Source organism: Ipomoea nil, unplaced genomic scaffold (genome assembly GCF_001879475.1).
Source record: "Ipomoea nil cultivar Tokyo-kokei standard unplaced genomic scaffold, Asagao_1.1 scaffold1237, whole genome shotgun sequence".
In the NCBI taxonomy this organism is placed as follows: Eukaryota; Viridiplantae; Streptophyta; class Magnoliopsida; order Solanales; family Convolvulaceae; genus Ipomoea; species Ipomoea nil.
This window is the reverse complement of record NW_017617665.1, coordinates 1649301-1721389: the sequence shown is the minus strand read 5'-3', so window position 1 is coordinate 1721389 and position 72089 is coordinate 1649301. Positions and strand designations below refer to the sequence as shown.

Genomic DNA, 72089 nt, shown 5'->3' with positions numbered 1-72089 from the left:
ATTGTTGTGTGTTTTATTACACTATTGGTACATGTTGTCAACACTGTTGGTGTATTCTAGAACTCGACCGCTATAAATGGCCACTGTAATTACCATAACACGGGAATACACCATTGGTGTGTTTCACTGTGGTGTGTTTTATTACACTATTGGTGTATGTTGTCAACACTGTTGGTGTATTCTGGAACCTGCCCGCTATAAATGGTCACTGTAATTACCATAACACCCCCACTTACTAAAACGCGCGAAAATCCTCAGAATTACCACAGCCTTTAGATTAAACTGATTCAACGACACAGATACGACCACACGACCACACCTAATGACATGACCACATATGAGCGTTTTTCTATATATATATATATATATATATATATATAAGGACATAGGAGGCACCTAGAAGTCACACCACAATAGATATCACCACACAAGAATTCCCAAGGGACTCCCCACTACCAAGCCTAGAGAGATCAAAACGGATGGAAATCTTAGGGAAGAGCCTTAATAGCCAAGGGATGATTAATTAAGGCTAAGAGGTAACCCATGTCTCAACAAAACCTATTTTCTTCGTTATAATCTCTTTCCTTGGCCTCCCTCTATATTCTTGTGTCTTGATTGAATTCTTCTATGATAATTATATGTTCTTCATGATTGATAAGATGACTTATATGCTTTCTTGAGAATCTTGATGACCTAGATGTTAAAGAGATATTCTTGATTATGATATGATGATTCTTGACGAATCTTGATATTTTCGTGCTGTTAAGAAACAAATATGTTCTTGATGATTTGGGTGGGACTAGAGCCCTAGGATGGATTGGGAATTTGGATTGAAGATGTTCTTGATTTATATTTGGGTGGGAATTCGCATGATCGGGTATTGTTTATATTTAGAAGCTGTAATAAGATAAGTCCTACATGATTCCTACTTTTGATCCGTTAATTGCTTATGTGATGTCGTTATTTGCGTTTAAAAGTGTCCAAGCATGGTTTCGGGTTCCACGAAAGATCCCGGGACGAATTTGTGATAAATGAGTCAGTGGGGAGTAGGTGGGGGTGGGGGAACCCACCACCTACCCGCTGCCCAAAGAGGCGCTGCCCGGAACAGCGCCCACCGGCGGACAGTCGGCGGGTGACCCCCACCCACCGGCTACCCGCTGGTCCACACCCCACCCCGGGTCCCCGGCTTCCCCGTTTGATGTTCCCCGTCCCCCATGGTGTCCCAACGGACCCCGTTTGTCGTGCCTGAGTCTAGTTTGGAATTTCGGGTACCATTCGTAGGTTAAACGAATCTTAGAAATTGCATGCTAGTTGAATTGGGAACCCGTGGACCTAGGTGGAAGTTATATGAGCCCTTAGGAACTATTCTTAGTGTGTGAATGATCACAGGTAAGCTTAATTATATGTCTCCCCCTCCCCTATGTGATTTATGTGTTATTATGTGCTATTGTGTGTTACGTGATGCATGACCCCAACTTGGTTAAAACCAATTGGGCTATACGGGCAGTTGAATGGGCTGAGAACCATCCCAACTGTTAACCAGGCCGATTAAGATCGGTCAGGTATATAAAGATTATGTATAGGACTGAAGGTCCACATGGGCCTCGGTGATATGACCCACCGACCGGGATGCGCGAGGCGGTATGGGGCCAACAAGCTGAGGAAGGTTGTAGTCCACCGACCTGAGTAATCAGGCGGTGTGTAGGGCTACGACTGGCTGCGACCCATCGAGTGGTGGGACATCGGTATGCAGGACCGTAGTCTCCGAGGTTCTTTGCCCACCGACTGAGTTTAGCTCAGCGGTGTGTCGGGCTTGATCCGCTACGGCCCGCCGATTGTGCGCACCAACGGTGTGTAGGGCCGTAAGTCCCCCCTTGTAAAGGGGATCGCGGTCCACCGACTGGGCGCGTCAGCGGTGTGTCGGATCGTGGTCCGACGTTGAGTTCGTCAGCGGTTCTCAAAGGGTTGGTTGCGATCAACTCCCCTCGTACTGCGGTACTGAGGTAGGGTGCTGCGGGGCCGTGTTAATGCTATAAGCATTAACCCTCATGTTCGCGGCATGCGATTGGTCCCGTGGCGCCATCAATGATTATGTGATATGAATGATACTTGAATGATGATGTGTTTGAATTGAAAAGTAATCTGTGACCTTAGATGCGTATTCCTTATGATGTTAACTCTACTTAACTGTTTATCATTGACTAATGTGCTTGTCCCTATTTGCTGAGTCTATTCTTGGTTTTAAAGCTAGAGTCTCCTAAGTATATATCTTCCTGCTTCAAAATGATTTTTGTATATCTATATATATATATATATATATATATATATATATATATATATATATATATATATATATATATATATATATACCTATATCGTATTTCAACGCGTTGGAGTTTGTTACCAGCATCGCTCGCTGAACAGATATATTTGGCTTTCAGGCACAGACGAGTAGATCCCATAGCGCGCTAGAGATCCGAGGCGTAGAGTAGCTAGTTTCCCTTTCGGCCTGCGTGCCATGCTTATGTATTTACATTATTTAAGGATTTTAGTTAGTTAGCCTGTGCACCTGAGTTCTTTAGCTCAGGTGTGGCATAGCACCCCATACTCTTATGTTTGATTTCGAGATTTAATGAGGATTTACCTTTATTATATAAGTTTTAAAGGATTCAAAATTTCGGGGTGTTACAATGGCAATCAGGGCCGAGGAGGAGCTCAGCCAGGATGTGCAGCAGGAGCCGGATCAAGCAAGATTATGGTCATGGGGCAGACCCGGGCTGGAGGACGTGGAGTTGAGAAAGGTAATACCCTAAACTGGAAATTAAGTGCTTATGAATTTGCCTTATTTCTTGTTGTTTGTGTGCTGTTTGATGATTTAAGAAATCTAAGTGTTAAATAGTAATGCTTTTGAGAAGTTGGGCAAGAGTAAAGTGAAACTTGTAGGAACAAGTTAGTGAGGAATAATCAGCCAAATCGTTAGGGAACGAATAGAGTTTATGTTAAAAGAAGTAGTTTTGAAGGTAGCGTTTAACTCAAGTAAAGTTAGAATGGAAAGAGTCCATTTTCGTTAAGGAAGAATTAAATCAAGTTTTGTTTTGAGTTTAAGAGGGTTCAAGTAATCCTGAAAAAGAATTTGAGAATGTCAAAGGATTGACTAAGAAATTGGAATGCCTAAAATTGAAGGACTACACTCATTTTTGACCCTAATTGGATTTTGGACAAAGTCAGAAGACCAAGTGGGAATTGGGGCCGGATCGGACCCAACCACTTTACCCGACACGTAGTCGAGTCTAGACAATGGAAGGTGAAGTGGTCCGTTCCGTTGAAACGGGACGTGGTCTGAGGTCGTGTCAGGCTAGGCTGACAACGGTCCTCGAACCGGGGCCCATAGAGGGTCGTGCCCTAGCCCCGGTGAGTTATTTCTCTCCGCCCAGTTTCCCCAAATCAGTTGCAAAGCAAGTTTTCCCCATCTTCTTCTCTTGCATAGCTTCTGCCTCAACTCCAACAAAAATATATCGTCTTCAAAACACCAAATCTCTCCCAAGAAAAATTCAAGAGTTCATTCTACAAGCTTTTCCAAGCACAAGAAAAATATTAGTGGAAGGCATCTTTCCTTTTCTCAACAAGTTCAACACAAGAGGTTGGACGATAATGACCAAGGGAAAGAAGCAAGTGGAGGAGACTAGCCATGAAGGTTCCAACTATTCGTTCATTGGAGGTAAAACTTACTTCCCTGAGCACTTTTCTGAGGATTTTTATGGAATGTTAAGAAGTAGAGGGCTATTGAGGAAGTTCCTAAGGATTCAGGAGGAAATTTATCCGAATTTAGTCATTGAATTTTATGAGAACCTGTCCACCAAGCACAAGAAGGGGATCAGAAATGTTACATCTAATGTGAGAGGTATCAAGATAGAATTAACGCCACAAAAATTGGCAAATTAGTTTGATTTACCGATGGAGGGAATATATACATATGATCGGGATGATTGGATTGCCTATGATAGGGTGACCTACCTTGAATATCTGAGATATATGACAAGTAGTAGGGAAGAGTTCCCTAAGGAATATATACCTGAAAAGTCTGCCTTAAACGGCGAGAAAAAGTTGTTAGTGTTGCTGATAGAAGAATGTTTGTTCCCGTGTAGGAACAACTCTAATGAGATTGGTAGTTGGACTTGCACAATTGCCTTTCTTTTGAGGTTTGGACATAAGATAAATTTTCCAGCCCTAATACTCAAACACATGTCCTACTCCAAGTCAAGAAACAGAAAGTCTTTGCCCTATGGTATGATGTTGTGTTGGGTGTTTATTAAGATGAATCTGCCCGAGCGTGGAGAAAGAATACAAAGGACTATGAGATCGGCTTTGACAGCCACTAATCTAAGGTACTACGAATTGTACCAGATTGTGGACAATGAGCACCTTACCTTGTCTTAGATTGCAAGGAAGCCCTTGGACGAGAGAATAGCACTTGTGGTTAGCTTGAACATACCACAAAAGAGATGGGCAAGTGTAGGGATTGAGGCTAGACATATAGCTGAGGCAAGTGGGGAAGGGAATGCTGTGAGAATAGACCTGGAAATGGGAGTAGGAAATGAAGGAGAGCCAGTTGCAACACATCAAACAGAGCCGCAGGGAGAGTACGTGGGAGGACAAAGGGGACACTCGTAAGAGGACATGTACGAGCTGATCAATACCAGGTTTAACAATATGAGCACTCAAATCAATTATGGATTTGCAAATTTTGACCAAAGAGCGGCTATATCGGAAGAAAGAATGGGAATTGAGAATGTGCAGAGGCGGACGCCATATGGATGGGATCCTAGTTACATGCCACCAGGAGGTTCCTCGGGAGGCTTTGATCAAGGTAATTAGTTTAACCTTTCAAGTTCAGTTAGTAGTTAAGTTGCATAGCTAGATGAGTTTAAGTTTAGTAAAAGTATCTGGGAACTCAAAGATTCTTAAGTCTTTCAGTGTTTCACTAGAAATACTTAAACTAATTCTGATACTCTTAGTATCCTTCTAATACTTCCTTACTAAGTGAGCCTTTCGTTGTTCCAAGTTTCGGGACGAAACTTCTTTTAAGGGGGGATAGGATGTGACAACCCAAAAAAATTTTATTTTATAAATCCGGTTTTAAGAAAATCCAAAATAGTCAATTTTCACTCCATAAAATTTTTATGAAGAAAATGGTGTTGAATAAATTATTTTGAGCCCTTTTTAAATTTGATCTGACACCAAGAATAGATTTAAATTCCAATATCCTAAATTTCCGGGTGCATTGCGTGCCACGTTTTGAACTAAGAAATATATCTGAGTGAAACCGGGAGAATTCAGAGAAGCTTAAACCAAGTGTTCATCTAGAAATCATTTTGGGAAAATTCCTTTTTCAACCCCAAACTATTTAAAATATCAAATCTAGCCCTTAGTTCATGAAGCTTGGTGGACCACACCACTCCAAAGTTGTCAGATAACACCTTTCTAGCCAAAGTAATTATATTTTTGCCACCAATCAATCATATGGAATCAACCTAGGGTTTTGTGCTCCTATATATTGATCCCTTATCAGACTTAGCCTCTTGTTTCCACCCTTGAGCTCCCCTGCAAGAACACAAGCAAGAACAATAAGTATTCTTCATCTTTTCCCTCTTAATCCTAGTCTTTCATTTCATCTTTGCTTCCATCCTTCTCTGAGCTTATAAGTTAGGTTGGTTGTATGGTTTGTTTGAGATGTTTAGGGGGTGAAGGGGGTTGTAGATGTTTGAGATGGTTGTATGGAAACCAAGCTAGAAGGAGATAAAGCTACAACGGTAAAACCCATGGACTCCCAAGCTTTTTACAAGACTTTGTGAAGTCTTTGATGTGTAGAAATGCTTGATATATGTTGTATTTGAGCTATTAAATGATTTATTACTTGTCTATGATGTGTTGTTGATGTTTTGGATGAGTTAGAAATACCTGAGCTATTTTTGCAGATGAGAAGAAATCATCTGGTGCATAGACTGTGTGCACTAGTAGGTTGATCGGTCCCAGCCAACGACCCAACAAGGGGACCGTTGGCTAATGTCGTTGCCAACCGGGCCTAGGGAACGGCCCTAGGAGAGGGCCGTTGCCTAAAGCCGATGGCTAGGCGATTTGATGGGCAGGCCTAGTTGAGCCCCGCCCCAAGGTCCGTTGAGTGCCTCCAGTGCAGTGGTCGGGCCCTTGTGGCTCAGCTACGTGTCGTTTCGAATGGGGTGTCATGGGCCCTTGTGGCTCGGTACCTCGTGGCCGTCTTGACGCACATTTTGGCTTTGATTTTGTTAAGTTTGGTTAAGTTTTGAGTTATTTATGAATGTTTTTGTACAAGAAAATGTTGCAGAAGTATTTAGAATTTTTCTCTGTTTTTAAGTTTGTGAACTATCAGACTTGGATTATTTTATTCGCTGAGTATGTCATAGTATGATTGTTGAATAGAGAAGCATGAGCCTAAATGGTTGATTTTAGCTAGCAAAGCATGCCTAAAGTGGTTGTTATAAATTGCTGAAGTTTGCTGCCAAGTTTCTAAATATTGAGCATGTTGTTTTAAAAGTGTCTTTGAGTTCCAATAGCATGTCAACTACTTGCTAAGTGTTTATTGAGAAGTTTTGCTAAGTTATGAGTTACAAGCATGATTTATGAAATTTGTTGAGTTTCACAGTGAATAGAAAGTAGAAGCATATGTTACAGTAAAGTGCATTTTAGCATTTCATGTTTTAAAAGTGCATAAGTGAACAATGTAAGCCTAAGTATTATTTTCTAAAATCTCATTTCCATGTAGAAAACCTTGATCTTGTCTATTTAGAATGAGTTGAGAAGTATGTGCATTTCTTTGCATAAGATAAGTGCTTCATATTTGAGATGCATGAGTGATATATTTATATATATCTATTGTAAGGAAAAACTTGTTTTTGGAGGACCCGTTTGGACTATGTCCTTTCGGAGTAGAAAGCAACGGACATTGCGGTCCGATTTCATGTAACGCGGCGTATTTCCACGTTACAAGGTTGGAAACTGCCCATCAGGCTTGGAACCCTATTCAGGGGGTGTGCACACTGATAGTTCGATACCTGATTCCACAGAGTTTGAGTTTTTGAACCACGAGATTGGTTCTGTGGGCGGGATGAGAGATTGGCTGGCTATACGCCGTGCCTATTGGGTCCATTCACACTATGGTGAATGAGAAAGCGAGTCATTGAGACTCTAAGAAAGCGAGTCTTGGAGACTCTAAGAAAGCGAGTCTTGGAGACTCTAAGAAAGGAAAAAGCAAAGCGAGTCATTTTTGGCTCTAATAAACCTCCACAGAAAAAGTATTCTTTTTACAAAAGAGTGTATATGTATATGTACCTATACTTATATATCTTGCACGAAATTGCATGATTAGTAGCATGAGTTTGCTTATTATATACCTTGCACGAGATTGCATGATTAGTAGCATGAGTTTGCTTATTATATATCTTGCACGAGATTGCATGATTAGTAGCATAAGATTACTTATGAGTTATTTGATAGCATGAGTTGCTTATAAGTTATACGTCTTGCACTAGATTGCGTGATTAATAGTATGAGCTTGTTGTGAGTTATATGTCTTGCAAGAGAATGCATGATAAGTATATGATAGCTCATGAATGTTTATTTGAGTTATATGAGAAAGCATGAGTTTATTTGAGTAAATGAGAAACTTAGTTTGTTCATTAGATGAGAATGTGATAAGTGTTTATTGAATAAGTATGCCTACTTATTTATTACTTAGGTTGCAAGCATCTAGAAGCTAACGCCAAAGTATGATTTACGTGTTTAAGTGGTTGATTCAAGAATGTAGACTTTGTTTTCCAAAGTATATACTATATTTACTTTACAGGATTGAGTGGCGTTATACTTAGCTTCGTGCTAACGGGTTTTGCTTGCTACTTGTTGTTTGTTAACCCCTTTCAGGTGGGCCCAGCTCGTAGGTACGAGAGAGTACGAGTTAGACTAGTTAGTTAGATGACTTGTAGCCTAAACTCTGTTATTTGGTTTTTGTAGTATGTTATCTCTTTTGTTGGTGCCGGACACCGGGGTTGAATTCCCCTAGTTATTCGGATGTTAGTTTGACTTGATGTTTAGTTTTACCCTTAACCCGTGCAATCACCGTGGGAAGGTGGTTGTGGCGGTGACACTCCTATTAAGTTTGTTAATTAAGTTACTTTTCCGCTGCTTAGTTTATCTTATTTTGGTTTTAGTTTGTTAAGTAAGTTTAAGAAAAGTGGGGTGTTACAGTAAGTGTAAGTCTTTCCATGATTTCATTTGACAACCTTAGTGGTATCCATCATGAATTTCTTACCTCACAGGTTTTAAACACATCTCCCTTGACGTTACGTTCCAAAGATGACCTTTCAATTTAAACCTTTCGTAAGAGGATCTCTCATACCTCACAAACTCCATTGTGATCAATATTTGGCCATCAACTGCCATTCAGAATCATATCTGACCCTTATGTGTCTTTTCTTTCTATCATAGACACTATTCTTTGTAACGCAAACGACGGTTTGTAAATCACAATGTATAGGTAGTGAAGGTGTTGGATACCGCCACAACTGCACCTTTCTCAACATATTTATTAGCCACTCAGTTTCTTGGAATACCCCAATTATCTTTCATAAAAGGAGGTTAACCCATTTTCACTCTAGTCAGTGATTTCAGTAGGTCTACCTCAAAGTAGACCACCTCAATTGGGTAGAAATCATTAAGAGCACTTTTATACTCAAGTATTATGCGGTGAACTCATTAGGTTCGTCTCAACAGAACCACCCTTCTCATAGGGTTATGAATTCATTAAGAGCTGTAGCTCAACCTCACAAGTACATACATTATAAGAATGATCAATTAGTGTACTACTTTGTGACTCTTTCCTTGCTTCGACTCTATATTAAATCCAATCCCCTACTTTTCCAATGTTAATTCAATTCCCATATATTATTGCAATTACAGCATATATAGGAACCTTAATTTTTAATATCACAATATAGTCAGTAGGAACCTTAATTATTAATATCACAATATGGTCAGAAAGTTATCATGCTTATTCCCTTTTCCCAATCACATAAAAAGGGAGAATACCTTCTGGTAAAGCAGCTCAAGAGAATACGGAAGAATATAATAATGATTTAAAATATCAACATTAATATTTCAGCCAGCTGTACGAAGAGTGACAAACCTGGCAGTGACTAAGAAAGTCAATGGCGTCATCTTCGTCAATAGACTCGCCTAACAGAGCAATCAAATGGATCATCCAACAGCAAAGCCAAGGTCGATTGGCAGGTGATGGATTCCTCTGTAAAGATACTCAAAAGATGTATGACTGATCAAGAGTTGGAAGGAATCCCTCATGATCTCCGCGTTAGGCCAACCTTCATGATTGAGCTGTGTCATTTGGTCAATCTTATCTTTCCGCTCAATCAAGTCTCGAATCCTGGACGAGATCAGCTTCGTCAGATCCTTGTAAATTATGTAGCCCGCCCGTCGATGCTCCATAGCCGCGGGGGCGCTTGAACATAGTAGCAGTAACAGAGGCCCCAACAATGGCGACAGAGTTCTTTGAACATTCATGGATGTGATCTGATCAGAAAACTCCCGACAAGATTAACAAAGTGTTGTGCTCATTCACTATTATCATCACTAAAGAGTCTGCTTCTATATTGTTTCAGTACAAAAGATTTATGCTTTTAACTGTTCCATATTTTTTGCTGAAACAATGCCACGTGAGTCTGAACATGAAGATGGTGTACGACGAAGGAACACGAATATGAATTCGAAATAAATAGGAAACAGAATTATGTGTCGTGTTTATGAAAACACTACCTTAAAAGCATAAACTTTTCGGTGACGGTTCCGAAATACTTTCGACAGGCTATACATATTAATAATGTAGTGTTATGTTCTGGTATGGAGGAAGCTATGAACCAAGAAGGAGCTCTGCTGTGTTTTTTTTTTTTTTTATGCTTGAACTGGAAGTAGGATTTTATAGTACAAAGCTTCAACAACCTTCTCCCATCAAACCACACAAATAGTGCTATTTTAGTGGTAATGGATCCTGAATAAAAGTCACGTCTCTGACGGGTGGACAAGAGGAATTATTCAGACAGCTCCAAAAAATTAGGAGAGGAAATAAATAAGTGAAAATCCTTCTTTATTGAATGGTTTTTCCAACAGGGGTGAGATCTAAGCCGTTGATGATCTGGATCAATGGTTCAACTCAAGGAAAATTTAAAAAAAAAAAAAAAACCTTCCAGGTAATTAGATGTGAATGATCTCTTCCTACCATTGTTGAATTGATGCACCTTAAGGTTAAAACTTATGCACATTAAATTTTAAATTGACGCACCTTAATTGTCGAACTGACACACCTTAAGTATCAAATTGACGCACATTAACTATAGAACTATGCACTTTAAGTATAGAACTTACGCACATTAAGTATCAAACTGACGCACCTTAAGTGTAGAAGTAGAACTGACACATTTTAAGTGTCAAACTGGAGCACATTAATTGTCAAACTAACGCACCTTAAGCTTTAAATATACGCACCTTAAACTATAAACTTGCACACCTTAAGCTATAAACTTACACACCTTACGCTATAAACTTAGGCACCTAACGCTATAAACTTAGGCACCTTAAACTATAAACTTACACACCTTATGTTTTAAAGTTGCACCTCAATCTTTGAACTTACTTAAAATTACCATAATGCCACCACATTTTTTTAAAAAATTTGTTTTCGTTTTGAGTTGTTGATTTTGACAAGAATTAATTTCACTTTTGGTCCCATGACTTTTGAGTTCTTATCACTTTTGGTGCACAATTTTAAATTTTTTCAATTTTGGTGCCTAACTTTGTTATTTTTATCAGTTTTGGTCCTTTCAGCCAAATTGACGATAAAATATTTTTGGATTTTATATTTTAGGGGCAAAATCATCATCCCATGGAAAGATATTCAATATTTAAACAAAAGAAAAATCATATTAAGAGTAAAAGAAGAGTTTGCCAATGGTCGAAACTATAAATCCCATAGAGCTGTCTGGTTTCTGCCCGTCTTTCCCATTATTCTCATCGATCAAACACCTATAGATATGATTTTACAGTGATTTTGTTTAGATATTGAAGATGTTTCCTTGGGATGACGATTTTACCCCTAAAAATATAAAATCCAGCAACATTTCGCTGTCAGTTTGGCCGAAAGGACCAAAACTGATAAAAATAACAAAGTTAGGCACCAAAATTAAAAAATTTAAAGTTGTGCACCAAAAATGATAATATATCAAAAGTCGTGGGACCAAAAGTGAAATTAATTCATTTTGACAATATTAATGACTGAGATTTCACCTCAATTTTTACATGAGACATATAACTGCACCTAATCTCCTGCCTACTAAATATTACATTAACAAACATGTGTCTTTGAAATTAATGAGTTAGAATATGATTAATATGTGGAAAGCTAACATGGCCTTAGTGAAATGTATGATTAAAGTTGCCACAATAATGCAAAACTTATATTTATAATAGGGAAAATGGTCAAATAGACCCCTAAACTTTACACCAAAAGTCAATTAGACCCTTCAACTTTTGAAAAGTTCAATTAAACCCTCAAACATGTAATTTTTGGTCAAATAAGTCATATTTACCGGTAACCAACAGGTTACCGGTAAATTTTCACCGTTGACTATCTTTTTTGCCGTTGACATGTGAAATCTTACCGGAAAAAATAGTCATCGACCAAAAGTAGTCTCCTCCGGCGATGGCGACCAGTAAAGGTCAACTAAGTTATTTCGCGCATCGCGTCTATTATTTCCCAGCGCCTGAAACAAGTCATTAGTCGTCGTTCTCAGCTCGGCTGCTCACAGCTTCTCCTTCATAGCAATCGAAGAGCAATGGGAATAATAAGGAACAACTTCATCTTCGTATCGGAAACAGTTTGCGGAATTTATATTGCCCAGAACTATAACGTTCCCAACCTCCGAAAAACCATCGAGGCGGCTTTGTTTAAGGCTAATTAAAGACGTCGAAGTGAAGTACCGGAAGCCCACAAATTAAAACCCGGCGAATAGTTTGACGATTTTAATCTCAGGTCATTCCGCATCAATCAATATGCATAATTACATGTACTGTACTTCTTTTCCATATTCAGAATATTATATTTGAAAGTTGTAATTCATCAGATGAAGATTTTTGTGTAGGTGCTAGAAATTCATGAATAATAAACAAACTTGTTCTGTGGATCTTTGAGTTTGGGCTTGAGAATAAACAATACAGAGTTCATGTTAGTTTACCAGTTGCCTTCCGTAGCTGGTCACCGGAATTTCGCCGGAGTGGTGCATGTGATTGCACTTTTTAAAAGTTTAAGGACCTAATTGACTTTCAGTGTAAAGTTTAGGGGCTTATTTGACCCTTTTCCCTTTATAATATGATGGGAAATATGTGAATGGAATTTCAAATTATCAACTTTAGTAGTGATGTATGGGTGTAAAGACAAGTGTGAGCACTGAGCACAATAATGCAACTCAGACCTAACCCTTTTTTGAAAACTTATTTTATTACATGAGAGGTAACTACATTAAAAAAATCTTGTGCGACATGTTTGACCGAGAAGATATGGGAAAAAATTAAACTCGTAACATTCTAATATGAGACACTCATGATTCGGAAATCGGAATGAGGAAGGGGTGGTGATAGGAGCAGCCATGAAAAATATTGATGGGTTGTTCACCGTTCATGAAGCAGAAGCCATGGGTGCCCGGGCAAGGACAGATCCAAAGGGGGGGCAGCTGTCCCCCGGCCCCCCCTCACCGCACCCCCACCCCATATATAACCTTTGTATGTATATATGTATATATAGTACAAGTTATAGTATTAGTTTAAAAAACAGATGACTATTAACAAGAAGTGAGTTAGATTAGTTGGCAAAACATGTGTTTGGTTATGATAATGAAGGTTATGGGTTCAAATCTTGGCATTAATACTCTTTCACAGTTTTTTTTGGCTTCACCACAGTCACATTTTTAATAGTTTTTTTAATATTTAATACACACACACACGCATAACATTCTTTTATGTTAAGAATGAGATGTGTAATTTATAATGTGTTTTTTATTCAAATTATTTTATCAAATTAATTATGTTGAGTAAATACCAGTCAAGGTCCCTCGAGTTTGGTGGTTTCACCATCTGTAGTCCCTAACTTTGGTAATTACCATCCGTGGTCCTCCGAGTTGCAAAAGCTGACCTGCTGCCATCCTTCCGTTATATCCTTCTGTCTAAGCCGTAAAAAAAGGGGATAAATATGTCATTTACCATTATTTTCAGATGTGGCTTCAACCTTCAATTGCATCCCTGTCACAAAATATATCCTCTGTAAATACTCCTGAGCTGGAGCTGCTGCCGCTAAGTGCCGCTGATAATAGTTCTTGGTCAACCATTGGTGTTCCGAGAATACGACCACTAATTCGCCGACAAGTTCATGCTTCTGAAGCCCTGGGAGTTGCCGCTACCGCTGGAAGAGTTTCTCTCAGCCTACGCACAGACCGTCGAGGCCATGTTCTGCTCCGCCTCCAGCCTCACACACCTGCCTTCCCTCTGCTTCGTTGTCATCTCTAGCGTCGGCCTCAACCACATCGACCTCCTCGAGTGCCGCCGCTTAGGCATCGCCGTCGCCAACGCTGTCGACATTTTCTCCGCCGACGTCGCAGACCTAGCCCTCGGTTCGGACGGTTTCTTCACCAACTTATTGCCGGAATTGCTTGATTTCCTGGAGGGCAGAGACAGAAGGGGGTGGGTGGGCTTATCGTGCTGATCATCAATCTTTTATTAATCATTCTTCAATACAAGTTACATATACAGATAACTACAATACTATAAAGATGAAGATATATTATGATAGTATAATATCTATTGTAATATCTACATATATGTTTTCACAACAAATTTTTGTTTAATTTAGTCCTTATACCTTAAATAGTTAATTTAATTTAGTCTATATACTTTAAAAAGTGAAAATTAAAAACAATAGTACCACATTATCTATTAAATATGCAGATAGATGCAGCTTTCCAAATTTCTTCTCATAATTACTAATGTATATACTAAATAGAAGATATATTGCATTGTAATAAAGTCAATAGTATTCAAAAAATATATATATACTAAATAGAAATAAGGGTTAAATAGGACACTCAACTGTACACTAAACTGCCATTAGACCATCGAATTAAAATATATATATATATATATATATATATATATATATATATATATATATATATATATATATATATATATATATATATATATATATATATATATATATATATATATAATTGTGTCCCTGAACAACACAAACTCATGCAATTAGACCCAAAATGACCTGTTTACCTAAAATTATGTTGACGTGACGGTTACCAATTTTAAAAATAATTTTAAAAAACAAGGAACCTTCTTCTCCTGGCCATGAAGACGATTCGTCTCAGACAGTTCTAGTTTTTTTTTTTAAATTAATTATTTTATTTAAAATTATTTTTAGAATCAGTAACCGCCATGTCAGCATAATATCATGTAAATAGGTTTTTGTCTAAATTACATGAGCTTGTATTGTTAAGGGACCGAATTGTATTTTTTGAGTTCGATGACCTAATTGTAATTTGGTGTGCACTTGAATGGCCTATTTCACCCTTAGGGGTCGTTTGGTTCACGGAATGTGAGATTACTTTAGGGAATTATGTTAGATTGTTGGGAATGTGAATTATGTTAGATTGTTGGGAATGTTAGCTTACTGGGAATGTTAGATTCTTGTGTTTGGTTAAAATTGGGGTATGTAATATAATCATGTTTGGTTTAGGGTTATCTTATATACACACTATAATATCCTTAACATATTTTCATATATTTTAATAAATTTAAAAATTAAAATAAATAAATAAGATAACGGTATCATATATAATTACATGATTTTAAAATATTAACTAAAATCTTGAACGTGAGAAACAAAATTATTTTATATGCTAACATAACATAATAAAAATAAAAAATATATATAATTACAATATATATATATATATATATATATATATATATATATATATATATATATATATATATATATATATATATATATAATAGTAATAATAATAATAATAATAATAATAATAATAATAATAATAAACTACATAACCAATGTTATCTTACATTACCTTCAAAATCCTATGTGGAGGGAATGTGACATTCCATGGTAATGTTAGATTCCCTAAGATAATATGAACCAAACACCGGAATGTGAGTTTTGGAATGTCACATTCCCTTGGTTATGTTATATAACCTGAACCAAACGCCCCTTTATTCCTACTAAATATTACATTAACAATTCAAACATGTCTTTAATTTGAATTTAATGAGTGAAGTCGTTTGTATTAAAGTATGATAAATATAATATTAGAAAGCTAACACTACACTAGTGAATTGTATGATTAAAGTTACCACAATAATATTATATATATATATATATATATATATATATATATATATATATATATATATATAATATGATGGAATATATACGAATTGAATTTTTAAATCATTAACTTTAGTAGTGGTTTATAGGGTGTAAAGACAAGTGTGGGACAATAATGCAACTCACACCTAATTTTTTAAATAAAAGTATTCTATTAATAAATTATAAATTACTTTAATTATAACGGATCAAATAAAATACGAAAAAGGGTCAAATAGAACCTTGAACTTTACTCAAAAGTTTAATTAGACTCTTAAACTTAAAAAAAAAAAAAAAAAAAGTGCAATTAAGCACACAATATATATATATATATATATATATATATATATATATATATATATATATATATATATATAAAATTTTTAACAAATAACTAAATATCATTACCCATATTAAAAAAAAAAAGGTTAAATAAATTTTACAAAATATGCATTTCTTAAACCAAATTAAAATTTCACATGTGGATCAGATAACTCTAACCAAGTTGGTCACATTGTAGATTTATAACCACATAATTTCAAGTTCAACTCAGAGGGACTTTTATGATTTGAGCCTGTCAGCTATAAGTAACCTGCTAGACTAGTCCTCCTTGAAGTCCTTAGTCAGCTAAGATCACAAGAAGGATTTATATTGTATACATTTTTAGATTACAGTTCCGGGCTTCGGTATCCCTAAAAAAACCTACATGTGCGATTGGTTGATCATGTGATTGGTCAGTTGTTATACCATGACTAGGGTCTATCTTGCAAAGTTGATATGGGTAAAAATACACAATTTATATACGAAAGGTTCACAATTTACATATTAGATCTTCATAATTTACTTTTTACAAAATTGTAAATTAAACATTCAGTATGTAAATTGCGAACATTCAATAGATAAATTATGTATTTTGAATGCACGTCCTCGAGTCCACAGAATAATTTGGTGTGGTTGGTGTTCACATTCAATTCCTGGCAGCCAGCCGGTTTTGTTGAATGCCTTTTTCTTTCAGTCTTTTGCTATTATCACAATCCATCTTCAAACTGCTTCTCATCAGTTGTCATAACTCAGTTTTGTACCTACCTAGCTCAAACTTGCAATTGCATTTTCACATTGAAGAAATCACAGAAAAATTAGTGAGATCGAGATGGCTTATGTTGCTTTAACTTCTCTAATGACAACAATTGAGCTTCAGTTTCGGCAACAAATCCCAAGAGTTTCTCTTCATCTTCATGATGATCAAGCACCCATCAAATCTTTCTATGAAAACCTTTCTTCTTTGCAGGCCTTTCTGGAAAAGAAATCCAGTGCCGGTGATGCTGCAATCAAATATTTTGGAACCCTAATAAGAGACTTTGCACTCAAAGTTGAAGATGACATCGAAATACAGCTAAGCAACTTTGTTGTGGCCAAAGCCAAAGACGACGCAGGGCATCAAGAAGCAGCTTCCCAGCAACTCTGTCAAATCTTGCAACAAGCACAACAAAAGATTGCTGATGTTGTGGAGATTATCAACAGCACAAAAGAGTATATACTGAATGATGATTTAACTTATCTCAACACAATAATAGATCATCATATCAAGTCTATACAATCCAACGCAATGAGAGTGGTTTATGATCGAATTCAAACCCTATTCAAATCTCTTATTGAAAGTCTTTCTACTTCACGAGGATTTCTTTATACATCCAAAGATTTGGAAACCAAAATAAGATATTTAGCTGTAGATGGCATCAAGATACAACTCAGCAGTTTTCTTCTGGTCAAAGACACAGTACATGAAGAAGAAGCTTTCCAGGAACTGTGTCAAACCTTGCAACAAGCAGAAGAAAATAGGGTAGAGCTGGTGGAGATCATCAACAAAGAAAAGGAGAGACAGGAGACTTGTGAATGTTGTGATGATTTAGCTAATCTCTTGAGAAGATTAATGGATGATGATTATCTTAGGTCGTCATCTTTGACCACACCCAACTCATGGGTGCCTGACAACGACGTTCAAACACCACCACTAGAATCTCTCCATAAAAATCTCTTCGCTTTGCAAGGAATTGTACTGAAATCCAAGTTTGGTGGATCCGGAGCTGAAATCCAAATCAGACACTTTGTACTCAAAGCTAAAGAAGACATCGGAAAACAATTTAGAAAGTTTTGTGTGGCCAAAGAAGGGCAAAGCTTTCCAAAAGAAGCTTTAGAACAACTCTTTCAAACCTTGCATCAAGTAACAGAAAATGCAGCACAACTGTTGAGCACTATCCACAACACAAGTAGCAATGAAGCTGATGATGATGATGAGGCCAATGATACTCAGTCTGTGTGCTATCCAAAGCTTGAGGAGGGCAGAATAATGGTGGGTCATCAAAATGACGTTAGTATCATAAAGAGTCGACTCTTCAGTAGCTTTAAAGGTGTAAAAGTAATCCCAATTACTGGGATGCCAGGCATAGGGAAGACTACTTTAGCAAGAAAAATCTTGGAAGATCAATCAGTTGCATTCAATTTCCAGGTACGAGGATGGGTTACAGTGACTCAAAATTACAATCACACCAAAGTGCTACGCGACCTTCTCCAGTCAATTTCACCAAGTCATGAAATTATAAAGGAAGCCCCTCTTTGGGAGCAGGTTCGTGAATGCTTGGAGGAAAAGCGGTATCTAATTGTCTTGGATGACATATGGAGCACTGGGGATTGGAATTCATTAGAAGCATTATTACCCAATTGTGAGAACGGAAGTTGCATATTGCTGACCACAAGATTCTATGGAGTGGCTGACTATGCTTGCACAATCAAAGGTACATATCATGTTATGAGTTTACTAGATCCAAATGAAAGTTGGGATCTATTCTGTACTATCTTTCCTCTTCAAAGATATAGGGCACCAAGTTTTGGAAAATTCAGGAGTCACTTGTTCCATGTTGTGGAAATATGTGAAGGACTGCCACTGTCGATTGTTGTAGTTGCCAAGCGCTTATCTGAATGCAAAGACAACATACAACATGAATTGAAAAAGATTGAAAAGGAAATAGAATTGTTGGGAATTCTAGATTATAGTGCACTCATTCTCATGTACAATCAGTTGCCAGAATATTTGAAAGGTTGTTTTCTATATCTTGGAGTCTTTCCAAAGCGTAGCGAGATCCAAGTTAAAATACTTCTTAGGTTATGGATTGCTGAAGGATTTGTGAAGCCATCGAAGAATAAGGAGTTAGAAAGGATTGCTTATTGTTACTTAAAGGACCTCATTGATAGAAGTCTTGTGTTAATAAACAAACAGACTTTTGATGGCAAAATTAAGACTTGTAGGGTGCACAGTGTCATGCATAACATCTGTTTCAGAGAGGCTCAAAAGGAGGGAATTTTATGTGCAGTAAATACTCAGCAACTCCCAATGTGGTCATTAAATGCATTTGCAAATTCATGCCGTTGGTTAAGTTTATGCAAACATAGGTTTGACTATTATGTGTTGTTTAGTTCAAACAACCCTCGCTCCATTTTCTTCTTTCAAGAAAACACTGAAATTTTTGTATCCTTGAAGCTGTTAAGAGTTTTGGCATTTGTTCAATCTTCATTCCTCCAAAGACTGCTAATGCAATTAGGGGATTTGATATTTTTAAGATATTTATCGGTAACACAATGGTTTGAGGGTCTGAGTGATGTTGTGTCAAGTAATGTGAATTTGCAGACACTTATTGTTTCTTGTAATGACAGTGAATCACAAGTTGGAGCACCAATTCTCCATTTGCCATCAACAATTTGGGAGTCACCACAGTTAAGGCATCTTGAACTTGGCACTTGCTATGTTGTCAATCCTCCAAGCATGGTAAAAGAGAATTTGCAAACATTATCTTGGGTGGATCCAACTCATTGCAGAAGCAGAGTGTATTCCAATTTTCCAAATATAAAAATACTGAAAGTTGTCTATAAAGTAGACTTAGAGGCCAGCCAGATTAGTGGATGTTCTAGCAATTGCTTCATTTTGGATAAGTTGGGCTATTTAGAACAGCTTAAGAGTCTAACAGTTTCAGTTTCGGTTGGGTGCATTTTAACCTTTCCTGAAAGGTTTATTTTTCCTTCACAACTGAAGAAGTTGAAGTTAAGTGGTACTAATCTTTCTGGGTGGGATTTAACAGTAATTGGGAGGTTGCAATGGCTTGAGGTACTAAAGCTGGAAAATGCGTTCCATAAAGAAGTATGGGAAGTAGCTGAAGGAGGATTCTATAGATTAAGATTGTTGGTCCTCAAAGATAAAAAGCTCAAAAGGTTGGAGGCTTACACTGATTCTTTCCCATGTCTTGAGCATCTAGTCCTAAGATGTTGTGAGTGTTTGGAAGAGATCCCTAGCAGTTTTGGAGAAATTTTCTGCTTCAAGTCAATTGAAATGGATAGGTTTAGCCACCGCCCTTCCATTGTTGCGTCTGCTAGGATTATTCAAGAGAAGCTAAAGAAGAATTTTGGAAAAGAAAATTTTGAGGTTAGAAGGAAGCTCTGCCTTACTCATTCTTTTTTATTAGATTCTGAAGGAACTTCTTTGCAAAATGTGTTACTATTTAATAATTTATTGTTTTGTGTATTTTGCATTACTTGATGATGCATAGATTAAAATCCAAGGGCAGGGGCAGGTGCCTGAATATATAGAAGAGTGTGTAGAAGATGTTGAAAAGGAAAATTGTGAGGTTAGAATCTATGGCTCATTCTTAATTTTCTTTTTCCTTGTTTCTTATATGCATTGAACTTGTGTGCAAAATCTGTTATTATTTTAACCTCATTTGTTTTGATAGATAAAAATGGAGGAGGAGGGTGAATCATTAGCAGGGGCAGGGGCAGGGGGGCAGATGGTAGAGGAAGAAATTGGAGTTGGGAAATTGAAGTCTTATATCCACAAATTAAAGAAAACGAGATTCAGAAATCTGTTAAAGAGGCGCAACCCCAAAACTGGCTCTTCCAACCAGATTCAGATTTGAGAAGAGCAACATGAGATAAGGCTAGAAGCTACAGCCTGATCTCATTCATTCTTCAATTTTAATTTATTTTCTATTCGATACCAACTTCTTTCCAAAATCTGTTACTAATAATTTTCCAATCTCATTTCATTTTGTCGATTTTTTCATAGGAAGAGTCTGTAAAAGACAACTTAGTGGGTGGAGCAATTAGAAAACTGGTATCTACATATTTATATCTGCTAATAATATAATTGGATTTAGCCCCTTTACATGTTAGTGAAGGATCATGCACTGGTATCCTTGTACAACTAGTGTCATAATAATGTTGGGAAAACGTCATTTTTGTTTGACCAATTGCACCTCCAATTTGGGTCAAGATGCTTAATTACAAGGCATATATGTTGCTTCTCACTTCATTAACTCATCTGATCTCCAGGCCAGTTCAAAAATTAGATTTCTTGTTTTATGTTTTTTCTTGAATTCAGTTACAAGTTGTATTGTTAATCTTACTTGCCTTTTCCAATCTGTTGAGCAGGGCAACATTAAGTTGAGCATATCTGGTATCAGCATCATACCATTCTGGTGTTTCAGTCCAGTTGGTGAGTTCACGAAATTATATAATTTTCCCTACATTCACAACATGCTAAATTGCTAGTTGTATACCTTTCCAAAAAAAAATTAAAAAAATAAAAAAAAAATTCAAACTTGGAAGCTGCTATTGCTCAAAGTATTGGAGATGTGGAGGTAAAGGGAACATATATATCGTTGGCCAAACTACACGAATTGAAGTTCATCAGATTAATTCCATATATATAATATGCATGCATGCATGGAGTCAATTACATATATATTCAATTTTGATGATGATGATGAGATGCTTAAATATAATGGCAAGATAACAGATATTTCTTCTTGTTTGACAGCCAAATGGTTTCTCATTTTCAGGAGCCCATTATCTGTTCTGTTGTTGGACATAATACAAAGATGCAGCAATCAACGTATATATATGGCTTTGTGAAGAGATCTGCTGCTTGATCTTATGACTTTCAGTGGACTAATGTAAGTTCACCATCTTCCACTAGCTCTCCCAAGAATGTGTTTGGGTGTCAAAGGATATCTCTGAAACAAGTAAGGCTGGCAATTATGTTCAGTGATAGTATATTGGAATTGAATAAGGAATTGAAAGAACAGCACCAAACAACATGAAATCTATGTTTGGGTTGAAGATTAGTTAATGAAGTCGCGAGAAACCAATTCTTGCCATTTAGCATCTGTAATTGACGACTCCACATTATATGGATTTAATCTGATCAAATTCGTCTACTTTAGTCAACTATATTGATTCCATTTCTCCACCCTATTCCTCTTACCTCCAGATCTCCAATACTTTGAGCAATAGCAGCTTCCCAGTCTGGAATTTTTATTTTATTTTTTTTTAAAGGTATACAATTAGCATACCAATCTCAGCATATCTGTTTCAAATCAAACAAAAAAAGAGATTTCATACCACAATGTTAGTGAATCATGTATGTCAAACAAGTTATTCCAACATTATAATTTAATTTGGTTGTACGTTATCATACCATCGTACAGGGAAAACAGTGCAGGATCCTTCAGTAGTAACATTTAAAGTGTAGAGCCAATTGACTTTGCAGATATGTATCTGTGTACATACCATTTTTGTAATTGCAGTTAACTCACTATGATTCCTGCCAAGTCATCTTCTATATCAGTATACTGTATGTGATTCATCATCAGATTTTGATTTATGATAAATCATGCAAATTCCAGAGAAGGTTACACATCTGAAAAGTTGTAAAAACAATCAGTCCAGTCCTGGTGTAAAAACATGAACGAAGGAAAACAACAACCAATAATCAACAGGGAATTGAAGTATAATATTTAAAATTAGTAAACCAATAAAGGGCTGGGCTGTATTTTCTATAAAAAAAAAAAAAAACAAAAAAAAAAAAAAAAACAAAAAAAAGGGCTGGGCTGACTTGACATTTTCTTCTTCTACTTTCATATACTTGTCTGAAAAGAGATTGCATACTTGAAAGTGGACATCTGGAAGAATGTTGTGAATGTAGTTGGGAAAATTTTAACTTCCTGAATTCACCAAAAGTACTGAAGGTGCAATTGTGATAACCAACATGTACGACTTCAATTTGCCAACACCATTATATTCAGGCTCCTAGGTTTTGATCTATAAAAACAAATGAGGTTACAAAAACAAATTAAATAGTAACAGCTTTTGCAAAGAAGTTCAGCATCTAATAAAACAGGAAAAATTTAGAACAAATGATCCAAGTCACCTCAAAATTTTCTTGTTCAAATTGTCCAACCCCAACATCTTCATCACACTCTAAAATGTTCCCTGATTCATCATATTCAAGCTAGTAATCCAAAATAGAGAAAACGAATTAGATTATCAAAAAATAATTAAATAGTAACAGATTTTGCATCTAATAAAAAAAAAATGAACAAGTCAGAGCTTCTAACCTCAAATTTGCTTTTCCAAAATTTTTCTTTAGCTTCTCTTGAATATCCTTGGCAGAAGCGGAAATGGAAGGGCGGCTACACCTATCCAACTCGATTGACTTCAAGCAGAAAATTTCTCCAAAACTGCTAGGAATCTCATCCAAATAATGACAACATCTTAGAACTAGACGCTCAAGACATGGGAAGGAATCTGTATAAGCCTCCAACCTCTTGAGTTTTTTAGCTTTAAGGAGCAACAACTTTAATCCATAAAATCCTCCTTCAGCTACTCTCCATACTTCTTTATGGAAAGCATTTTCCAGCTTGAGCACCTCAAGACGTTTCAATGAGCCAATTACAGTTAAATCCCTTCCAGAAAGATTAGTCCCACTCAAACTCAATTTCTTCAGTTGTGACGGAAACATACACCGTTCAGGAAATGTTACAATGCACCCAACAGAAGAAACTGAAATCATTAGACTCTTAAGTTGCGCTAAACAGTCCAAGTTATCAAAAATGGTGTATTTGCTGGAAGATCCACCAATGTGACTGGGCTCTAAGTCTTCTTTACACAATATTTTCAGTTTTTTAATGTTTGGAAAACTGGAATACACTTCCTTTCTGCAATGAGTAGGACCTACCCAAGATAATGTTTGCAAATTCCTTTTAACCTCGCTGGGAGGATCAACCGTGTACAATGCACCAAGTTCAAGATGCTTTAATTGTGGTGCCTCCCAAATTGTAGATGGCAAATGGAGAATAGGTTGTGATTCACTGTCACTTCCAGAAACAACAAGTGTCTGCAAATTCAGATTAGTTGACACTACATCGTTGAGACCTTCAAACCATTGTGTCACAGATAAATATCTCAGAAAAACTAAATCCCCTAAATGCATTGGCACTCTTTGAAGGAATGGAGAAGGAACAAATGCCAAAACTCTTAATAGTTTGAGGGGCACAAAAATTTCAGAATTTTCTTGAAAGAAGAAAATGGAGGGAGGGTTGTTTAAACTAAACAACACATAATAGTCAAAACTATGTTTGCATAAACTAAACCAACAACAAGAATTTGCAAATGCATTTAATGACCACCTTGGAAGTTGCTGAGTATTTACTGCACATAAAATTCCCTCTTTCTGAGCCTCTCTGAAACATATGTTATGCATGACACTATGCACCCTGCAAGTCTTGATTTTGCCATCCAAAGTTCACTTGCTTATTAACACAAGGCTTCTATCAATGAGGTCCTTTAAGTAACAATAAGCAATCTTTTCTAATTCCTTACTCTTTGATGGCTTCACAAATCCTTCAGCAATCCAGAACCTAAGAAGCGTTTTAACATTTATTTCAGCACGTTCTGGAAAGATTCCACGATATAAAAAGCAAACTTCCAAATATTCTGGTAACTGATTATAAATGAGAGTGAGTGCACTATAATCTAGAATTCCCGCAGCTCTATTTCTTTTTCAATCTCTTTCAATTCATGTTGTTCTTGCATTCAGATTTATGAGGTATGAACCAAAAAAAAAAAAAAAAAAAAAAAAGAGATGAATTCCATTTCAACAAACAATTAGATAACCAATATTCTTGATCAACAAGTAATAAAATTCCTACCAAGCATAAAATAAACTTTACAACACAAAAATATTATTTATACTTCCTGTAGACATGTCTGAACATATAAATCGACAATTTACTATATAAATATCCAACAAGACGTACACCCCTACAAACATGAATCCAAGTTATTGATAATGCATTTTGTGTGCCAAGTTGACAAGAAAGATAATGTTTGAATTGAAGATTAGTTAATGAAGTCATGAGAAACCAATTCTGATCTACCAATATATATGCCTCAATTGTCATTAAGCATCTGACCAAACTTGAAGCTAAGGTGCAGTAGTTGCTCAATCTAATCTATTGATCTTCACTCACCTTATCTGTTTCAAATCAAACAAAAAGAGGTTCCATACCACATTACCACCACAAAGTAAATTAAAAGTTAGATAGTATCCATCCCATAATGTTAACGAATCACGTTATATTGAACTTATTCCAACATTATGAATTTGGTTGTACATCATCGTACATGGAAAACAGTGCAAGATCCCTATGTAACATTTAAATCCTAAAGCCAATTTGTATACATACCATTTTCCTAATTGCAGTTAACTCACTGTGATTCCGGCCAAACCATCTTCTACAGACTCTTCTATATGAACATAATGTGATCCATCAGATTCAGGCCCCTGTATTTTTATCTATGAAAAATCATGCCAAATGGAGAAAACGAATTGAGATCAGAAAGAGTTATAGTAATAGATAAGATTTTGACTTTTAGGCTGCTTTACCACCTTGTGGTCCTTTGTCGACTAGGGTCACGAAGCGAGCTTCCACGAATTGACAGTGTATAGTCCATTGCGATCATACCATCCATATCGGCTGCAAGATTTCCCAGAAATCAAAGGTAAGATTTTGACTTTGTTATAGATCATTAGACAATTTGCAATTATTGTTAGAAACTCAATACATACAATACAAACGTATAAAACACATATTCCAATGGAAAAACTCAATCCCATCATCAAAATAATGCAAATTCCAACCTGAAACTTCTGTCCCATTGCATGAATTCATTTATTAACCTGTGAAAATTTTCGTCTGAATGATGATAGTAGTCCGTAAATACAGCCCCGTCGATTATGAGCTAAGAAAGGAAAAAAGCAAAATGGAGAAAATAAACTGAGATCATATAAAGAAATTAATAGTAATAGATTTTTTAAAGAATAGAATCTAAATAATTAATTATCAAGAATGAATGGCGTTTTAGCTTCTAACCTCAACTCGACCATACAAATGTTTGATAATAATGAGCTGCTTGGCAGAAGCAACAATGGAAGGGTTACACCCATCCAGCTCAATATGCTTCAACTTGGGACCAACAAAGCTTAATGGGATTTGTTCCAAACAATAACATCTTAGGACTAGACGCTCAAGACATAATAAAGTGTATGCTTCATTACTTTGCAATTGCTTGAGTTTTTTATCCTCAATTAGCAAGAATCTTAATTTACGAAATTCTCCTTCAGCTACTTCCCACACTCTTCCCAATAAGGCATTTTCAAGCTTGAGCACCCTAAGCTCCGGCAACATTCCAATTGCCGTTAAATCTCTTTGAGAAAGTTTAGCCCCACTCAAGTTTAACTTCTTCAATTGTGAAGGAAACATACACCTTTCGGGAAGGGTTACAATGCAGCCAATCGAAATTGAAATTGTTAGCCTTTCAAGCCATTCCAAATAGTCCAAATTATACAAAGTGATGGGATTGCCAGAAGAACTGCCAATGTGACTGGGCACCAAGTCTTCTTTATAAAAAAGTTTCACTTTTCTTATGTTTGGAAAATTGAAATGCACTTCCCTTCCACACTGAGTTGGGCTCACCAAAGATAATGTTTGCAAATTTGTCATTGTAACCACGCTTGCAAGATCGTCTATTGTATACAAATCGCCAAGTTCAAGATGCTTCAAGTGTGGTAACTGCCAAATTGTGGATGGCAAATGAATTGTAGGAGCTCCAATTTGTGGTTCATCACTGGAAACAATAAGTGTGTGCAAATTCGGGTTATTTGCCACTATATTACCTAGCCCCTCAAACCTCTGACTTATAAATAAGTATCTCAAAAAAATTAAATGCCTCGAATGCATTGACACTCTTTGGAGGAATGGAGATGGAACAAAGGCCAAAACTCTTAACAGCTTGAAAGGTACAAAAGTTTTAGGATCATCATCAAAGAAAAAAATGGAGCGAGGTTTGTTTGTACTAAACAACACATAATAGTCGAAACTATGTGTGTATAAACTTAACCAACGACTTGAATTTGCAAACTCGCTTAATGGCAATGCAGTATGTTGCAGTGTATTTATTGCACAAAAAATACCTGCTTTTTGAGCTTCTCCAACACAAAAGCTATGTAAGGCACTATGCATCCTACAAGTCTTAATTTTGCCATCACGACCTTGGTTGCATATTAAGAGGAGACTTCTATCAATAAGTTCTTGTAAATACACATAACCTTGATTTTCTAACTCTTCATGCTCCAATGGCTCCAAAAATCCCTCAGCAATCCACAAACCAATAAGCTTTTTAACTTGGATTTCTTTACGTTTTGGAAAGACTCCAAAATATAAAAAGCAAACTTTCAAATGTTCCGACAATTGATTGTAATGGAAAGTGAGAGCTTTGTGATCTAGAATTCCCAGTGACTCCATTTCCTTTTTGACCTTCTCCCACTCCTTTAATATGTCATGACATTTAGCCAGACGCTCTGCAACTGCAACAATAGACCATGGTAGTCCATCACATATCTCTACAATATGACTCTTGATTTTCTCAAATTCAAGCGCCACACGGCCTTTAAGAAAAACCATATTATTGCAAAATAGATCCCAACTTTGGTTTTGATCTAACAAAGTCATGTAATGGGTATACTGATGGTGATAGAAGATAGGGTCGAATCTGAGATTGAAGTTCCCAGTGGTTAGCAGTATGGTACTCCCAGGATCACAGCAATAAACACACATTTGGATATCATGCAAAGCTCGACTGTCGTGTATGTTATCCAATACAATTAGAAACTTTTTGGCACGCAATTGTGTCCTTACCTGCTCTGCAAGTTTATCAGCTTGAATAGCACTTCCTTTTCCAAATTTGTTTTCCACTGCGGGTAAAATTGAACGAAGAAGGAGGCGTATTATTTGGGTCTTGTTGTATTCTTGAGGCATTGTAATCCACCCACGTACATCAAAATAATCTTCAACTAGTGAATCTCCATACACACTTTTAGCTAAAGTGGTCTTTCCAATGCCCATCATCCCAACAATGAAGACCAAATTTATCTTATTATTAAAAGAGGGTGAGAAGTAGCTGCTGGAGATGAAAAAATTACTAAAAGACTTTGGGATGAGATTGTTGATTATCTCTTCACGATCACGGTGACGACCCACCATTTTTCCGCCCACAAGCTCAGGAAAGCACTGTGAGGATACATCAAATTTATCATTCCCAAACTCCGAATAAGCATGCTTTAGCCAATGATGAATTGATGGTTGTTGAATTTCATTCTCCTCATCATCATCCGCTTCATTGCTTACCTTGTCGATAATACTCAACAACTCTGATGCGTTTTCTGCTGCTTCTTGCAAGGCTTGATGGAGTTGCTGGGAAGCTTTTTCCTGATCCTCTTTGTCTTTGGCCAACACAAAGTTGCGTAGTTGTATTTCGATGTTGTCTTCGGCTTTGAGTGCAAAGTCTCTGATTTCGATTTCCAAATCCTTGATTGCAGCAGCACCCCTGGATTCCTTTAGAAAGGCTTGCAAAGAAGAAATCATTCGCAAGAAAGAATGGATTATTGGTTCTTGATGATGAAGAAGAGGGACCCTTGGGAAGGGTTGTAGAAACTCAAGCTGAATTGTTGACTTGAGAGAAGATAAAGCAACACAAGCCATCTTCTCCCTCACTCAATATTTTTCTGTTCGTTTGTATGAGAAATGTGAATGATATGCTACTAGCCTAGCTAAGAGGATTGTGATATAACATTCCTTTTCCCTCAATTTTGCGGATATTAGCCTAGGGCATCTTCAATAGTCAATGGTGAAGTTTTTATTTTAATTTTTTTTAGGTCCAAACATCCACCTCTATATTCACTATCTCAATCAATTTCAAAAAAAAAAAATTCTCTCAATTAATTTTAAATTTTTTTTATGACCTCTCACCGTTTTACTTCATTATATTTTAATTATTTCTTTATTTATTATCATTATAAATAACTATAATTACAATTATTATTTTTATTATATTTAAATTTAACATATCAAAATTAAAATAAATTTATTTAATTATAAAATTCATAACAAAATTAAATTTAACAATGTTTCACCAAATTTAAAAAAAAAAAAAAAAAAAGAATTGTAACCGCCAAAATTTAACAAAATTGTTTTTTGTAAATGTTTAAAAAAAATCTGCCAAAATTTAACAATTTTTTTTAAATTGTAAAAACCATAGTATGTTACTAAATTTGGAATTATCACCAAAGACAAGGACCTCTGGTGGAATAAACCCTTTTAATAAAATTATGTCTCAACCTGTGATATCATATTCATATGATGAACCAACGATCATTAATTCATTATTACATGAATCATGGTCAACACAACTGTGTGGACCATAAATAAAATGTACATTTTTAATATGCTAAAAAGTATATTATTTTAATAGTGAAAGTACATTATTTTATATATAATATCAAATAATGTATATTTAATATACAAATAATGTACTTTTAGTATATTAAAAATGTACTTTATATTCGTGATTCACACAGCTAGTGGACCATGATCCACACAATAATTTGCCATAAACCATTGTAGTCAATACAAAAATATTAAATTTTCTATTTTCAACTAGGAAAGATGCGTTGTTGGCAAGAAGTAAGACAATCTAACAACTCTAAATTTTATTTGTTTATTCATTTAAATATTTCCATTAATATGGAGCGCAACATTAAATTATTCTCTATTCTCTCTCTCTCTTTCTATGTCTATGTTTTAGTTGTTTACATGTCAATTCTTATCAAAAGGAATCTAGCTATTACTATTTGCATATCACTCTGCGTCATTTATACTAATATTTAGTCTCATTTTACCTATCTTATTTCTTTTTTTAGTGTGTCTTAAAATAGTGTCATCATTTCAAAATTGAACATAATTATAATTCTACATTTTCTAATTTATCTTTTTTACTTTTTCAAATTTCTAGACAATTAATGAGATAAGAACATCTTTAATAGTATTGACTTTTTTCTTTTAATGGTTCTGAGGCGCCAACTAAGAGAAAGAGGAAAGAAAGAGAAGAAAAACAAAAAACAAAAAAAAACAAAAAATAAAAAACAAAAAACAAAAGCAGTGAAATGTCAGGCAAAAGAGAAATTAAAAAATGTTGATTTACGCACCAGAGGCACATGCAGTACACATGCCCTCTGGGCGCGCATAAGAGCATCCACACTAGTAGTTATTTAAGAGTTATTTCTACATGAATTCTCTCCACTTAAAGTTAATAGCTGATGTGAGGAGGAGTTATTTCAAAAATATTTCTTATGCAAAGTATGGTATATTTGTGGTCCCAATAAGTAAGAGAAATAATTAAAATATAGTGAGTTAAATGGTGGGTGCATAAAAAACTGAGAAATAACTCAAAATTGACGTGGAGAAGAGTTTTTTGTAATTGAATAAGATGATAGAGGATGAGGTGGATGCTGGGACCCACAAATAACTGAAAAATAACCTCAACTGATAAGGATGCTCTAAGGCGCAGAAAAAGGGAATCTTTTTCCCTTTTCTCTCTCATCCCGAGTCTAACAAAAAAATCATTTTTCCTACAAATTCAATTTCTTATTTTTCCGAATTGTGGATTTTATTTAGTTTTTATCATACCATGTAAGAAAGAGAGCGAGAGGGAGAAGGAGAGAGGAAAGCAAAGAAAAAAAAATTGACAATCAGATGGGAAAAAAATTAAAAGCCAACGCTATTTACGTGCCAATTAGTCGCAGCAGGTGTGCAAAACGTGCACCTGCCAGATTACTTTAAAAATCTTAATTGTCAACTAGGAGCCCACAAAAATACTTGCATTGCAGGAATAAAAACTTCAAAAAAATCACCCCTCACTTTAGTCCAAAAATCATATGTTTTTTCTTTCTCTAAATTTGAATAAAAATCACTAATGTGGTTGCTCTTAACATTGGTTTTATTATATTAAAAATTGTGTAAAAAAACAAATGTGACAAGCAAATAAGAACGGAGGATATACATTCTTATTATATATATATCCATGATTCTGCAGCAGCTCTTCTTGGAACAACGTGGCAGAAGCAACAATGAGAAGGTTACACATCTGAAAAGTCACAAGTATAATCAGTCCAGTCCAGTCCTGGTGTAAAAACATAAAAAGAAACAAAGGAAAAAACAACCAATAATCAACAGGGAATTGAAGTATAATATTTAAAAGAGTAAATTTCAATTTTGGTCCGCTAACTATAGGGGTCCTGTTAATTACAGTCCACGACTTTCAAAAGTATTAATTTAGTACCTTGACTATGCAATTTTTATCAATTTTAGTCATTCCGACCAAATTGAAGTATAATATTTAAAATTAGTAAACCAATAAAGGGCTGGGCTAGACCTTACATTTTCTTCTTCTACTTTCATATATATATATATATATATATTTGTCTGAAAAGAGATTGCATACTTGAAAGTGGACATATAGAAGAATATCGTGAATGTAATTGGGAAAATTTTAATTTCCTGAATTCACCAACTGTACTGAAACACACATTGCCCTGCCCTGCTCAACAGATTGGAAAAGGCAACTAAGATTAACAATACATACAACTTGTAACTGAATTCAAAAAAATCTAATTTTTGAACTGAAGATCAGATCAGTTAATGAAGTTGTGAAAACAACCATGCCTTGTCATTAAGCATCTTATCCAAATTGAAGGTGCAATTGGTCAAACAAAAAAACAAAAACGTTTTTCACAACATTATGACAATGGTTGAACAGGGAAACCAGTGCAGGATCCTTCACTAACCACGAAACCCAATTAATTTGCAGATAAGTATCACTGTACATACCAGTTTTCTCATTGCAGTTAATTCACTATGAGCCTGACCAAGTTGTCTTTTACAGACACTCTTTCTCTGAAAACATCATGCAAAAATGGACAAAATGAAATGAGATTAGAAAAATAGAGTAAAAGATTTTGAAAAAAAAGTCGGAATAGAAAAAAAAAATAAAAAAATTAAGAATGAATCAGGCTGTAGCTTCTAACCTCATCTCATGTTTCTCTTCTCAAATCTGCTTGGCCTGCCAAGCCACTTATGTGCTTGTGCCTCAACAGATTTCTCCATCTCTTATTCTTTAATTTGTGGATATGTACGACTTGAATTTAACAACATCATTATATTAAGGCTCCTGGATTTTGATCTATGAAAAAATTGAGGTTTCAAATGAAATTAAGTAGAAACAGCTTTTGCAAAGAAGTTCAACATCTAATAATTAATAAAACAGAAAAGATTAGCAATGAATTATCTGAGTCATAGCTTCTAACCTCAAAATTAGCTTTTTCAAATTTTCCAACCCCAACATCTTCATCACACTCTACTATGTTCCCTGATTCATCATATTCAGGCTCCTGGATTTTGATCTATGAAAAAGTAATGCAAAATAGAGAAAACAAATGAGATTACAAAATTAATTAAATAGTAACATATTTTGCATCTAATATAAAAGAATACACAAGGCAGAGCTTCTAACCTTAAAATTTGATTTTCCAAAATTTTTCTTTAGCTTCTCTTGAATATCCTTGGCAGAAGCGACAATGGAAGGGCAGCTGCACCTATCCAACTCAATTGACTTCAAGTAGAAAATTTCTCCAAAACTGCTAGGAATCTCTTCCAAATAATGAAGACATCTTAGAACTAGACGCTCAAGATATGGGAAAGAATATTTGTAAGCCTCCAACCTCTTGAGTTTTTTTATCTTTAAGGAGCAAGAACTTTAATCTAAAAAATCCTCCTTCAGCTACTCTCTACACTTCTTCATGGAAAGCATTTTCCAGCTTGAGCACCTCAAGACATTTCAATGTGCCAATTACAATTAAATCCCGCCTAGTGATCGTTTTAAGGCTCGACTGGTGGCGAAAGGCTATACTCAGATTTTTGGTTTGGATTATACTGATACTTTTTTCCCGGTTGCTAAAATTGCTTCAGTTCGATTACTTTTGTCTTTGGCAGCCATTCATCATTGGGACTTACACCAGCTGGATATCAAGAATGCCTTTCTTCATGGTGATCTTCACGAGGAGGTTTATATGGAGCAACCACCTGGGTTTGTTGCTCAGGGTGAGTCTAGTCTGGTATGTAAACTTCGCCGTTCTTTATACGGTTTAAAGCAATCTCCACGAGCTTGGTTTGGAAGGTTTAGTTCTGTGGTGTGTGAGTTTGGTATGACTAGAAGTGCGGTTGATCATTCTGTTTTCTATCGTCATTCTAATGAGAAATGCATATACCTTGTAGTATATGTGGATGACATTGTTATTACAAGGAGTGATCAAGAGGGCATATTTCAGTTGAAGGAGTATCTCTTTAGTCGGTTCCAGAGTAAGGATTTGGGCAAGCTGAAATACTTTCTTGGAATTGAAGTGGCTCAATCTAGCAGTGGTGTTGTTATTTCTCAAAGAAAGTATGCCTTGGATATTTTAGAAGAAACTGGCATGTTGGATAGTAAACCGGTTGATAATCCAATGGATCCGAATGTTAAACTCCTACCAGGACAGGGGGAGCCATTGCCTGACCGAGAACGATATAGGAGATTAATTGGAAAACTGAATTATCTCACGATCACACGACCGGATATCTCTTTCGCAGTTAGTGTGTTGAGTCAGTTTCTTGAGACACCTTGTGATTCTCATTGGGATGATGTTGTTCGTGTTCTAAGGTATATCAAGAGAGCACCAGGACAAGGCTTATTATATGAAGATAGAGGACATTCACAAGCTGTTGGGTATTGTGATGCAGATTGGGCTGGTTGTCCATTTGACAGACGCTCTACTTCAGGTTATTGTATTCTCATTGGAGGTAATCTCATATCTTGGAAAAGTAAGAAGCAGTATGTGGTTGCTAGGTCCAGTGCTGAAGCGGAATATCGAGCCATGGCGCTTGCCACGTGTGAGCTCATGTGGCTTAAACACCTACTACAAGAATTGCAATGTGGCAATGTTGCCCAAATGACGTTGATATGTGACAACTAAGCAGCTCTACACATCGCGTCAAATCCTGTTTATCATGAAAGGACTAAACACATTGAGGTTAACTGTCACTTCATCAGAGAGAAGATTGTGTCAGGGTGCATTAAAACTAGCTTTGTCAATTCTGCAGATCGGTTAGCTGATATCTTGACAAAATCCCTTAGAGCTCCTAGAGTTGAATATATTTGTAACAAGCTTGGAGCTTATGATCTATACTCTCCAGCTTGAGGGGGAGTGTTGAAACCCTAGGCCCGTTACAGTGGGTCCTTTAGGTTATAGCTAGTTTTTCCTATATAAATTATAGTAATCTGTACAGTTCTATTTTTGTGAAATAGATGAAACCCTTCACACTTTCACACCACCAAAAACAAGGGACCTCCGATGGAATTAACTCCTATTTTTAACATATTGTGGTCACACATTATAATCTTATCTCATATTCTCATTCCCAATATAACAATAATATATCCCATAATCCCATCTCTGGCATGCATTATTGACCCGCCTGCTATGCGCTCCAAAACTTATTTGGTTTGGAATTAATGCTTAGTCCAAGTCGCCATATATCAAGCTTTGTCACCAACTCTAATTTCAATTTTATTCTTATTGTATATATAATAATATAACAAAATATATAAATAACTACTTTTCTTTTTTAAGAAAAACGGAAGGGGTACCCTAGCTAGCTATTAAATACTCCGTACATTGAATTCTCAAGACCAGATTGGAGCCAAATTCTCAAGAAGAACTCCCCGCAACAGAATTAGGGAAAATGTTTCTAGCTAGTGTTCTTGGGTGTCCCCTCGTCTTGATAAAATTTAAAAAAAAAAAAAAAAAAATTACTCCGTACATTGAATCTTGAAAAATGGGTAGTGTCACATAACTCACATTACAAAAGGTGTACTTCATGCTTCATATTATGCATTTTGACATTTTTGTCCTTACATTGTTCATGTAGGAACCGTTGGTAGAAAACAAATAATAATCAAATAAAAATTGACTATTATTTTCTGGAAAGAAGGGAAGAAAATTTTGAAGAAAATTGGCTAGTGTTTGGTGTTGGGTTTTTGCAAGAGTCAAGTGTGCACTCTTTCCTTAAAACCTTATTTGCCACCTCCCGTAGATGCTAGGAGCGTTGTGGCCTAGGCTTCCCAGGATAAAACTTGCTATGATCCAATGTTTGAGCATTCAAACAAAGGATCCGGCGAGCAAGACAATGGCTATGAACACAGTATAGCTAAAGAAAGAGTAGAAGCAGAGATTCTTGAAGCTGGAAAAATAAATTTTCGTGCTGTGTAAAGCTGTGTGTAAACTCTACTGCCTCTATGGCAATTAAAAATGACATTAAAGCTGCCTTCCAACAACTATAACAGCAGGCCACTACCTGGGAAAATGATAGCATAACTGGGAAAATGATAGCATAACTTAGCCCGCAAGGCCAGCCAATTTCCGGACGACATTCGTGCCCCCAGGTGCCGGCGCACACGAGCTCGGGCTTGAATCAAGCCTTTTTTTTTTTCCAATCTCTGCTAGTTGGAATTTGATTTGCACCCCCCCCCCCCCCCCTCGCGCGAGAGAGCCTCTATGCTATACAATTCTACAAGCTTCAAAAGAGCTCTTGTATATAAGGGGGGAAAATCTTCATTCCAAAGCAATGTGGGACAAAAAGCTCACTTTTTTCCCTTCATTTTCCAACTCAAATGGGTCTACTTTGAGAATCAATATCTCATTCACCCATTATCCGTTTTGAGCGTACAATATATCGATCTCTTCGTCTCACTACGAAGAATCCGAATCCACTTTGACCCGACCCAAATCGGAAGTGGACCCCACTGATAATTGTACCACAAAATAGCCACTTAACATGCCATTTTATGCCATTTTAAGCTATTTTTTCCAACAGTTCATTCATTTTATGCTCATGTTTTAATGTAATATATATTAAATTGAAAATTTAAAATTATTTGTTGGCTTGTCGCCAATGACCTTCTATTTTGAAAAGGTAAGAATGATATATCAAACCACAAGATATTTGTTAACCATTATACTTAGGGAAATACGTAAAATAAGCCCTCAAACTTTACCCAAAAGTTTAATTAAGTCGTCCAACATTAAAAAAAGTTCAATTAAACACTCAAACTTGTTAAAATAGATTAAATAAACCATGTTTACCGGTAACCTATAGGTTACCGGTTATTCACCGCCCAGAAAGCTACCACCTTCACTGGAAAGACCACCGCCAGTCGTTCTTCTCCATTGCCGGTCATTCTTCCTCATTACCGGTCGTTGAGCACCACGTGGACTAGAAGCTCCGAATCCTTTCCGATCTCCCTCTCATGCTTTTGATAGAGACATGGAACATAGCTCTGGATACGGTGTTCCCTTGCATGATGCTTTAATGAAATCCGTCGTTTTCTTCCTGGCTATATCCCTCGTCGCCGACACCGAACGTGAGGCGGCTGTTAAGACCAGTACGGTCGTCTTCTCCAATGGAGAAGACTGTTGAATTTGGAAGATGGAATGGCCTGGCGGATGGAGAATAATACCACCCGCCAGTTAGGCGGAAGCAATATGAAGAATCAAGACTAGGAAATGAATATAAAACTAAAATTATATTGGTATTCTCTCTGTTTCTAATACAGAAATACAGTACATATATATACACAAATACATAACTGTAAGTAACTACCCGTAACTACCTATAACTGACACCTATTCATAAACAGACACAACCCTATAGATAAACCTAACTCTTTAGTTTTCAACACTCCCCCTCAAGCTGGAACATCTAGAAGTTCCAAGCTTGGATTAAAACATACACTCTACATTACAAATGAAGATTAAAAGCAGCTAGAGAATAACAGTGTTGGATGGCTTCGGAGGAACAGTGCTATAAACAACCCTTGGGAATGAAGGCACCAGGGCAAAGCTTGTCACAAACAACCTTGGGAATGAAGTCACCAAGGGCGAAGATTAACACGAACACCCTCACAGCAACATAAGCATTCTAGGATTTGCCAATCAACAATCTCCATCAAGAACGGCAGAGCAACCAAATCATGAGTAGCAAAGGGGATGTAGTAGAGCCCATAGATTGTTGTATGAATACCAAGAAAACCACATGATTGTTGTTTATACCTCTTATACGATAAGTGGATAACAAAAGAAGCTTCCGGAAATAAACAACGTGCCAAACATGAAAACCCTAGGGACTAAGTATGGTATACCGAATATAAAGAAACAAACACGGTTATACCAAAAACACCCCGGAAAGAGGTTTGGCAACAAACCCAAAAAGCCTTCAAACTTTCACCAAAAAGTCCAAGGGCAAAACAACAATCTGGAATTTTCACCGGAGAATACATCACAAGGAAAAATACACCACAGCCAAATCTACGCAGATGGGGTTGCGGGGTACGGACGGAGGTTTCTGGAGAATTTCGTCGGAAAATCACGCCGGAGGTGGGCTCACGCACCAGCGTGTGAGGGAAGGTCGCCAGCGCGATTCCGAGAGTGACTGTGGTTGTAGATTTTGAAGCAAACCACCATAGATACGTCGGAATTCAAGAGGCAGTCTCAGGGCTACTGTTTATGCCGAAAAATGTAAGGAAAATGCCCTAGGAAAGTGACTCTGATACCATGTTGAATTTGGAAGATGGAATGGCCTGGCGGGTGGAGAATAATACCACCCGCCAGTTAGGCGGAAGCAATATGAAGAATCAAGACTAGGAAATGAATATAAAACTGAAATTATATTGGTATTCTCTCTGTTTCTAATACAGAAACACAGTACATATATATACACAAATACATAACTGTAAGTAACTACCCGTAACTACCTATAACTGACACCTATTCATAAACAGACACAACCCTATAGATAAACCTAACTCTTTAGTTTTCAACAAAGACGACCAATCTGGTCCAACCGAGAAGACGAGTAGAACGCCGGTAGCAGGAAGAAATCCGGTCCAACCGAGAAGACGAGTAGAACGCCAGTAGCAGGAAGAAATCCGCTCTAACCGAGAAGACGAGTAGAACGCCAGTAGCAGGAAGAAATCCAGTCCAACCGAGAAGATGAGTAGAACGCCAGTAGCAGGAAGTTCATCGATCACCGAAATGTTGGACGGAAAATTAATGACTGATTGCTTCAGGTGAACAACCGGTCATTTGGGTTTAAATGTAAATGTATCAAAATGACTAATTTGAGTGTTTAATTACACTTTTAGGTAAAGTTTGTGACCTTGAGGCTCGAACCCACAACCTTCCACATAACGGAGCAATTTGGTGCCAGTAGACCACAAGGTCCTTGGGCACTTATTAATTACTACATTTGGTATTTATGCTTAGATTGTTAAGATATGTTTACATGTAATTTAGCCACACATGAACACAGGATGATAACTAAAGTTGTCACCTTAGGGTTGTGTTTGGGAACTCCACGAATATAATCTCAGATTCTTGGAATTCTTTCCAAATCTTTGATTGCATCAGCAGCAGAAGCGCCACTGGATTCCTGAAGAAAGGCCTGCAAACAAAGAAAGATTGGAATGCTGAATTGTTGAGATGAGAGAAGCTAAAGCAACACAAGCCAAAGATGTTGAGATTGACAAAAATATATAACATTGTTTCCCAAAATGTGTTCATTTAATCAAGAGAAAATTACACTTTTGATCCTGTGACTATTAGGGTCTTGTTAATTTGAGTACTTGACTTTAAAAACTAACAGTTTAGTCCCGTAACTATGCAAATTTTAACACAAGTCAAATGTTGCCGGAAAAATGTAAACCTTTTAAAACTATTTAGTTATTGAGGTAAAATGGTCATTATATGCTCTTCTAGTCTTCTTCTCCCTGCTCTTCCCTTCTTCTTCGTTCTTCTTCCTTCTCCGCCATTCTTCTTCTTCCTTCTTGCAGCGACGGCCAGAAGTAGAATTCAACCCAAACAGAGACTGTGAGTTTCCATTCTTCTTCCTTCAACCAAACGGAGACTTCCAGAGACACCAAAAATACCTCTGCCGGAAAAGAATATCGAGCTGAAAGTCATCCAGAGCCTCTCTGGCTGGGGCATTAACCGGCGGAACAACGCTATTGATTCCAGACAGCAGGTGCAAATTCATAGCGGGTGGGTCGATCTGGATTTGATTTTCCGACGGTGGCTTCAATCGCGCCGGTTGATGAACACACATCCATAGGCATAGCCATGCCCAAATCCGTGAATTCAGTCGACCCATGTGGGAAATTCCGGCAAATCAACCGAGCACAAAGAAAAATTTCGGCAAAGAGCCAACTGAACATCCCGGCGTGTGAAAAATCTCGGTCCGCCATTGTCGACGTGATGATCTTGATTGCAGTTCTCGGTGCCGTTGGAAACATATAAACATTGCAGTTGTCGGCGACGTGATGATCTTGATCTTGATTGCGTGATGATCCCAGTTACCATATAAACATTAGAGGACAAACATTGTTTTTTTCATTTTGAGATTAAAAGCATAATTTTGGGGTATTGCATTTCGCCGAAGTCTTCTAGCCATCACAAATAACTTTCCTTTTTTTTTTTTTAACCTTGAAATGACCATTTTGCCCCTATGACTAAATAATTTTAAAAAGTTTATGTTTTTTCCGGCAACATTTGACCAGCAATTTGGTCGGAAGAACCAAATGTGTTAAAAATTACATAGTTATGGAACTAAACTGTTAGTTTTTAAAGTCAAGTACTGAAATTAACAAGACCCCAATAGTCACAAGACCAAAAGTGTAATTTTCTCTTTAATCAATGAATGGATGTCCCATACTCCCATCCAATATAATAAATACACAAGTACATTTACAGACCTTCTGGATACAAAGAATTAATCAGAAATATATGAAAACAGCACCAAGAGAAGATACCACCTTTACCAACCTATAAATAAAAGTAAAAAAAAGGTATATAGAGTCAAGTTTACTTAATCAGAGGATGGTAGTGAATCCATGCAAAGATGGATTAGTTTTCTTTGGTATTGCCCATAATATTCAACAACCGCAATCGCGTCTACATTTTCAGGACTCACTCCGGGCAAGTTAACCAACTTATCCTTCACTACGCTACAGCTTCGTCATCCAAATCCAAACTCGGCAAGAGTTCAGCATGTATTTCACGGCAAGCAAGAATAAACAAGAGCGCTCGCTGCCAATGCCTCTTGAAATGCGCCAGCTGCAACATACAGGATGAGTGCCCTGCAAACCATCACGATAGATTAAGGAAAAGCATTTAGACGAGCTGAGGAGGAAGCATCCAAAACTATTAGAAAATAGAATATCACTGAAAATATTGTACCTCCAAATGTTATGTTCAGCACGTAGCACATGCTCAGCCCACCGTTGCAAAACCCTTCAGGATAAAGCACAGAAAAGTAAGAAAACTCCAAACACAGTTGCAATTAATACTATGAATACAGACATTTGACTTTCAAATCTCTAGTGAGTGCAAGTCAAACAACTGCATACAACTTAACTTTCCAACAAGAAAGGTTCCATGGATTTTTTTGACAGCTATATGACACAATCATACACTAGATGAGAAGACTCAAACATGGCATGTATTATCCGGTTAGATGAAATACAATGATTAGTGAACCAATACCACAGCATGTTCTTGTTCACAAACAAATCTGTGAAGGAATGAGAAATACCGGAATATCATTATCAATTTATTGTCTTAGAAATCCCAGCAACAGAAACTTTGAGACCACGCCGCCTTACTTCCTGAAATAATGAAAGAGAACTATTCTAATAATGACTTACACGTGACAAATACTCAAACTTTCACTTTACATAAAACAAAAACCATAGCTAGTTGGTCATGCATGTATCCACATTAAACTCACAAATTATATGGCATTCAGTGACAAAGTTATTGTTATGCTACCAATATAGGCACTAGGCAATTTTGACCACTGACAATCCAATGGAAATGGTTATAGTCCAATATAAAAAATAATAGCATCAGATAGAAATAAGAATCAAGATAAAGCTGATAGACATCATGCAAAGATGCAGAGGTTATTGGGGATTGAATTGGTTAGTTTTCTCAATAATATAATGGCAATGGATCAACTTCATCTAAGGAAAATATGTTTCAAAGAAATACAAATGCTTGTAAGTTTTGATATGTAAGCCACCACTTTAACATGAAAATATAATATTCAGTAAAATGGTTGAAAAGCTAAGATAAAACTCCTTTACGATAAGAAATGGGTATTTCATTCTAAGGTAAGCATTTTAAATTCATAGATAGAGGCATTAGGTAATCCTCCCACCTTAAATAAAAATACCTCATAGCTAGATAGCAGTTGCTCCTTTTTGGGTTCCATCCCCTCCAATTATATAGACCTGAACCAATACAACCAATTAGACACAATTGAAGCTTGATGAAAGGATCGGAATAGCGCATATGGACATTATGATGTGTGCATACTAAGCATGTGCACACAACACATGCTTAATATGCAGACATCATAATGCCATATGCACGCGCGCTTTTAATCCCCAATTAATCTCATCGATAGATCTATTTTTTTAATGCACCAGATTGGTTCTCATGGACTCATGGGAGGTTGGTTCCCATGTGAACATCAGCCTATATAGTATATATATATATATATATATACACATACATACCAGTTTTCTCATTTCATGTTGCTCTTCGTTCTCAAATCTGCTTGGCCCTGAACAGATTTCTCCATCTTTTATTCTTTAATTTGTGGATGTATGACTTGAATTTGTCAACACCTGCCATGTGCCCTACTGATAATTCATCATATTCACCCTCCTGGATTTTGATCCATGAAAACATGAGGTTACAAAAATATTAAATAGTAACACATTCTGCAAATAAGTTCGATCTGAGTCATATCTTCTAACCTCAATTTTTTCTTTTTCAAATTTTCCAACCCCAACATCGTCTTCATCACACCCTACTATGTGCTCCTGGATTTTGATCTATGAAAAAGTAATGCAAATTAAAATACAGAAAATAATAAAATAGTAACAGATTTTGCATCTAGTCTAGTAGTATACAAAAGAATAAATAGCCAGAGCTTCCTTCTAACCTCAAAATTTGCTTGTCCAAAATTTGTCTTTAGCTTCTCTTCAATATCCTTGGCAGAAGCAACAATGGAAGGGCGGCTACACATATCCAACTCGATTGACTTCAAGCAGAAAATTTCGCCAAAACTGCTTGGAATCTCTTCCAAATAATGACAACATCTTAGAACTAGGTGCTCAAGACATGGGAAACCATCTCTGTAAGCTTCCAACCTCTTGAGTTTTTTATCTTTAAGGAGCAACAACTTTAATCCATAAAATCCTCCTTTATCTACTCTCCACACTTCTTTATGGAAAGCATTTTCCAGCTTCAGCACCTCAAGACGTTCCAATGAGCCAATTATTGTTAAATCCCATCCAGAAAGATTAGTCCCACTCAAACTCAATTTCTTCAGTTGTGAAGGAAACATACACCGTTCAGGAAATGTTACAATGCAGCCAACAGAAACTGAAATCATTAGACTCTCAAGTCGTCCTAAATAGCCCAAGTTATCCAAAATGATGTGTTTGCTGGAAAATCCACCAATGTGACTGGGCTCTAAGTCTTCTTTACAGAATATTTTTAGTTTTTTTATGTTGGGAAAATTGGAATACACTTCCTTTCTGCAATGAGTTGGACCTACCCAAGATAATGTTTGCAAATTATCTTTTACCACACTGGGAGGATCAACCGTATACAAAGCACCAAGTTCAAGATGCCTTAATTGTGGTGACTCCCAAATTGTTAATGGCAAATGGAGAGTAGGTATTCCAAGTTGTGATTCAATGTCACTTCGGCAAACAACAAGAGTCTGCAAATTCAGATTAGTTGACACTACACTGTTGAGACCTTCAAACCATTGTGTTATAGATAAATATCTCAGAAAAAGCAAATCCCCTAAATGCATTGGCACTCTTTGGAGGAATGGAGATGGAACGAATGCCAAAACTCTTAACAGCTTGAACGGTACCAAAATTTCAGAATTGTCTTGAAAGAAGAAAACGGAGCGAGGTTTGTTTAATTTAAACAACACATAATAGTCAAAACTATGTTTGCATAAACTTAACCAACGGCATGAATTTGCAAATGCATTATTTAATGACCACCTTGGGAGTTGCCTAGTATTTACTGCACATAAAATTCCGTCTTTTTGAGCCTCTCTGAAACAGATGTTATGCATGACACTGTGCACCCTACAAGTCTTAATTTTGCCATCAAAAGTCTGTTTGCTTATTAACACAAGATTTCTATCAATGAGGTCCTTTAAGTAACAATAAGCAATTCCTTCTAACTCCTTATTCCATGATGGCTTCACAAATCCTTCTGCAACCCATAACCTAAGAAGCGTTTTGACTTTGATTTCACTACGCTTCGGAAAGATTCCAAGATATAAAAAGCAAACTTTCAAATATTCTGGCAACTGATTGTAAATGGGTGTGAGTGCACTATAATCTAGAATTCCCAACAACTCAATTTCTTTTTCAATCTTTTTCAATTCATGTTTTATGTTGTCTTTGCATTCCGATAAACGCTCTGCAACTATAACAATTGCCTGTGGCAGTCCATCACATTTATCCACAACATTGGACAAATGACTCCTAAAGCTTTCAAATCTTGGTGCCCTATACTTTTCAAGAGGAAACATATTGCAGAATAGATCCCAACTTTCATTTGGAGCTAGTAAACTCATAACATGATGATTACCTTTGGATGGGCAAGCATAATGAGCTACTTCATACAACCAGGTGGTCAGCAATATGCGATTTCCTTGATAATAACTAGGAAAACAAGATTTGATATATTTCCAATGCTGAGCGCTCCATATGTCATCTAAAACAATTAGATACCTCCTGCCTTTCAAGCATTCCTGCACCATCTCACATAGAGTTCTTCCATCTTTAAATTCATGTTGCTCAACTACTTGTGTAATTGACTGAAGGAGGTCTCTTTGGATTTGGATCTCATTGCATTTTTTAGGCATAGTAAACCAGATTTTTACCTCGAAATGCAGTGAAACTAATTGATCTTCAAAAATCCTTCGAGCCAAAGTAGTCTTTCCTATGCCGGGCATCCCAATAATTGGGATTACATCTATACCACCAAAGCTACTGAAGAGTCGATCCATTATTGCAGTAACATCATTTTGACGTCCCACCATTATTGTGTCCTCAGAGCATCTCAAGGATGACCCCTTAACATTCACATTCACAGACTGGGATGCATTATTATGTTTTAACCAAGGAATATGAATAGGTGGGTGTTGAGTTTGATTGGTATCATCATCATCAGCTTCCAATTCTTTGGCTGTGTTGTTGATACTGTTCAACAACTCTGCTGTGTTGTCTGCTACTTCTTGCAAGGTTTGGAGGAGTTTGTTGGAATGGCGAAGATGATTTGATTGGTTAGTGATGTCCTGCTTTGCATTGAATGCAAAGTCTCTGATTTTGGTAGCCAAATCTTTGACTGCAGCAGCATGAAAATTGGATATCTCTAGAAATTCTCGTAAAGAAGAAAGGTTTTCTATGAGAGATTCGATGAGTGTGGCTGGAACAAGATCCGCCCTTATTTTCCCCGAGGCCGCAAAGTCAACCCGAATCTCCCCTATGAGAGAAGTTAAAGCCTCGCAAGTCATCTTTCTCTCTGTTTCTCCCTTTTTTACTGGAATGGTAATGTTCACCAACTGTGCTGCGTTTTGTGCTGCTTCTTGCAAGGTTCGAGAGAGTTGTTGGGAAGCTTCTTCTTGATTATTGTGTTTGGACAGTAGAAGAAGAAAGTTGCTTATTTGTGTTTCAATGTTGTCTTCCGCCTCAAGTGCAAAGTCTCTGATTTTGATTTCCAAATCTCTGGGTGCACTGCGGAAATTGTATATCTCTAGAAATTCTCGCAAAAAACAAAGGAAATCGAATAAAGGTAAGACATATTGGTGATCATCATCATGAAGAGACACCCTTGGGATGGGTTGCAGAAACTGAAGCTCAAGTGTTGCCATCAAAGAAGTTAAAGCAACATATGCCATTTCTCTTTCTCTCTCTCGTGATTGCTTGTATGAGAAATTGAAATTGAAATTGCAATTGCAACTTTAGGGTTTAGGGTAGAAGAGAAGCAGTTGAAGATGGTTGTGATAATGGTGAAGGAGAGGTGTCTCTACTCCCCAGTTTCTGTCCATCTTCCAGACATTTTTCAATTTTATTTATTATTTTTTCCCTTACACCCAGCCTCCTAGAGGTGTCAGGTGTGAAAAAAAAAAAAAAAAAAAAAAAATTGGTAATGAAAGTCAAACTTTCTGAATATTTTGAATTTTGATTCAATGATGAAAGTCAAAGTTTCTGAATATTTTGAATTTTGATTCAATGTTTTGGTTGGTTATGATTGACGATATAATTTGCTGTCCAGCACCATGTGACTAAGGAGATTGTTGGCGAAAGCTTATAAAGATTCAAAGTAGCACCTTGGCTCTCAAAAATATATGATAGTATTAAGAAATAAAATTATATCTTCCCTACTAACTATAGTTTTTGACATAATGATATGCATTTGATCTAACACTTTCCAAATCTTTGATTGCGGCAGCAGCAGAAGCACCACTGGGCACTGGATTCCTGTAGAAAGGCCTGCAAACAAAGAAAGATTGGAATGCTGAATTGTTGAGATGAGAGAAGCTAAAAGCAACACAAGCCAAAGATGTTGAGATTGACAAAAAATATATAACATTGTTTCCCAAAATGCGTTCATTTAATCAATGAATGGATATCTCATCCAATATAATAAATACAAAAGTACATTTACAGACCTTCTGGATCCACACAGAACTAATCATAAATATATGAAGAAAGGCGAAGAGACCACCTTTACCAACCTAAATAAAAGTAAAAGGTATGGAGTCAAGTTTAGTTAATCAGAGGATGGTAGTGAATCCATGCAAAGATGGATTAGTTTTCTTTGGTATTGCCCATAATATTCAACAACCGCAATCGCGTCTACATTTTCAGGACTCACTCCTGGCAAGTTAACCAACTTATCCTTCACTGCTGCTATAGCTTCGTCATCCAAATCCAAACTTGACACCAGTTCAGCATGTATTTCACGGCAAGCAAGAATAAACATTGCTGCTGTGTCTGGTTGCTGTGCCTCACGCAGTGCTGCTAATGCCTCTTGAAATGCGCCAGCTGCGACATACAAGATAAGTGCCCTGCAAACCATCACGATAGGTTAAGGAAACACATCTAGAAGAGTTGAGGAGGGAGCATCCAAAACTATTAGAAAATCGAAGATCACTGAAAATATTGTACCTCCAAATGTTATGTTCAGCATGTAGCACTTGCTCAGCCCACCGTTGCAAAACCCTTCAGGATAAAGCACACAAAAGTAAGAATACTCCAAACACATTTGCAATTAGTACTATGAATACAGACATGACTTTCAAATCTCTAGTGAGTGCAAGTCAAACAACTGCATACAACTAAACTTTCCAACAAGAAAGGTTCCGTGGATTTTTTTGACAGCTAGCATCTTATATGCTGCTGACACTATCAAAAAACGTGTTCCCTCCGTGCAGTAGTGTACTTGACAGCATTTGGTTCTTGTCCCTTGTCTAAATTAGGAAAAGCAGACCAGACACTACAGATATGGTAAGAAATTTATAGTCTAACAGATAAGCATGCACATGGTTACATGCAGAGGCATTACCATGAGAAGACTGTAAATAATGCAGGCTATTGACACATCATACTTATGAATCTAATAATAGTAGCAATTCAGAGCTTCAATGTCCATTCAATCATTCATACAAACTTGAGAGAAGTAAATAACCTTGCATAGTCAGATCCTTTTAAATGTGAAGCAGCTAATGTTGCAGCATCTGTCCAGCATCCGGCATCTTGTAGCTGTCACAGAGAACAGTGAAAGATCAGCTCAAAATATCTGACAGAAATCAATATCAAATATATATATATATATATATATATATATATATATATATATATATATATATATATATATATATATATATATATATGGGAGGGTTCAGGTGAAAACAGGCTCCCAAGATAAAAAGTGAGGATTGATCTGATCCATCCATTTGGATAGATCAACGGTTGAGGGTTGCAGAAAAATAAGGTAAAAAGGAGCAAGGTCAGTTTATAAATATTGCAAACTTGAAAGTTTGCAATAATTATAAAATTGGCCGCGTGTTTTTTTTTTTCTCTAAAACCCTCAACCATTGATGAACTGTAATGGGCCGTTGTGATCCGTCCTCACTTTTTAACGGAGGACCTTGCCAATACCTCTTGAAATGTCCAAAATGAAAGAGATTTAACAGTTGCCACCAATATGTGAAATCATGAACATGACAGGATGTAAAGGTCTAAAGGAAGGGTAGGTAGAAATATCAACATGCTTCCAACTTCAAATCATAAAGAATGATGACACGTGACAGTGAATGCTCTACTGGGAAATAGCAAAACTTAGAAGATTTCTTCCAAATTTAACATGATCTCGAAAGCAAAAAAACTCCGCACTGTTACATGAGCAAATGGGGGCATGGTACCTGAGAACAAGCTTCTTGATACCTCCCAACTGCACAAAGCAGATGTGTGCCAGATAATGAATTGTCTGTTCTAACCATATTTGCGGCAACCACCTGTGCAAGTATAGCAAGAAGTGATGAAGTATGAGATGAATATCCAAATAAAGTCTAGCATAAAAGGACGCAGTTAGAGAAGCAAGTACCTTCACTGCAAGTTCAAGTAGAGACTTTGACACTGCAGATGAAAGAGCAACAGCACGTAATGCATTTGCATAAAAATATGAGCTTTCTGGAGGAGTTGAAAGTAGCAAACTAACAGCAGCTTCTAAGTTTCCAACAGACACAAGTCTGATAATGAACAAGCATAGCAGAATATTAGGGCTAAACAGGTGATTAAAAAAATCAAATCCTTAATGAATTACAGAACAACTGCCAAAAAGAACATGTATTAGGAAAGGCAAATATTTACATGGCAGCTTTGGCAGGGCAATGTACTGCGAAGAAGTTTTTTTTTTTTTTTTTCTTGTAAATTTATCTTATACCTAAAGGTTCCCCCAAGCGCCCCCCCCCCCCCCCCCCCCCCCCCCCTCCCCCAAAAAAAAATAAATAAATAAATAAAAAATTGGGGGAATGAAGTTAATTTCTAATGTTCAATAACTACAAATTTACCAAATGGGTAATTGGGCATGGAAAGAAAAGGGTTTCAGAATTTTAAGCGTGAGCCCCATATATAAGAGATGCGTTATATTTTGAAATATATACATGGGTTTTTATTTATAAATGAGGGTTTTGGGTTTGATTGTTTAAATGAAACCCATCACCTGAAACTACTTAATTTAGGGTAGATTCTGTTTACAATCTCTGGGTTCCAGATGTCTGGATCAGTAATTTTGGTTTTTGGGTGGTATATCACCTGAATTGTGCCCACGTCTAGAATTTATAGTGTTTGGTGGGTTAAGCTGACTGCCCCAAGGGACTCATAAAAGCATTGTCCTTGGTACATAGAAAATGAAACAATATAAATGACAAAATCAGGAGTAGCTAAGTGATAGCACTCACTCATGTACACGGTTTTGGATAGCCTCTTCACCCTCCAGTTTCTCATGCCAAGGTATACGCTCATTAGCACACTTCAATAACTCTTCTTCTTCAAAAGCCATCAACTTCAATTTACTCTTACCCTGCCAGAGAGATAGCCAGCTCACTTTGCATGACATTGTGGCAATCATAGCCATAATGAAACTAGCTTTTAAAGTGTCAAATATTCATTGTGAACAAGTTAAATGACTAACCACCACATTCCTTTCCTCTGATCCAGGGGCTACTTTTCCCCTTGATGATATCCTATTAAGCATAGTTGCCTCATCAAGTTCCGGAGCTGATGTAGATTGAGAGACTGTTGGAGACTTGTTAACCAACTTCTTCATCCAGTGGTTAACAGCATTAGGTAATTGCAGCCAGAAAAGTGCTTCCATTGGTTCACCAAATATGGCAGCGGCAAAAGCAAGTCTTACTGCACAACCTTTGTTGACTATACTACCATAGAGTTTCACCATCTCATTATCAAGCATGCAGCCTTGAGCACAAACAATGGAAATAGAAATAAATTGCAATTACTACCAATCAAGTTATGACCAAAATATGGAAATGTTCAAATAAACATTTCCTAAAACATAGAGCAGTACACACCTTCTCTACGATAAGGCTCCAATACTTTAAGAAGCATTTCTGGCACTACAGAGTCGCCAATGCGCGGGGAATGCAACATGTAACTGCAAAGATCACTAGTGGAAGAGGGAGTTGCAGTAACTTCATAATGCCCCTTGTCCATTGTTGTACTGACTGTATTGAACCATGATGGCTTCAAACCCAGCTGTAAGATTGTCCGCAATGCCTGTAATAAGTTAAACAAACAAGCAGAAAAATAAGCATGCTCTTGGATGATTGCTATTTTCCAGCTGCTTCTTCAAATTGAGATGGAAGAACATTCCAGAAAAAGGAGAGGAAATTTAGTGCTTGTCAAGTTTATTGCACTGTGCTAAGTATTAAATATGTATTCAATCCATGTGTGTGTACAACACCAATCAATCACAACGTATTACTGAATCCATTTATAAAACATTATTAGTTTTCATAGCATTGACCCAAATACATTTGGATTCAGAGTTAGTTTTTTTTTTTTTTTTTTTTTTTTTTTTTTAGGTACAGCAGAAAACAATATATAGAAAATTTTTGTTCTTATCCATTCTAAGCCCCCCCACCGCAAAAAAAAAAAAAACTTGTTGGAGGCAGTTGGGGTGTTTCCAAGATAGTTACACCACACTATCTGCTACCAGACCCAGATTAGCTAGTTTATCCGCACAATGATTCAGTTGCTGGTCACCAGAAAGTGTGCCCCTGGACACTATCTGCTACCAACCTATGTTAATTTATGTTCTCAAAGACATGGCGAAAGAAAAAAAAAAAAAAAAAAAAAAAAAAAAAAAAAAAAAAAGTATACTATAGAATCTGGGAGAGAGCATTGATATATACGAACTTACCATGGCATGTGGTGTAGGTAATAGTACAGGAGAGCACAAAGGCACTGGCCGGTATCTCTCTTTGATTGATCGAGCCTGGGGGGCATAAGCTATTTTGTTATCATTTCTGCAAAAATGAAAGCCAACAGCAAATAAGATGTTGCAACTCCAAGAACTAGAGATACCAAATGGAGAAAATAAGCAATAAACAATGTGTCAATGATGCATTAAGGATTAAAGAAACTGCATTAAGAGAATCCAAATCAAAGTTCTTCTCACTATTGAATTTGGTAATTCCCATAAACAAATTAGAAAACCATGAACTTGTCATTCTTGTGAAACACCCTACTAGAACATGGCAAACCAGTTCCCCCACCCTACTAGAATCAGCAATAAGATGTGACTAATAAGGTCACTTTGAAATTCTATATTTATTCACAATTTCACATAGTAATAGATACTGAGAAAAAAGGGATATAATCACACTACTTCAGTCCAAAGGTGTGTGACTCTCTTTCCCTTTTTGGACACTTTACGTAATGCTGCTTTATATACATTTTTCAAGAATTCAAACCCAAAAATGATAGTGATGTGATGATTTCACGAAGTTCAAACTCAACTGTTGCTTTTACGTTTTCTTTGTATAATATCTCACTCAAAATTTCCCTTAAACTATGTGACTACCCAATCTGTATCACACAAATGGAGCAGGATGAGATAAAAGGAATAACAGAACATAGAAAGCATAGCAAACTCAAATCCTTGTCAAAACATACATATTAACATCAAGAAGACGAAAGCTGCTATCAGCTCCAGCAATGCACAATATAAGTGGATCACTCTTAGCAGTTCTCAAAGGCAACCAATCAAGTTCCAAGACAAGAGTTCCAGGGAATTGAGGTTGTAGAAGCGAATTGGCTAATGGATCTGGTGAATCCTGCAAATCAGACACAATTTGAAAGGTTTAATTGAGAAAATGAGAAATATGTTAGGGCCCTCAAGTAAAGAAAGTTTAGATGCATGTCACAAAGCATGCTTTCAAGTTCCAACTTCCATGGTCCGATACCAATTAATCTTTCATATATGGCTTTGACAAAACAGGAAGAGAAGGTCAAAAAAATACATTAAGGCATCAATTATTTGTTAAAGTTTTATGCATCAAAAACCAATTACTCTATCAATTATGCAACTAATATTGGTGTGATTGGTTAGAGTTGGAAAAGCTGTTTGCTCCATAAGCTATTCCAAGGAGCTTATAAGCATAAGCTAAAAACAGTTTTTAAAAGGCAGTTAAAAATGGTGAACCTTATAACTAAATGTGCTTATTATAAGTTGTATCCAAATTGGGCGTATAAGAGTATCATTTTAACTGGCCTTTGTTATGTAATTTTCATAACAAATTTGATCATACATACCCCCCTTCATCTTGACAGGGAAGAAGAGGAAATGAAGGATATAAAAATAAAAACAGAAGATACAAATGTTTTTCTTACCAAATCAAATACAGAAAATGTGTTATCATAAAATAGAATAGCAATGCGCCCACGGCTACGATCCCCAGGAACAACAGGTGAGAACTTAATTCTCCGTATCCCTTCCCTGTGAGTGTTAAATGAGGATGACTGGCCAGTGACAACATCCCACCAGCGTATGTTCCCCAACCTGTCCCCCATAACCTGCATGGTAATTCAATTACTGCCTATAATTAGGAAATGTTGTAAGAAGAAGCATTATCAGGTTTAAGATATATAGACTATATCAAATGTACCACGTGAGGCAGACGATAGGCCATGGCTGTTACCAATCCATCAGATGCAGCAAATGAAGAATTAGGCCACTTTGGTCTGTAAGTAGACAGTGTTGTAGAAATAAGCAGTTTTAGTCAAGGAAGTGGCACATAAACTATGATCACAATAAAGAAAAGGTTCCTTCACCTCTGTAACCCACAACTCAAAGAAAGGAGTCATTTTGCAGAAAATATAATATTGGTTACAATTCATTTCTTTAAACATAATGAAATTGATGAACTGAAAATTCCCTATTTGGAAAAATATATTAAATTCACTGCGACTGGATGAAAAAATACTAAGGTTTGGCAAGTTACAAGCTCACTGCAACCTCTAACACCCAAACACTCAGTTTGTGATGAAAACTATTTATAGGTTTATTGAATTCATTTTATTGAACCAGCAATCAAATGAAAGATGAAGAAAAGAATTTGTCCATCTGATAGGAAGTTAAATGATGCTACTGAAACCAGTCCACGCAGTATCACTTGAGTCAAATCATTTGGTTACTAAATCCAACTTTTTTTATTGTTTCTCCCACATTGTAATCAACTGCTACATAATATATTGGCAAATGTGCATAAACGATTAGATAGTTATATTTAAATATAATGTTCCTTGAAAAAGTCCTCAAAACAGGCGAAATTTTGATATTGAATGGAGTTAAAATAGTTTTATAACTTAACCATTATCACAAAATGACACAACAAAGTTTTTATGGAATTGCTGCATTAATGTGCAATATCGCCCTAGTGATCCAATTTATCCAACCAATTACTTTATCTTATTTTATTATTACTCTGTATTATTATTTTGACAAGTTTCATCCAACCAAATAGTTGATTGTCAGGGCAAAAACTCAGTCAAGTTCTGTAGTTTATACTTCAATAAGTATGCATACCTGAAGTCTCGGATCCTTCGTCCATGAACCTCAAAAACTCCAAGCGCCCCATTTGCCAATGCAAATGAAAAAGTTTCAGAAAACTCATCTTGAGATCCATCAGTACCAGATTCTGCAATCAAAATTGCTCTTCCCGCATAAGTAGCACACACTAGCAAATAAGAAACATTCAAAAAAGTGCTGCAGCTACAATTCATTAGAAAGATTTAGCTCACTAGAGTCCAATGGAGATGCCTTTGGGGAAGATGTCTCAGCCGACACTGCTGTATGATCTTTAGATGATGGACGTGGGACTGTTGGAAGACTCCATTCCAGTACAGTGAATGGCAGAGCTAATGATCTAAGCTGCATAATAAAATTCAATACAATATGAGCCAACCTCAAGGTAAGCAACCAAAAAATGGAAGAGTATTGAAGTCTACAATGCCAATAAGCGAGATTAGAAGAAGGAACTGTGTTGAAGCTAGAAGATCTATCAATCTCTGATTTAATTACAATCAAGAAGTTACAGTATTGCGCGCACACACACACGTCAGCAAAGGCACAACAATGTAATATTATTTTCAAGTTTTGAATTAAAAATTATAAATTGAGAATGATCTAAAACACTTGATATGCGCAAAAGTAACAGTTGGGACTTGGGAACTGTGAAGCCAGAATGAAAATACAAACCGAAACAACTGTAGGCAATTAGGATCTCAATTTTGGAATAAGAAGGTAGGTTCTGCAAAATTGGAAATGCAGGTGATCTCTACAATGTTGTAAGAAACTTCAGGGAGACTCTACAGAATTGTCCATGGAATAAAAGAAAAACTCCCTCCTCTCCAATAATTTTATCCCTGGAATCTCTATGGCATTCTCAAAAATCTCAAGTGCACCTCCTCATGATACCCAAACACCAACCATGCTATGCTCCTCACAACCAATATGATTTTTATAGTTTAAGTTTCCTATAGTGAAAAACTAGAGAGAGAGAGATAGAGAGAGAGAGAGAGAGAGAGAGAGAGAGTTTATAATGATATGGGTTCAAGTGTTCAACTAGCTAATCAATTCGATTCAACTTTTGAATCTTGGTTTGACCCAAATCCATTATGGCCCAATTTGTTCACTTGCCTGTTCCCTCAATTGCAACATTTATAGTTTTCAAAACATGAAAGTTTCAACCATGTATAAGTGTTATTTTCATTCAATAAACCTGTTTGTTAAACAAAAAAGTTACCAACTCCCTAGGGCAGGAAAAGATTTCACTAGGTGCTTTTCAAATCTTCATTATTTCAACATTCAGAATCCAAAACAATTTGTTTATCTAAAACTATAAGATCCAAAGTGATAACTAGAATCAAACAAATAAAATGCCACTGGAATTAAATAAATAAATAAATAAATAATAATAATGATAATAATAATAATAATAATAAACAGTCCACAAAACTTGTAAACAATTATTATACAAAATGGAGGAATGAACTGATGTACCATTATTGGAGTCTTTGTCATTGCCCAAACTTCTACAGGAGCATCACGAAACAAGATTAGAAGATACCTAAATAGTTTTTGCAAATTATGAGAACACATTTCTTGCAGTTGCTCAAGAATTATGATCAGCAAGAGCAAAGAAAATGTCCAATGCACAGAAATTTATATTTTAATTCCTTGAGATGTTTAAAGGGAGCTATTGTTGAAAACCAATTAATCAACCCCAATTGACAGTATGTACAAAAGAAGCTGAATGCAGTCAATAATTTGTTGAAAAGTGAACTAAATGATGTATAAAAGTAGAAGGTGGTAAGCCAATAAATAAATATATTACAGGACAGTGGCTAAAACGTAAAACCCGTAACAGTGTACCATCTAAACTTCACAAATCACAACTATGAAGTGATAAATAACTGGAGTTAGAGCATGACGAGTGTCTCAAAAATAAAATTAGAAATAGAATAGTAATTTATCAATAAGGAAAAAATGTCACAAAGCATTGTTGTTAAGGCGTCCGGTCGCTTAACAAGCTTGCCTCGCCTTACCAAAAAAAACCCCTACTAATACATAGCTGAGAGCCTGAGACGCTTCAATGATGGTGGTCACTTCAATGACTACAGCCATACAAAGACACTCTTTTCAAGGGCATAAAAAATCATTGTGGTTCTAGAGAAATGAAGCCTATGATAAGGTCATATCTTCCCAAGTTAGTAATGACCAAACATAGTACAGTAGCAATCTTTTACTTTTTAAAAATAAATAAAAATTTAAAAAAAAATGCAATAAAGATTAAATAATAACAATGATAAATTTCTTGAGAACTACATAACTTCATATGATTCAAAAAGGACACGACCAATGGTGCTTAATTGTGTGCTGACATAGTAGAAGAATATCAGTTGCCTTGCAGAGACATGCAATCAATCAGCACAGTGGCAGTAAATAACAGAAAGAATATTCAGAGATTTAGGTCTTCCACAAACCTTCCAGAAGATGAGGCCCTTAAAGCTCTTATAGGTGCTCGTTCTGGTCTCTGAAGAACTCGAAATGTTCGATTAAGCCCACTTCTAAGACAAGTCACAACAAGCCTATTGGTAAAGCCGCTTGATTTTTCCGTTCCCTGGGGAAAAAAACAAAGTTAACATGTAATAAAAGTTTGTATATGAACGCTGATCGCTGAGGAACACTAGTAAAGTACTTGAAAAATGCAACCCATTGCTTCAAATGAGTAAAGTGATTGAAAAAAGCTTCTCACTAGACCTCAACAAATGAGATGTGCTAAAATTTAATTGTTCCAAAGAAAATGATAAAGCTCAAGTAACATGTTTCTCACCCGTGTGTAAGAAAACGACACCAATCTAGAATTCCCAAGCCACCGTAATCCCCTAACAACACTGTTATGGACAGAGAAACTAGCAGCGACAGCATTGGCAGAAACATCAATGACCTCAATTGAACCATTTTGAGTTCCCAAAGCAACTAGCGGAACTGCTACAGCTGGAGAGTTTCCCCCACCTTAATGTTTTAAGACACCCACTTTTAGTACACAAAAAAAGTAGTCTCCTATAGGGTCTTAGTACATGTTAAACTTAATAACTATTCAAAATAGTAATAGACAACACTCACGTGCCACAGTAGAGGTCAAAGAAGGTGATGGTACAGCCAGCATAGTCACTGCTGAAGAAAGAAGATGAAGCTGTCCAACTAGGCTAATCTGCATAAATAGGTTAGACCTTGAGCTTTACAAAATGATTGCTATGGCAGCAAGAAACTTTATAAAATGTAAAGATCTATTTGAGTCTTGAAGGCCAATAAAATTTAATTGAGTCATGATTTATCATGCATTCATAATAATACCCCATCCACAAACAAGGAAACGATTCCCTAACCCACAGGCCACAACCCACCTAGAAAAAGAAAAAGAATGGACTATGTCCAGACTACGATAGTCCAGACTACGTAGCATGGTTCCACCACAAGCTAAAAGATATTTCTCCCAATTAAAGCCTTAACATATATAGCAAGAAAATTAACATCCAGCTCAACCAATGGATACAATCAGTACATATCTCACAAATTTTTAGTCTACAACATCTGTAACCATGCTCTTAAAAATCACCAAGTCCAACACATCCATCAACTAAAGGCATTAGGATCTTATGAATGACTCCTTATATAAATATAAATATAGTCGACCTATAATCTTATCCATCATTTTCTTCAGCCATAAATTCTGAACACTAGTCTTTTCAGTTTTCCCTGACAAACTTGATGCAAAATCAAGGTTGTTCTAGCATAAAATAGAAAATGGGAGTATTAGACTTTGTTTTTCTTAGTATGGTGGTTAAAACAGTATATGTCAGGCAAATGATTGACCAATAATCATTATTTTGCAATTCTACTAGGTCTCTTACTTAAAAGAGCAAGGGATACAGAAAATACTATTTTGGGACGAATATGTTAGTATACATACAAACCTTAAATGACACCTCTTTGTCATTTTTAGCAGCATTTGATAAACAGCCACTGTTACTAATAGCACCATTTGATTTCATTGACATAGAACTATCTGAAGGCAAAATATCCATCTGAGGATCCTTTTGCTGAACTAGAGATTTACTAACTTCCACTGCAATGCCAGGTTGTATTTTATCCTTTTGAGTATCTCCAGATCCTTCAGCAGTCAGGAGCCATTTCCATACTTTTCCATCATCAGAAATAGAAATTAATGGTGTTTTAGAAATGACAAGAGATTCATCGCTAAAATCGAATGGATTATCAAAGTCCAATTCAAGAGATTGGCATCCATCTGAATAAAGTTTGCTGATATTTTGGAGGGTAGCATCTGAATGGCAGATGGTAAGTGCAAGAACTGAAGGAGAAGGGACAGATGAGCCGAGTGAGGGCATCAATTCTTCCATAGCACAGATGGTGTACACCTGCTCTCCTCTGTTAAAATATGCAATGTAAATACAGGCTTAAGTCTTTTAGAGAAGATAATCTATAGAGGAAAGCCTTGCAAAGTTTATGTGGAAATGAAATAAAAATTTTAAGCCATTAGAAGAAGACAGCAGATGGGTTACAAAGTCTCAATTTTGAATAAATATACATGTCAAGGAAAATATTATCTTATGCATCCTGCAAAGTGCAAACACAACAAACTCCATGGACATTGTCATGTCCAAAATTACTAAAACCAAATATATGCATTAAGATCCCAGTCCAGATAGTATGGGACCGTAAACTCCACAATCCGTATTCATTTTATTAACAGCAAACATACAGTGGACTTGTTAGGGAATAGGCTTGAACAGGATTTGAATCTTAATCTGGTCCCGCTAATTTTTGTACACATTGTTCGCACTTCCAGAACATAGTTGACCAACACCACGCATAAGCTACTAAAGTAATTGTCTATTTGTCTATACAGTTATTTATAATCAACTCAGCTAGAAACATCAGAATTCTTGGGAAAATCAAAAGCTCCTTGCTTGTGTAAATTTTAAGCATAATGAATAAATACCAAAGGTATTCACACAATGATCTTCAAAAGCCTCAAGGAGTATAGAGCTCAATAAAATGCTCTTTGCAGCAAGTCTGTTGTTTCTCTTAATAACACACTTTGACTATTCATGCATGATACAACTACCCTAAAAATAATAATTTTAAAACTAATTCTCCCAAAAAAGTACAATGAAGCTTTTTCCATGTCACTTTATCTCCATTTCTTAACTAGCAATTTGCACAAAGATAGCGTTTTGACCAAGTTGTTGTCACTAACATGACATAGTTTTTTTTTTTTTTTTTGGAAACGCTAACATGACATAGTTCATTGCCTAATTCATACTCTGGGGAGTAAACAACTAAACATCTCATATTTGGACACCAAGCAAATTTTTTTTTTTTTTTATTTTTTAGACATTGTAAATTACCAGCTGAGAGCGGCAAGAATCTACCATTCTAGCCAATACTAATGTCGGTTATACATTACTTACTTTTTCCTCCGCCAAATACTGACCATCCCATCAAGATGAGCACAGTACAAAACCTGCATATTTGTATCTGGCAACACTTCCATGAATTTCCCACAACCTCTGGGCAACCCTGCAGAGTATAATGCCGTCTCATACTGCAAATCAAACACCACCAACTCTCTGGGAAAAGTAACAAATAGTATATGCTTCCAGTGGGGCGAAAATGCAGAGCTCACTATGTAATTTGGGAATGTAGCCAATGCGGGAGCTCCATTAACACCGGCAGTTGAATCCCTCTCTAGCTTCTGCAATTCCGAGGTATCCGTGCGGATTTGCAGTTCTTTATGAGATACATCATTTTCAGAATCTCCAAGAGCTTTGACTGAGAGCAAGAAGCCTTTAAGCCCTAGAGCACAGAAACGCCGAGAGTCGAACGGATCGCGACAGAGACAGGAGAAGTACTCCGGAGAAGCGTCGTATTTGAAGAAGCAACGTCCCGTTGAAGTGTTGTAGAGGCTCAGAAGCGAAGGACCAGAAAGAGCAGCAATGGCCCAGGAATCGGGTCCGGTTTGGACCCAGCAGAGGTCCTGGATTCCCGGCTTTGAACTGGAGTTACTAGAATTAGTGTCGAAGAACAAAAGAGGCGTTTTCGACCGCAAATCAAGGAGGCAAATACGGCCTTGGCGGTCACCGACGGCGAGAATGAGGTGCTGATTGGGCGCGTCGGAGGAGAGTAGGAAGTGCGGCAGCGGGTGCGGGGACCACCGGACGGAGGTGATGAAGGGGGAGAGAGCAGCCGAGGACGAGGAAGGCGGGGGGAGAGGGATAGCAGTGACGAGCTGCATAGAGTGAGTTTCGACGACGGCAACAGAGCTGCCGGAGGCGTAAGCCAAGAGGCCGGTGGTGGAGAGGTCGGCGGATCCGCCGTTGCTGCGGGAAGGTGGACCAGGGAGCATGCAGTCCCATGATTCGTTTAGCGGTCGCTGGATCGACATCGTCGGAGTTGAATTGCAGAGATCAAAGAGGAATTGGGAGGGAGGGAAGAGATCTCAGGTGGAGACGAAGAAAGACGTGACGGCGACCATGGCGGTTGTCTCAGTCGTGCGTTGACACCTCAGCAGGATACAAGTCCGCCCGGTTGAACCGGAGAAGACCGCAGAGAGCCGGGAAAACTGAAATTAGGAAAAAGAAAATCAAAATTGAACATTACTAGCGCCCCGCTAACATAGGTGTTGTGTCACTTCCCAAGTGAAAAAAATGTAATCTCCTTACATGAGATTCAACTCTTTTTTTTTTCTTTTTTTTTTTTTTTGGGTGACTATAGAAATTTACCAACACTAATTAAAAGTGTATAATAAGTAAATTTGATTTTTGTATAATAATTTATAAACTACGTAAGAAAGATCACAAACCTATAACATAGTAATAATAATATTTTTACATTTTATTTTTGACTCTTATTTTGATCATGTTTGATACTTAAACGTTTTATAATATATACTGATTAAATTTGATTCAATGTTAAGATAGTACATAACTTATATCAAAATATTACCGACTAAATATGGTTTGATCAATAACAATGTTGTAGAAGGCGCTAGCGACCGAGGGGCACTTAGTGCCTAGAGTGCATAGGTGGTCAAGTAATCCTAGTATATCATCTCGAATTTTTTCACTTAGAGCTAAGAGTTATTAGGCTGGTATAATCTCTGAAACTAGTCAATTACATATGTTATATGGTTAGTTGAGTACATGACTGGAGGAATATAGAAGAGGAGTAGCCGAGTAAGTAAAAAAATCACTTGCCCAAGTTGTACGCAACTTAGTGCCTAAAGCACCTAGTCGGCTGGCCGACTAAAAGCAGCCTAGGGCTAAAATCACCTCGACCTATGAGCACCTAGTCCCTAGGTGGACACCTAGGTTAATTTTTACAAAGTCGAGCACCTAGTCCCTAGGTGGGCACCTAGGTTAATTTTTACAACACTGGTCAATAGTATAACAAAACTAATAGAAAAAAGCATTACTATAGTTGTGAATTAAAAAAAAAAAAAAAAAAAAAAAAAAAAAAAAAAAAAAAAATTTGTTGGTGTTAATATAAACGCGGGAAAATGGTCAAATAAGTCATTAAACTTTACCTAAGAACTCAATTAGGCCCCTAAACTTTTTTAAGTAGCAATTAAACTCATTATATTGTATTTTGGTGCAATGAAGTCCAAAACCCGATTAGTGACCTACTATCACATGTCACAATGGTTCAGGTAAACATTTCAGCCAACTCTAATAATATTTCCAACAATAAAATGACCGAAATCATTGAAAGCACCACTCTTTGACTCTCCATGAAATCTTGCATCTATCTCATTTAGCTTCATTTCCATGCTCTTTTTAGCTCAGAATTAATCAGCCTTGCTCCAATTGTTTCTTCCCCCTTTATTGTGCAATTGGGTGAGACTATACATAAAACACATTAATTAGTTCAAATAGGCAACTATATACCAAAATATGCACCAAATGGGGTGAAATAAGGGATAAAACATAAGCTCAAATAAAGTGTGACACACAAAAGTGCAACAAGCAAGATTTGAACCTCAAATCTCTAAGATGAAATACAATACACACACATTTCTCATTCCTCCATGGAGTCTTTTAAGTTTAATTGTAATTTTTTTTTTTTGTTTTTAATTTCTTAACTAGCTAGGTAAAAAATAAATATTAGGCCCTCTAAAATTTGAGATCATGTACTGTTGCACAGTTTGCTCAGCACAAAATCCACACACACACACACACACACACACACACACACACACACACACACACACACACACACACACACACACACACACACACACACACACACACACACATATATATATATATATATATATATATATATATATAAGAGTCGTCTTTCTAGAAAGATCTAACAGATTAGAAACAATTAAAAAAAAAGTGTTGTGACATTTGTAAATAACTCAAACTTTGAAATGCAAGTAACATGTATTCAAAGTGCAAGTGTACAAGTAAAGGTGCAAACAATCTACAAACTTAATAAGGGCCCATAAAGTTAGGTCTTTTAACATGAACTAAAAAATGTGGATGTAATTGTTAGTTGAAATGAATGGTTCATATTATTTTGATTTTAGTATTTTTTTTTTATTATTCTTCATACTTTATCCTCTATTATATCATTTACTTTTCTTAAATATCTCTGCATTTTGTTAGTATAAACTTTATTAACGGAATATTCCGTTAATTATTTTTTATTCTTAATTTACTCATTGATTTTCATAATGAAGGTATTAGGTTCGAACTCATCTCAATCAAAATTGGCATAATTGTTGATATGGCCGGTTTTTAGATTTTTGTGGTCCTGTTCTGGTAAATAAATGACACCCTACCAAAATCGCAATCTTTAAAACAAATACCGTAATTTTTTCTAATAATAATAATAATAATAATAATAATAATAATAATAATAATAATAATAATAATAATAATAATAATAATAATGTGGTAAAATGTTTCTGTGCGTAAAATGATTAAAAATCATAGTGATGTCCAAAGCTAGACTCAAACTTTTGACCTCTAAGTTGAAAGACAATAAAAACATGCTTTTACCATTTCTTTATAACACCTTTTAAATTTAATTGAAAACTTTTAGTTTTTATTTCGAAATTAACTACGTAAAATTAAATATTGGGCCTCTAAAATTTGGGGCCCTGTGCAGTAGCCCAGCTTGCACAGCCCAAAATTCAGCCCTGATTGTTGAACATATATTATGAATATGTTAGATTGTATTAAAAAAATACAATATACAATTTAACATGAACTTTTGTTAATTAATCAATAATTCATTTCTGTCAGAAGTGGCAACAAGAAGAAGCATTGATCACACCAAACTGGTAAAATTAATAGGGTTCTGTGTTGCAAAAACTATGCTTGATATTATCCAGTGAGGCTGTTTCCCTCTAAAACTGCTATTGCACCAGTTAATCAAACATTTCTGCTACATGCCATATTTATGGATTCTTGAAATATTTACTTTTATAGAAAATTTGACAATATTGCATTGATATACGACAAGATAACGAATGATACTTTGATAAATTCTGAAATACTAATTTAATAATACACATTGAGCATTAAACTATTCACGCAATGCGCGTGTGTTAACTAGCATCACTATAAAGTGCAATCATTTACACTATAACGTTAGGTGCATTTAATATTGTTGCCCGGATGTACTTTATATTGTTGCACTCAATGAATTTGTTAAGTGCACTCCATAGTGTTATTACTTGCACTTCAAAGTTTGAGTGTACTTTATATTGTTGCACTCTATAATGTTGTTGCTTGCACTCCATAGTTTATTACTTGCACTTCAAAGTTTGAGATATTTACAAAAACGTTACCGCATTATTTTTTAAAAATATTACTTTGATTAGTTAAATCTTTCCAAATAGACGATTTTGATTTGTTCATAGTTCTCTCATACGCGTCAGTTGAGAACTGCTCCCCATGAGAGAATTAGGAATTAGGAATTAATACGAACCATTCATCTGAAAAGATCAACGAATTATATATATATATATATATATATATATAAATACAGTGACATTTTTGTAAATAACTCAAACTTTAAAATGCAAGTAAAATGTATAAGTGTGCAAATAAAATCAGTTAAAAGTGCAACCATTTGCACTATATAGTGCAAGTAATTTACCTTTCACGTTGGTGCCACTAAGGATAACGTTTTGTACACTTAATATTGTTGCTCGTTGTACGTTATCTTGTTGCACTATATGCAGTTGTTACTTGCACTTTTAATACATTTTACTTGCACTATTGTTAAACACTATGTAGTAGTTGTTGTTGAGCATATAACCTTCAATGTGCAATCCAACTATCAGCTTAGGCTTTTAGTTGAGATGGAGCACATGCTTCAATTTAGTATCAGGGCTAGACCAAAGGTCATGGGTTTGAATCTACGTCACTCGATAAGCGACTACGGTCCACGTGTTGCTTGGTTGCCTTCAATGTGCAATCCAAGCTTAGGAGCTTTTAGTTGAGATGGAGCACATGCTAACACAATTTAGCTTAGGAGCTTTTAGTTGAGATGGAGCACATGCTAACACAATTTACTTGTATTTCAAAGTTCAAATTATTTACAAAAAATATCATCAGATTTTTTAATTGCTTCTGATTTGTTTGATCTTTATAGATGAACGATTATGATTGGTTTATAGTTCTCTCATGTGCGCTCGTTCTCATCTTACTGATGGGGTCCATGGGACACCAGGGCCCTTTTATTAGTGGGGTTTTGGCCCAAGAAGAATAAAGGTGGCTATGAAGAAGAAAAAGGAGGTAAGGGAGACCCAAACAGTAAAAGAGGGTGCCATACACAAGATTGGAGGTGAGCAAGCATATTAGCATAATATTAATGGAGGTACATCAAGCTAGAATAAAACCCGCAAACTCATGCATAACAACACAAACCCCAACCAAGCAAGCTAAGCCACTTTAATTCTAGTGTACTAAAAGGCATGATACTGTACTCTACTTATTCAGGTGAAGGACGTTGGTAGCAAAGTAGTAGGGCACATGTATGACCAAGAATGGAGAGTAACCAATGTCACACACTTGTCATGCCATGGATGAGTCTTCTACACTATAAAAGGGCATCCTTGTCTCCCACTTAGACATCATGGTCTGACCATTACAACACTTCTAGCTTGATGGTTTATGGTCTTAACCTTCAACAAGAATAATAGGGTTCGATGGCCTTCACCTACATTATTATTTCTATTTCACTACTTGGACTATAATCTTTATTATTTAATTATTTATAATTTGGGTCGCCATTTTGGTCAGTTAACTCGGGCATTGTACATATTCTTTCGGGTTTTGTCTACCGTCTTGGGTAATAAAACCATTAGTTTCCTACCCCCATTCTATACATCCATACCCAGTTTATTATGATGGACTTAATCCCGATAAAATCATCAATTACCAAAAGTTATATATGCTCTTTCTACTTCGAACAAATAAAATGCACCCAAAAAATACACTATAAAACTTTTCGCATAATGATTTTTTTTTTGAATGCCAAAAGAAGAAATATTATTAAAGAATGAGTTGTTGAAATGTTGAGTACATGCGGGGCTCAGATTCCCAAACTATTGAGTCAACGTGAGTGTTAACCGCCTTGACTAGTTCTTGGGCAATTCGGTTAACTGGCCTACTAATAAAGATGACAAAACATGACTCAATGGACTTTAAAAGGTCTAAACAATCACTCATAATAATGTCCACATAAGAATAAAGAATAGAGTTATTTGTCAAGGCTCGAACTACGTCTAGCAGTCCATTTCGATGTGGACGCTATGGTGTCGCTTGCCTAGTTGCCTACGATCCATCCAAGCGCCTCCGCTATAAGAGGATCCAAGTCACATAACACAGGGTCGCTCCCCACTGTAAAAAAAAATGTACTACCACCGCTTAGGATGCAGAAGCCATGCATTGCTCTCCCTACTATCGGTACCACCGAAGTGTCTACTCTGCATGTAACACCTTCCTCACTAGATTTCCCTGAGCTATTTTGAACTGGAGCTGGAATTATTGCCTCATTGCACATCCCAAGTAGTTGTTGAGATGTCTCTCGTCTCCCCAACACTGCTAATCGCCGATAACCTACTCAGTGCTTAAGACTTCTTAAACTGGAATAGACTATGGAATTTGAAACTTGGGTGACAAGGGTTGAGTGATTAGTTAAGAACTGACAACCTTGCTTCCTTAATAAAGCTAAATTAAAAGTCGGGAGATGCTTAAAACTCATTCATCCAGCTACTTTATTGATGTGTATAGTTTTTAGTGGGGTGGAATGTGTAAAGTGTAAACGAAGGTTGTGAAATCCCCGAGTGTCGAACTCAAGGATGGCCAGTTCGGAGCAAGCAATTAAAGTGCAAGACAATCACGTGTCGCAATGTCTCAATAGGGAAGGCTAGGTTGCAAGGGAAAAGTATGGTAAGTTGTGTGCGTGAGCATGAGAAACAAAAGAACTAAAGAAAACAAAAGAAATAAAACAAGAAGGTAAAACAGAGATTTGGATGGAAAGGGTTAGGATCATGCATTCATTGGTCTCATGGTAGACAAGAATGGGATGCAAGGCTTGACTAGTCTAAGGGAGAACCAATGCACCATCATTAGGTTGCGTAGAACCTAAACTCTCAATTCTTAAGTCGGGTGAGGCATTCTATCAAACACTTAAGGGGCGGTGTACCGTTCTCCTAACCAAACTACCGGAGATTGCAAGGGTAAGACTAAAGGAAACACAATCTCTTGTCAATTTCCCCAACTCTCACACTCATCTCTCCATTGTCTCATCTCTCCATTGGAGCTCACAATGGAGAGAGGTCAATATGCACACCTCTGCAACATAGACATTCAAGGCCAATCCATACATCAAATCTCATCATCTAATCTATACAAAGCATGAATACACAATCATAATCCAAATCCAATCAAAATCCTAGCAATCTAGCAACTCATAATCATTAAAAGGGTAGCAAACACAAATTATATATGAAATTCAAAGCAAGGAAGAAATGTTACCCAAGTCTTCAATCTAATGTGTAAGCATCCATGGAGAATTGTTGAACAATGAGTCTTCTAGTTAGAACAATAGAAATCTAATCTAAAAGATGAAAAGGAAAACTACTCTAAAAACCCTAATCTAAGATATTCTAAGCTATCTAATGTGTGGAATTGATCTCTAATGCATCCTCTCTTGTAATAAACCCATTACAAGCCTTTAAATAGGCTGAAATATGATTTTTCCGCGGAAGTGACCGTCCAACGCACGTTGGACGAGCGTTGGACGTCCGTTGAACTTTATGTTTCGCTCCAACACACGTCCAACGTGCGTTGAACCATGTGTTGGACTTCCTGTTGGGAATTAGTCATTCTTGTCTTCTGAAAAGTTGTAGCCCTTGAAGTTTTCAAACCATAGCCACTTGAATCACCTCATTTGGACACTTCTAGCTCAAGATATGATCAATCTACCGAACTGTCGCCAGAATGCTCTATAAATGACAATGTTTTGCTCTTTTCTTCAAAGGCAATCACAATTGGTCATTGATCCTATCTTCTATCAAATTAAGCTATTTTAAGCATGAATTAGGCTTAAAGGACTCCACTTATAGCACAATATGCCTTCTAAATGACACACAAAATGTAACATCTTTGACATTTATCATTTATGAATCCAAAGTTTATCCCAAGCTAGCCAATAAATGCACCCCCTCCCCCGACCAATATTTGTTCATAACCTGCTCAAGGGACTCACAAGAAATTGTTTGGAGAAAACGAACGCTCATAGCATAAGTAGGCATTACTCAGCCACACTTTTCAAAAGAACCTATTTACTAGTTAGGGACAAAGACTTCCTATTCCAACTCCCAAGCGATGGCACAATTTATGTTCAAAAGCAGCCTTCTTATTACACCGTATATATTAACGATGGTAAACCAGATATTTGCCAAGGTCATCTAACTAAGTTACTTCCAATATATCTTTGCTACTACTTCCTTATCTTTTTCCCTCATATTTACACTGCTGAAAATTATGGAATTTCCGACCACCTGAAAGTGATCTTAAATCAAGTCGAAAGCAAAAAGTGGTCGGAAATAGCAACAAAGGTTTTTCCGGATACCAAAAGTGATCGAAACAAGACTTTCGACTTGATTTAAGATCAGTTTCAGGTGGTCGAAAATTTCATAATTTCCAGCAGTGTTATGCTAAAAGTAATTCATAATTTGTTGAAGTTGACCAGCTACCCATATAACCTTTCATATTCTTTTAGACTCTTCATAACCTCCCCTGCTTCTTAGTCCTTGGCTTTGAAGAGGATAAGGCTATCATTTCCGAAAAACATATGTGAAACCGCGAGAGCACCCCAAGCAATACAACATCCATGTATAGCACCCCTTTCTTGAGCATTTGAAGCAGCAAAGAAAACCCCGTCGCACAGATGATAAAGAAATATGGGGACAAACCTAAATTGAGATTAAATAAAAAAAAATAGTTTTCAAATCAAACCAAAAAATATTCAATGCAATAAAAAGATCAAGTCGAAATATTTAATTTGTCCTTTAAATAAAATTAACCTTTGATGTTGAACCTTATTGCGCCTAGCATCCTAACATTTTTATCACTTTAATTAAAACAAATATTTATAAACAAAAGAATAGTAAAACAATTATTGTGTTTGGTTCAAATATCAAAGTTATAATTAGAATCAAAATAAATAAATTACACAGATACATAGACATACACACACAAACATATGTGTATAAGAATTCTGCATCGAATGCATTATGAAAGATGATTTTTTTTTTCATTTTTTTCTTCATTTTCTATTCCAATGTTTAGAAGTAAGAAATGGGAAGAAGAATAGCTTATATATATATATAATTAGTCATTTACCCGCGCGATGCACGAAAAAAAATTATGTTATTATAAATATAAATAAAAATAGAAAAACTAAAATATTTTAAATTATTTAATATAATAATATTTTTGAGCTTCCATTGGTTAAGTATTTATTATTTTGTTAGAATACAAAATTACAATTAGAATTAAAATTAATATTAAAATTATAATTTTGTATGGTTAATATAATCTCTAATTATGTGCATATTCAAATAAACTTATAGAGAGAATTTACATAATTACATTGATTTATTCTTAATTGTATTTTATCTATATTATAATTTTCACAATATGAATAATAACTAAGATAATTACATTTGGAAAGCAAATTTCAAATTTTGTATGTGTAAATTTAAACTCTAATTGAACACATTTTTTATATGATATATAATATATAGCTATTTTATTTTTCAAAAATATATTTTTTATATGATTATATAATATATAGCTATTTTATTTTTTAAATGTTGTGCTTTTTTTTTTAATTTTTTTTATAATAAAGGATGTTGTGACATTAATTGTAACATTAATTATTTCCCAAACCATATAGCTTTATTATATAATAATAATAATAATAATAATAATTATACTAAAATATTTGAATAAAGTAGTGGGGTAGCAAAAGTAGACAGCAGATAATATAAACATAGTGATTGGAATCATAAATGATAGTATGGTGTATAATTAAATGTCAAACCAAACACCAACTTAATATATACCAATAGGGCGTTTGTATATAACTCAAAACCCTTAAATGATGAAGTGAAATTATACCTTTTTAAAAATCTCAAACCACAATAGCAACAAACAAAAATCAAGGCACTAGCAACAAACAAAAAGCAAGGTACTTATTACCTAACAAAGTTAATTATCACTTAAAAGCCAGCCATAATAGGCTACTAGAAACCAACTGACTAGAAGAGTCACAATGGGGATTAGGGACCATGGTCCAAATGTCCAATGGCCTGCCGCAGCTTAGCTTGCATTGTGACTAATAAGAACTAAGGTTGAATGTTAGGTTGGAGTGTTGCCTAAAAACAAAAAAATTGTCCTTTTGTTTCTTTTTGACTGATACACAATGTTATTTAAACTCTAATTTAATTCATCTCATCTTCATCTAAGAAAATGACATGCAAGGTGTGTGTGTGTGTATATATATATATATATATATATATATATATATATATATATATATATATATATATATAAAATCGCACTCAGGTGCGAATGCTTCGCCCAGGAGCGAAATAGGAATGGATTCTGTCTGTCCACGTGTCCAGATCTAATGGATGAAAAACACTGATTTTTTTTTAAAAAGCACGGTGGCATTTTCGTAAATAATTGAACATCGAAGTGCAAGTAAAATGTATTACAAGTGCATGTAAAATGTATTATAAGTGAAAGTAAAAATTTACACTGAGCATCAATACTAAGTGCACCTATAGTTATAAGTAGTTGCACCTATAGTTCTAAGTAGTTGCACACATAGTTCTATGCACCTAGGTGCATGAATGTTTGCGGGTGGTTTTCAGGGGTATTACTACCGCTGAACTCAGATCAATGAATGTTAACAAGGCAAAATTACATGCACTTATAGGTGAAAGTAGGTGCACCTATAGTTATAAGTAGTTGCACCTATAGTTATAAATAGTTGCACCTATAGTTATAAGCACACCCAGGTGCATGAATGTTTGCGGGAAGTGAATGCTAACAAGGCAAAATTACATGCACTTATAGGTGAAAGTAGGTGCACTTGTAAGTGATTTTACTTGCACTTCGATGTTCAATTATTTACGAAAATACCCCCGTGTTTTTTTAAGCTATTAGATATGGACACGTATCGCGCGCTGATTCGTTCGCATATTCCTTCCTGGGCACTTATTCGCACCTGAGTGCATCCATATATATATATATATATATATATATATATAATCAGGTGCGAACTGATCTTAACGTGCGAACCTGTGAACTTTTGAAGAATTGCACCGCACTTACTATGGCCCTGTTTGATAAATGGCTGTTAGCTGTTAGCTGATTGTGTTAATTAGAGGGTATAATTAGTTGATAAAATCAACTGTTGTAGAAAAGTGTTTGGTAAATTAGCTGTTAATTGATAATTGTTTGGTATAATTTCTTTTCTGAAAAAGCTAATTGAAAAAGTTGTTTAGAGTAGCTTTTTGAATTTTAGCATTTTGGAGTTGCAAAAAGCTAATTAACCAAACACTTATATTGATATTTTAACTAAATCAAACAATTAATAGTGCTCAAATAAGCCAAAATTGGCCTATAGGCCAACTTTTTTTTACCAAACAAGGCCTATATGATCACACCGCACCCGGATCCGATTACTCCGCAAAATACTCCAGACATGTTTGGGAGCAGTAACAGTGCAATTATGTAGTAGTTGTGGTCAAACTTTTAACTCTTGAGTTATAATTTATGGTAGAGTTAAGGCCTTAATGTCTGATTATATTGTTAAACTCGACTCAAATAATTAATTCATATAATCAAATCTTATTATTTCATATATATATATATATATATATATATATATATATATATATATATATATATATATATATATATATATATTGAAGGGAAGGGAATATTTATTTAATAGATGAGTTGGACTAAATTCACACATTTACATCGAAAAGAAGAAGAAGAAAATTAAAGCTAGCGTTATAATAAAATGCTTTATTTTGTGATCTGTACACTTTTTAATGTAAATATTCCTTAATAAAATGAGTTTGTTTGACTCTATAGGAAATGTCTTTTCTTGTCTCTTTCATAATAATTCATATATATTTGAACAGCGTAGTTGAACTAAAAAGTACCACTAATAATTCATATATATTTGAAAAGCTTAATTGGACAAGTTTATAGCACATTAGTACTAAATGAAAATGTAAGAAGACCTAATAACTTCTTCTATTTTTTTATTTTTTTTTTTAAAAAAACTTCTTCTAAATAATAAACACTTGTATTGTACCTGTCACGAAACTAATTTTAATTTGATCTGAGACGTCTGTATAGAGTTTGGCTCTTACTTGAAGACTCCTTTAAAATAAATAAAATTAATTTCTATTTTTTTTCATAGATTTATATGTGTCAGTCTACTTTTAATATTTCTTTATTAGAAGTTAGAACATCCATTTTGGTCTTAGTATTATTGTGGCATGACCATTTTTGGTCATTCGCCAACAAAATTATTGAAATACCGTTAAAAATATAAGGACATTTTGATTTTTTTTTTAAAAAAAAACCATAATTGAATACCAAAATGCCCTTGTATTTTACAGATTTTAAATGGTTTTGTTGATAAAGGACAAAAAATGATTATACCACAATAATACTAGGATCAAAGATCGATATTTTAAAAAATGACTAAAAGTGAATTACCTCTTATAAATTTAGGAATATGACTAAAAATGAAATTAACTCAAATAAATAATATGAGTTTATTTAACTCACTCTTAAATACTCTTTTTTTTTTATATAAAAATATATATAAATATATATATATATATATATATATATATATATATATATATATATATATTATCAATTAGGTTAATTTACATATAAGAAAGTGATTCAGAGTGATGAGTTCAAGAGTAACTAGTAAGTATGCTTTTTTTCAAGAGGTTGTTTATATGAAAATATGATTGGAAGGATTGGAGCAATTCATCATTCTAATCACAAAATTTTTAGTTGTGGAGGGTAAATGCCCTGTATATGAATAGGGCAATTGGAGCAATCTCATTGCCAATGATCTTTCGAAATTCAAACATAATGCTCGATCTTATCAATTAGGTCACTTTACAACAAAGAAAGTGTCGTAAAGTATATCTAAGATATAGTATTAAACTTGTGTTCGTTCCAACTACCCTTTAAAAGTTGTTTGGATAAAGTACAATTAGAAGGATCCAACGCTAAAAAACTTAACTAAAAATGTGTTAAGGTCATGCAAAAACAGTGCAATTAGAGCTATCTTACTGTCACCAATTAGAAGGATCCAAAGCAAAAAGTGTTAAAGTCATGCAAAAATAGAGTAATTAGAGCTGTCTCACTGTCACCACTTTTTCAAATATACTCTTACGTAAATGAATACAGATACAGATAACATGATATGAAGTTATTATAATAATACGTAATGAGGGCGAAGATAATATGATCTAAATTCATTACCGGAAAAAGATGAGATTTGTCATTAAATTAAGGCATGAGTCACAAGCCATTATTATCCACCTGTCTTACTGTCACCCGTTAGAATGATCCAAAGCAAAAAGTGTTAAGGTCATGCAAAAATAGTGTAATTAGAGCTGTCTCACTGTCACCACTTTTTTAAATATACTTTTATGTAAATGAATACAGATACATATAACATGATATGAAATTATTATAATAATAATACGTAATAAGGGGCGGAGATAATACGATCTAAATTTATTACCGAAAAAGATGAGATTTGGCATTAAATTATGGCATGAGCCACAAGCCATTATTATACAGCTGTCTTACTGTCACC

General features: G+C 35.9%; 4 protein-coding genes across 12 annotated transcripts; 2 read left to right on the top strand and 2 right to left on the bottom strand.

Moving 5' to 3' along the window:
* The first annotated feature begins 13516 nt into the window (after positions 1–13516).
* Positions 13517–13849, top strand: LOC109183951 (glyoxylate/hydroxypyruvate reductase HPR3-like). The gene has a single exon (XM_019333979.1). It carries the CDS (start codon positions 13517–13519, stop codon positions 13847–13849), a length of 333 nt encoding a protein of 110 aa, XP_019189524.1.
* Positions 13850–16508: 2659 nt separating this feature from the next.
* On the top strand, positions 16509–21814 carry LOC109184029 (putative late blight resistance protein homolog R1A-10). Its single transcript, XM_019334067.1, has 6 exons — positions 16509–17347; positions 17744–20009; positions 20134–20211; positions 20317–20519; positions 21014–21077; positions 21424–21814. Exons 1-4 carry the CDS (start codon positions 16689–16691, stop codon positions 20497–20499), a joined length of 3186 nt encoding a protein of 1061 aa, XP_019189612.1. The 5' UTR covers positions 16509–16688; the 3' UTR covers positions 20500–20519; positions 21014–21077; positions 21424–21814.
* LOC109184028 (putative late blight resistance protein homolog R1A-10) lies at positions 21508–45020 on the bottom strand. 8 transcript variants are annotated; one of them, XR_002054688.1, is made up of 7 exons: positions 41914–45020; positions 32154–32219; positions 31647–31713; positions 22794–22876; positions 22062–22283; positions 21849–21950; positions 21508–21597 (listed from the first exon to the last, which is right to left on the bottom strand). XR_002054688.1 is itself a non-coding variant. In XM_019334066.1 (6 exons), the coding sequence occupies exons 1-5, from the start codon at positions 44902–44904 to the stop codon at positions 22171–22173; spliced, it is 3192 nt and encodes a 1063-aa protein (XP_019189611.1). In that variant the 5' UTR covers positions 44905–45020; the 3' UTR covers positions 21917–21950; positions 22154–22170. The 8 variants fall into 8 exon arrangements, 3 of the variants coding, with proteins under 3 accessions (XP_019189611.1, XP_019189609.1, XP_019189610.1); XR_002054689.1 differs by lacking the exons at positions 21508–21597; positions 21849–21950; positions 22062–22283; ... (1 more) ...; positions 31647–31713; positions 32154–32219 and adding exons at positions 38136–38148; positions 38239–38349; positions 40495–40567; ... (1 more) ...; positions 41483–41633; positions 41726–41803; XM_019334066.1 differs by lacking the exon at positions 21508–21597 and having other exon boundaries at positions 21917–21950; positions 22154–22219; positions 22858–22876.
* A 571-nt stretch (positions 45021–45591) lies between these two features.
* On the bottom strand, positions 45592–59314 carry LOC109184027 (WD repeat-containing protein 11). Of its 2 annotated transcripts, XM_019334062.1 has the most exons (20): positions 58091–59311; positions 56573–57044; positions 55722–55809; positions 55429–55610; positions 55079–55215; positions 54096–54162; positions 52835–52964; positions 52620–52731; positions 51700–51775; positions 51425–51607; positions 50708–50868; positions 49953–50058; positions 49102–49306; positions 48705–48988; positions 48472–48593; positions 47616–47760; positions 47434–47526; positions 46698–46771; positions 46178–46231; positions 45592–46077 (listed from the first exon to the last, which is right to left on the bottom strand). In XM_019334062.1, exons 1-20 carry the CDS (start codon positions 59062–59064, stop codon positions 45780–45782), a joined length of 3963 nt encoding a protein of 1320 aa, XP_019189607.1. In that variant the 5' UTR covers positions 59065–59311; the 3' UTR covers positions 45592–45779. The 2 variants fall into 2 exon arrangements, with proteins under 2 accessions (XP_019189607.1, XP_019189608.1); XM_019334063.1 differs by lacking the exons at positions 45592–46077; positions 46178–46231; positions 46698–46771 and having other exon boundaries at positions 47616–47647; positions 58091–59314.
* Between the last annotated feature and the right edge of the window lie 12775 nt (positions 59315–72089).

Excerpts from the sequence above, each read along its gene's own strand:
- LOC109183951 (XM_019333979.1), top strand. The coding sequence starts at position 13,517 with ATGCTTCTGAAGCCCTGGGAGTTGCCGCTACCGCTGGAAGAGTTTCTC.
- LOC109184029 (XM_019334067.1), top strand. The coding sequence starts at position 16,689 with ATGGCTTATGTTGCTTTAACTTCTCTAATGACAACAATTGAGCTTCAG. Across the intron at positions 17,348-17,743 it reads GAAGCTTTCCAGGAACTGTG|TCAAACCTTGCATCAAGTAA; the intron begins TCAAACCTTGCA and ends AGAACAACTCTT. Across the intron at positions 20,010-20,133 it reads TTGGAAAAGAAAATTTTGAG|ATTAAAATCCAAGGGCAGGG; the intron begins GTTAGAAGGAAG and ends GATGATGCATAG.
- LOC109184028 (XM_019334064.1), bottom strand. The coding sequence starts at position 44,904 with ATGGCATATGTTGCTTTAACTTCTTTGATGGCAACACTTGAGCTTCAG. Across the intron at positions 31,714-32,153 it reads AGTGTGATGAAGATGTTGGG|AGAAAGAGTGTCTGTAAAAG; the intron begins GTTGGAAAATTT and ends TGATGTTTTCAG. Across the intron at positions 22,877-31,646 it reads AACTGCAATGAGAAAACTGG|AGCTTGAATATGATGAATCA; the intron begins TATGTACAGTGA and ends TTTTGGATTACT.
- LOC109184027 (XM_019334062.1), bottom strand. The coding sequence starts at position 59,064 with ATGTCGATCCAGCGACCGCTAAACGAATCATGGGACTGCATGCTCCCT. Across the intron at positions 47,761-48,471 it reads ATCCAAAACCGTGTACATGA|ACTTGTGTCTGTTGGAAACT; the intron begins GTGAGTGCTATC and ends GTTCATTATCAG. Across the intron at positions 47,527-47,615 it reads TACTTGAACTTGCAGTGAAG|GTGGTTGCCGCAAATATGGT; the intron begins GTACTTGCTTCT and ends ATACTTGCACAG.